At 35.5% G+C, this 72,089-nt stretch overlaps 1 protein-coding gene across 8 annotated transcripts; it reads right to left on the minus strand.

Annotated features, from left to right (window-relative positions):
- Positions 1–2,824: 2,824 nt before the first annotated feature.
- On the minus strand, positions 2,825–59,430 carry TMEM150C (transmembrane protein 150C). 8 transcript variants are annotated; one of them, XM_031944171.1, is made up of 10 exons: positions 32,810–33,094; positions 30,900–31,029; positions 25,871–25,960; positions 22,987–23,040; positions 22,825–22,857; positions 22,655–22,722; positions 16,541–16,668; positions 7,733–7,910; positions 5,099–5,303; positions 2,825–4,740 (listed from the first exon to the last, which is right to left on the minus strand). In XM_031944171.1, exons 2-10 carry the CDS (start codon positions 31,013–31,015, stop codon positions 4,737–4,739), a joined length of 876 nt encoding a protein of 291 aa, XP_031800031.1. In that variant the 5' UTR covers positions 31,016–31,029; positions 32,810–33,094; the 3' UTR covers positions 2,825–4,736. The 8 variants fall into 8 exon arrangements, with proteins under 8 accessions (XP_031800031.1, XP_031800032.1, XP_031800033.1 ...); XM_031944172.1 differs by lacking the exons at positions 2,825–4,740; positions 30,900–31,029; positions 32,810–33,094 and adding exons at positions 46,367–46,435; positions 59,302–59,430 and having other exon boundaries at positions 4,859–5,303; XM_031944173.1 differs by lacking the exons at positions 2,825–4,740; positions 30,900–31,029; positions 32,810–33,094 and adding exons at positions 46,367–46,435; positions 59,294–59,430 and having other exon boundaries at positions 4,859–5,303.
- Positions 59,431–72,089: the final 12,659 nt, after the last annotated feature.

Below are 72,089 nucleotides of genomic sequence, written 5' to 3' on the forward strand. Positions count from 1 at the left end.
TGAATTGAGACCATGGCAAAGCCAGACTCCTGATTTCCCACAACCTTGGATGAGATGTTCAGGTTTTCCACCTCCCCTATGATTTCTCTGTTCAAAATTCTGGCTGGTTTTAGGACTCCCTGAGTGTAGAGCCCCTCTGGGCTAGAATGTCGTGGTCCTTTGATCCTCTTTCCCCTAAACATCCTTTGTCATAGGACTGCAGATTTCTCCCTTCCCTTCTTGGGTCATTAGGGGGAAATGTCATCTGATCTTCTGATCCCACTGAAGCTTCTCCCATCAGAACACTGCAAGTTCAGTTCTTGCCTGTATTCCCAGAGCTCATAGGATTTTGGCTGGCTCTTTGTGCAATTCTGAGCTTGATTAAAGGGCTTTTTTTTTGGGGGGGGGGGAATTCACTCTATCTCATTTTAACTATAAGCCCCCTTTCACTCTACAAATGAGGGAACTGAGACCCAGAGGCATGAAATGATGTGTCTGAGATTTATTAGCATACTCATAGTAGAGCTAGGACAAGAACTCCTATCTGATTCCCCAGACCAGTGTTCATTCAGCCTCTCCATCCTGTCTCCCTCTTGTTCATTTTGAACTACGAGCAAGCAGGTGCTATGACTTTTCTTTAGAATTCCCATCTCACCTAACAGTATCATTAAATTCTATGATATAGCAGCAGTCATCAGAACTGTTTGGTACTAGATAAGAAATAGAATGGTGCATCAGTGTCATAGGTTAAGTACTCAAGACATAGTCAATGACTATAGTAATCTATCGTTTGATAAACCCAAACTTCTGGGATAAAAATTCATTACTTGAGAAAACTGGAAAATAGTATAGCAGAAATGAGGCGTTGACCAACATCTAAAACCCTATACCAAGGTAAGATTGAAAAGGATTATATTATAAGCAAATTGGGAGAGCAAGGGATAGTTTATCTCTCAGATCTTTGGAGAAGGGAGGAATTCATGACCAAAGAAGAAATAGAAAACATTATGAAATGTAAAATAGATAATTCTGCATTAAATTAAAAAAGGTTTTGCATAAAAAAAAACCAATGCAATCAAATTAGAAGGGAAACAGGAAGCTGGGAAACTATTTTTACAACCAGTGTTTCTGATAAAGGCATCATTTCTAAAATATATAGAGAACAGAGTCAAATTTATAAGAATATAAGTCATTCTCTAATTGATAAATGGTCAAAGGATATGAACATAATTTTCAGATAAAGAAATTAAAGCTGTCTATAGTCATATGAAAAAGTGCTCTAAATCATTATAGATTAGAGAAATGCACATTAAAACAACTATGAGGTACCACCTCACACCTCTCAGATTGGCTAAAATGGATAGAAATGATAAATAGGGGAGATGTGGGAAAATTGGGGCATTAATGCATTGTTGATGGAATTGTGAAATGATCTAACCATTCTGGAGAGCAATTTGGAACTGCCCAAAGGACTATAAAACTTCATACCTTTTGATCCAACAGTGTCTCCACTGGGTCTGTATCACAAAGCTCACTGAAGAAGAAAAAGGGCCCACATATGCAATAATGTTTATAACAGCCCTTTTTGTAGTGGTGAGGAACTGGAAAATGAGCGGATGCTCATCAACTGGGGAATGGCTGAATAAGTTATGATATATAAAAGTAATGGAATATTATTGTTCTATAAGAACTCATGAACAATCTGATTTCAGAAAAGGTCAGAAAAGAAGTGATGCTGAGTAAAGTGAGCAGAACCAGGAAAACCTTGTACACAGCAACAGGAAGACTGTGTGATGATCAGTTATGATACACTTAACTATTCTCAACAATTCAGGCATCTAAAGCAATTCCAGTATAAACTTGGGTTGGAAAATCCCATCTGCATCCAGAAAGAAAACTTTGAAGACTGAATGTGGATTGAAGCAAACTGTTTTCACCTTTTTTCCTTCTGATTATTTTTTTTTCTTTCTTCTGGTTTTTCCCTTTTGATCTAATTTTTCTCTCCCAATATGACTTATATAGAAATATGTGAAAAAATGAATGTACATGTATAACTTTAAAAAAAAAATACTTCTCACCTCAGAGAATGATGTGGGAAGCAATCTAGTTATATCCAAAGTAGTTTTTTTTTTGTTTGTTTTTTTTTACCAAGCTTAATAGAAAATTCACCTTATTAAAAAGAGAAATAAAAGAAACAAGGGATCCCCAAATACAACACAAAGATGATATGTTTCAGAACTGGAAGGTGAAATAGACTATTGTTTTTCCATTCCAAAGTCAGTCAATAATGTGCCTATACCACATCATCATTGTGAGGATCAAATGAGAAAATAAGCACTTAACACAGTACCTGGCACATAGTAAGAGCTATTTAAATGTTGATATTATTATTACATAATTATTGAATTATATGTTAAAGTTTACTCTTTTAAAAAATGATATACTTATTAAAATCAAATATATAAATAATTAAATAAGTGTTAAAATGATTAAGTAAAGTGAATTTTACCCTGAGTTCCAGTTTCTAGGTATAATAAATAAATGGTTGTTTTGAATGCATTATAAAAGAAAACTTCTTTCCATTCAAGGTGAAAAAGAATATCTATCAAACATGTTGCTGGATTAATAGGTAAGAGTGCAGGGTTTGGAATCAGGAGGAACTGTATTCAAATTCCACCTTTGATACAATTGGTTGTGTGATCCTGTACAAGTCTATTCTTCATACCTCAGGGAACTCCATAGGACTTGTCTACTAAATCGGAGAGTGAAGGGAATTTCTAACCAGGAGTCCCATTGCTGTAATGATAATAATAATAATTAGAAGAAGAAGCACATATAATTCTTTAAGGTTTTCAAAGTGCTTTTTGCATACAACTCCTTTTGTCCTCTCGACTATCCTGAGGTAGATGCTATTATTATTATTTTACACATGAGGAAACTGAGGCAGACAAGACTGGGACATACAGGAGGTCTCTGGGGCTAAATTTGAGCTTGGGTCTTTTTGAATCCTAAGTTCTATCTTCTGTCCATTTCTTCCCATCTCCCCTTAGCTGTCCCAGATCTCACTATATTTTCAGTTTCTTAATAGTCATTGCTTTTCTAAGCAAGGCAAGGGGCCAAGTCCATTTATCTTCAAAGGTCTTGAGTTCTGTGATTTCGCTCAGAACAGCTGGACTCTTATCTTCTAGACCAAGGTTGTACAACTCCCTTAGTCTGGGATATTGGTTTTGTGTCGGTGTGGTTTGTTTTGTTACAGAACATCCACCCAAGTCTCACTCCCTTTCCAAAGGAGGTTTGATTAGGGAGAAGCACTAGGAAGGGAAAAACAAAGCGTATTTTGTCATAAAAGCATTTTATTTAGTGGTCCTGACCCTGTGTGTGATATTGGTAATTGCTTAGCTTTGCCAGAGGGCACCATCAGACAGACTCTCACAAGCATGGTAAATATCCCACCACCCAAAGTCAGCAGCTTGATTTTTAGTTGTGGAAAATTAAAGAAGTCACCACACACCTTTCATGTTTTTCTTTGATAAAATTTTACAATATAAAAATGATAAAAAGAAAAGCAGTTTTTTTTTCTTTTTAAAAAGAATAAATGTTACCTTGGAATATTTACAAATAGATGCCCTTTTAATAAAAAGATTATTCTTTGCTTGAAATTTTCCCTGCGTAATGCTTGCTGACTTTTAGCCAAAAAATTACTTTTTCTAGGTTTTTTTTTTTAAAACCCCTTTCACAACTACCTTTATTCTTGCACCTCATGTGGGTGACATTCCCACCATATTTAAAATAAAATAAAAAAAATCTCTTTCCTTAGTTTTAGTTTTTGTTCTTTAATGACTTTTGCTGATGTTTCCTTCATTGGATCCAAAGCAGTGGTTTTTAAAACTGTAAATCTGTGAAATCCCAGCTCCTCTGAACCAGCCAGGAGCATCTCCAGAACAAAGCGCAGGCAGGATGGTATGATTGAATTGTGGCAGCCTCCACCCCCGGGCACACCAGAAGCCATGCGTCCATGGAATACTGGGGCACCAAGAGGAATAAGAAACAAAGTCCGAGCATTTCATAGGCCTCCTTTGCTTTCAAACTTTTGCATAAGGTAACCTAATGCTTGCCTTTTCATGATGGCTCATCTGAGACAGCCTCCAGCTCTTTTTGCTCCTTCTCTATAGCTCATCCTTTCCTATAAATTATCTTAGCTTCCTCTAATGGAAACCCCCACCCCACCCCAGCCCCATTAAATTAAACCTTCAGGGGATAACATTCTTACTTATTGTGGATGTTTACAATACAAGGCAGACATTGATCCTTTTCTGACCACGAGATCCAAAATGATACTGAAGAGACAATTTTGGGGAATCAGAGAAACAAAAAATACTATCCAGGATAGACTATAGGAAGCACATTTAAAAACAAAATCACATCTTCATCTTGTTTCACATGAATGGTAGTTCTGTAATCCATCCTAGTAGATTCTCTCTCTAAAATTATGGAACGTAATTTTTCATTGGACACACATGGCACCACTTTTAAGTCACAATGAAACAAATGAGTGTCTGATGGGATGGCAGGTTCCTCCAAACCCTCAATATCTGAGTACTTTTCTTTGGATAACTTCCATTCAAACAAGGGTCATCCATTACGAAGCTCCTCCAGGTCAGAACTCTGAAGATTTTGAATGGCTTGTTCCAATCCTCCTTAGACCTGAAGAAAAGCTTGAGGAATTGGTGCCTTCTCTGTGCCCCTTTTGACTGATCCTACCTAATAGTAAAGAATATGAATGAAGAAACCATAATAGATAAGGAGGGCAGGGGAGTGGGGAGGATTGGGAAAAAGGGACAGGCAAGGGGCGGGGGGAGATACATGGTCTTGCAAAAGCTTCTTGGTCTGTTGTTTGTATTGAAGATACAAGAATTTCCATGTAGGGGCTCATACTCTTTTTTTTTTTTTTTCCCCTTTAAAGAAACAATCCACCCTGAAGAGAGGCTCTTTAGTGATAGTGGCTGTGAACATACGTGTATGTGTGTGTTGGTGAGTGTCATATGTGACATTTTTTGCTTGTGTCAGCCCCTACCCCTTTCCCCATGGTCACCATCAAGGTCAAAGTAAGTCAAATTACACTTGGTCGGTTTGATACTCAGATGCTTCTGATAGGCTTTCAGAGAAACTCAGGAAATTCTCTTGGTACTCGGAGCAAACGATCTCGTAACGGTAGTGTCGGAACTCCACGGCAAAAGTGCCAAAGTAACACAGAAAGCACATCACAAGGCCCCACTGAATCCGGGCTGCGTACATGTGGATTTCTTGGGCCATGAGAATGAAATCTGGGGGAAGGGAAAAGTCAAGGAAAAACACACTGGGAATTGTCTGAGGACACCTTAAAGACAGACTGTGTTGCACTCTCCCTTTTCCTCCCGTTTCCACATTAAACACTATGTGCTAGGTACCATATTAAGCACTTTATAAGTATCATCTCATTTGATCCTCATAATAACTGGGAGGGAGGTGCTCATTTTTATTTCCATTTTGTAGCTGAGGCAGGGGGCAGTTAGGTGGGTACAGTAGATAGAGGAAACTCAATCTGAGAGTTTTTATCTGACTTCAGTCACTTATTATCTGTGTGACCCTGGGCAAGTTCTGCATCTGTATCTGTAAAATGTGATAGAGAAGAAAATGATAAATTCCTCTAATATCTTTGTCAGGAAAACCCCAAATGGGGTTGCAGAGTCAGACAGGACTGAAAAACAATTGAACAAAAAGTTGAAGCAGACAGCAAGGAAATAACTTAAGGGTGTGGGGACAGGGGAGTGGAGGGAAGACACTAAAATTTGGGTGTAAACGAGTCACAAGCCAAACTTAGAAGTTCTATCAGGTTTTACGCTCAAAGTGGGAAATGGCCCCTTCTCCCTCTTTTATTGAGAAACAGAGAATATACTTTTATTCTTCAAGGGCCACTTTTATCCTTCTTTGCCATGAACTATGAGGGGGAAAGAGTTGGAACCTACTAAAGTTCCCAAATCCAGTGGGTATTCCTTTGTGTGTTCACAGCAGAATTCTACAGAAAAAACAAAGAAGGGTAATTTTTATTAAAAAAAAAAAATCAAATAAGCCCTCGAAACTGTTCTTTTTTCCAAGATTACACTTAATTATCAACATTTAATAAATAGCTCAGAAACCACTGGCTCTGTCCTTCCTCCTCTCAGTTTTGATGTGGGGGACAGGGGGAACAATTCCCTGTGGCATTCCAAAATGGAAAAAGAACAGGCAGAACCACATGGGTCAAATCAGAGTTGGTATGTCTTAGTCTATTTAGTATAATGAGAAGATTCTTGCTGTTATGGGGAACATCTAATAAACAGCTTCTTAAGACTCAGATGGAATTTAGGATAATGATTCTTATTGATCTTCTTCTGATGGAGTGTCCGCAGATGTAAGTATAGCTAAGACCTTTATGCTAACTTGGCACTAAATAGCTTAGATCAGAAAAAGCTGCAGAATAATTAGAAATGGACTTTTCTCTGAGAGTGTGCTGAGGGTGTGACAACTAGCCCTTGAAACACATATTTAAGCTTAATTTTTATTATGAACATTTCCTCCATCACTTTCTTAAGTCTAAACAATTATGAAAACAAAAAATCATTTATAATATTTATTGATTTCTGAGGTAGAAATGTTCACACTGAAAATTTAACAAGCCAGAACATCCCATCTCCTCTCCCGTTCCTATTTAGCTTTTGACAATCATCAAAACAAAAAAAGCATTCGTAGTGTTTACTGATTTCTGAGGTGGAAATGTTCACATGGAAAATTCAACAATCAGCTCTCCCAAGCTAGAACATCCTGTGCCCTCTCCCTTTTTTAGCTCTTACAACAACGTAGCAAACTCTTAAATACAGAGCTTTAATCTCTTAACCACCAACTTTTTTTTTAATCAAACTGCAAAGGAGGGGCAAATATGGCTGCTTTGAATTTCAGTTTTTTAACTTTCTCTGACCCATTTGACTAATAAATGTTACTGATGATTAATTAGTGAGATGATCAAAGGGCAGGTGGTCAGAGAAAAGAGATTTAAAGGGCTTGGAAAGTTCACAAACTGGAAGAATGAATTTCTGAATAAGGAAGAATTGATTTTGTTGCTAAACAAATTGCTACAACACATACTGTATGGTATTAATTGTTCATTCTGTCCAGGATAACTAAATGTACTATGTCTTGAGTTTACTTCTTAGAATAACTAGTTACTTTTTTCCTGAAAGATATAAATTTGTTTGCTTTTTGAACCTCTTAGATAATTTATTGAATAAAACAATTGAATCATCCTACTAAATCAATAGCAGTGTTTTTCTTTGTTTTGTTTTGGTTTTTTGTTTGTTTTTTTTTAAAGGGGGAAAGCAATTGCAATACTTTTGTAGTTCAGAATGTTTTTGTTTTTTCATTTTTTAAATTTTTCCCAAAAGGGGGAAATCTACCATCTTTGTTTTGAGAGAAGGCATTACTCAGTTCAAACAGTTCTGGAAAGTAATAGATGACATTCTAACTCATCATCCCCTTTGGAGCCTGACAAAGCTGAAAGTAAAAAACAGAATCAAAGCAAACCTCCCCTTCTTTGTTGATAATTTGGTTGAATAGCACTAAGCCTGCCATGAAGGGAGTATCAATAGCTAGATAGTTAAACTATGTTTGCTTTGTATTCAAACCTCCCTAAAAGAAAAAAAAAAACAACCTTTTTTTTTTTAAAATATTCAAAGGATACAGAGGACCACACAGAGAGTAATAGATGCTGCTAGTATCACCCTTGGAATCCCAATCTTCCGACCCTCATTCTTGATGTTGACTTTGAGCGTTAGAGCAGCCTGGATCCAACACGCCAATGTACCAAATCCAAAAGTTAGGGAAGTGCCCACATTATGGATTTCTTCATCATTGGTGAGCTTGGAGAAGAATAAACAATATAGCATATGGAGGCTCGTTTGTAAAAAAAAAAAAGAAAAAAAAGAAATATAGATCTCTAATGATTATAAAGTCTTCTGGTACCACTCATTCTGTTTCTCCCCCGAGATGGGGAAAATTATCAGGAAGATGTGAGAGAAGAGAGAGAGAAAACGGATTATGAGAAAACATTAAAAAAAAAAAATTAATGCCCCTGGACTACTCCATCGAATTGTTTTCCAACCTGTGGGTTGGGTCCCCAGCTGGTGGCTGCTCCTTTGGCTTCTAGGATTAACACTGTGGTTACCCCCTTGCTAACACGGGAGATTGCAGATGTGTTTCCCAGAAACAATGAGCCAGTAGATACAACTACTTCACAGCTAAGATATTAATAAGATGACAAATAGTAAGACAAAATAACTACAAACTGTTCTTTTTGCATTCTTCCACAAACATGCCTTATTGTTCATCCTTTATTCTCAAAAAGGACCAATAATATCAAGAGGTTTATATCTTGGGTTGCAAATAACTCAAGTGAGGTAGAGCTGTGTGCAAAGTCACCAGGCCCCACTTTCTCCATCCAAAGTCATTGGAGTCTAGTGGCAAGACATAGGTCAGATTGACCAGCTGGCCCCAAATGCAGTGGGAGATTTTGGCTTTTAAGTAAGTCATAATAGGTTTTTCCCCAGCTTTCAGTCTGACTGAGGCAACACACCCATTTAGTACTTAAATTTAAATTTATAGTTATAAATACCTTGTGATTAGATTTTGGCCTTTCAAGGTTGATGTGGTGATGGGAAAGTGAGAGTAGAATTGGTCATTGACCAATTCCCTTCTATAAGAAAGAAGATAAGTCTCTGGTCTTTGAGATAAATTTAATATTTAAAAAACCTGTATATGTTGGAGAAATATACAAAAGTTTCTTCCATGGTTTAAAAGAAGACACCCTCAACTATTGTTTTCTTGAATGAGAAATGAAATTTTATAATTACCTATATATTCACAAAGGAAAGCAAAACTTGAAGGATGAATATTTTATTAGCATAGAATATCAATGAAAACCCAGGATTTTTCTTAATTTCTATGTAGTATGAGAAAATTAGCCATGTGAATAGATTTCTAAAAAAATATTGTATTAAGTGTAACTTTCATAGAAGTAGTCCTTGAAGCAATTGGAGACCTACATAAATGAGAAGAGAGAATCTTAAGATACAGAGAGTTTTCTTGAGGGGCTCTTGGCTAGATTTGGTCTAGGAACTAGAAAATTAAAATTCATATCATTTGGTAGAGTAATGCATGGTGTAGTCATTTCAATTACTTCCAAAAAACTAAATCAATTGATTAGACTGCCAATAGTGCATTAATTTGGCTAAGGAAATAAAATCACAAATCACTGGAATGATCAAGAAAGCTCCACATTTTGTGTTTATTTTATTTATCTCAGAATAACTTTCAAAGGAGATGAATGGTTATGTAATTTTCAAATAAAGAAAACTTCTATATTTAGAATTATATAGACTAAATATTCTATATTTAATTGGGCCAATCTGGCTGCTTTCCCCACCTTTGTTCTTTTTCAGAGAATATTAGCCAACACTAAAAAACATTTTTTGAATTGAATTCAATGTTGAAGAATGTATATCTGCACTGGGTAGGAAGATGACCTTGGAGATCTTTGTAGAAGCACATAACATTAAGGTCTCCAATGTGTTGTAAAATATTAAGAAAAGTTTATTATCAGTGTCCTGATCTGATATCCCTAGTGCCACTTCAATAACAAACCTAAATGATATTCCTTTCTTGAATAGAAGACAATCTATTTTAAAATTCTTATAATTTACTAATTTTTGTTAAATTTTGAGTTCCAAATTATCTCTCTTCCTCCCTTCCCAACCCCATGTTAGAGAAGGCCAACATTATTATAGATATATATGTATAACCATACAATACATACTTGCATAAATAATTTCTCTGAAGGCAGATTGCATTTTCCTTCATAAATCCTTCTTGGTTAATTTGAACTTTCATAATACTTAAAACAGTTTGGTTATTCACAGTTAATCTTTAAATTTAAAATTGCTATTATAATGTTCTCATGGTTCTGCTCATTTCACTGCAAGACTTTCTGCGTTTTTCTAAAATTAACCTGCTCATCATTTCTTACAACACAATAATATTTCCTCATAATCATATTCAACTTATTCCCAAATGATAGTATCCCCCTCAGTTTCTAATTCTTTGCCAGCACAAAACTGTTATAAATATTTTAGAACATATAGGTTCTTTTTCCTTTTTCCCTGAGAAGATTTAATCAGTTTAAGGGAAAGATCTTAATTTCCTGAAACTATGAAACAGTCTTTAGTGACTCAACAACTAGTGGGAATGCCTTTTAAAAAAAAATCAATTAAATGACTTAAATCTTCCTGTATATTTTTGAGCAAAAAAGGGGATAAACTCTAGAGAGAGTGGTCAAAAAGGAAGTTAATTAGTTTCAGGGAAGTATTTCTTCAATATTACTATTGTTCATTTTAAACAAATTAAAAAAAATAACTAAATCTAACCTACATGCTTTTGTTTTACTTTGCTGGAGAATTTTATCTTTTATTTTATTACAGTAAGATATAAATAGACATATTTCATAGGTCAGAGAGAATTCCAATGAAGAGAAAGAACTTTTGAATAGTTGAACCTCTCTCCTAGTGAGAATGTTTGTTGTATATTACAAAGCTATTTTGGACAGATTTTGCCTAAAATATAGAGAATAGAATTTTTCCCCCACAATTGAATGGCTTTAGTTGGTGACAACCTCTTAGTTCTTGGGAATTCCGTGAACCTTGTGGCTCTTTAGCAGTTACCAAAACTATTTGGTATTGGCTAAGGAATAGATTAGTTGATCAGTGGAATAGATTATGTTCAAGGGATAAAACAGTCAACAAATATAGCAACCTAGTCTTTGACAAACCCAAAGATCCCAGCTTTTGGGATAAGAACTTACTGTTTGATAAAAATTGCTGGGAAAATTGGAAACTAATATGGCAGAAACTAGGCATTGATCCATACTTAACGCCGTACACCAAGATAAGGTCAAAATGGGTTCATGACCTAGGCATAAAGAATGAAATTATTAATAAATTAGAGGAACACAGGATAGTTTACCTCTCAGACCTGTGGAAGGGGAAGGACTTTATGACCAAAGAAGAACTAGAGATCATTACTGATCACAAAATAGAAAATTTCGATTATACCAAACTGAAAAGTTTTTGTACAAACAAAACTAATGCAGACAAGATTAGAAGGGAAACAATAAACTGAGAAAATATTTTTACAGTCAAAGGTTCTGATAAAGGCCTCATTTCCAAAATATATAGAGAATTAACTCTAATTTATAAAAAATCAAGCCATTCTCCAATTGAAAAATGGTCAAAGGATATGAACAGACAATTCTCAGATGAAGAAATTGAAACTATTTCTAGTCATATGAAAAGATGCTCCAAGTCATTATTAATCAGAGAAATGCAAATTAAGACAACTCTAAGATACCACTACACACCTGTCAGATTGGCTAAGATGACAGGAAAAAATAATGATGATTGTTGGAGGGGATGTGGGAAAACTGGGACATTGATGCATTGTTGGTGGAGTTGTGAACGAATCCAACCATTTTGGAGAGTAGTTTGGAACTATGCTCAAAAAGTTATCAAACTGTGCATACCCTTTGATCCAGCAGTGTTACTACTGGGATTATATCCCAAAGAGATTATAAAGAAGGGAAAGGGACCTGTATGTGCACGAATGTTTGTGGCAGCCCTTTTAGCCTGTGGCAGGCTAAAAACTGGAAACTGAATGGATGTCCATCAGTTGGAGAATGGCTGAATAAATTGTGGTATATGAATATTATGATATTACTGTTCTGTAAGAAATGACCAACAGGATGATTTCAGAAAGGCCTGGAGAGACTTACACGAACTGATGCTGAGTGAAATGAGCAGGACCAGGAGATCATTATATACTTCAACTGGCCAGTTGGACCTGGCCATCTTCAGCAACGAGATCAACCAAATCATTTCCAATTGAGCAGTAATGAACTGAACCAGCTATGCCCAGAAAAAGAACTCTGGGAGATGACTAAAAAGCATTACATTGAATTCCCAATCCCTATATTTATGCAACCTGCATTTTTGATTTCCTTCACAAGCTAATTGTACAATATTTCTGAGTCGGATTTTTTTTGTACAGCAAAATAACGTTTTGGTCATGTATACTTATTGTGTATCTAATTTATATTTTAATATATTTAATATCTACTGATCATCCTGCCATCTAGGGGAGGGGGTGGGGGGGTAAGAGGTAAAAAATTGGAACAAGAGGTTTGGCAATTGTTAATGCTGTAAAGTTACCCATGCATATATCCTGTAAATAAAAGGGTATTAAATTTAAAAAAAAAAAAAAAAAAGAACCTTGTGGCTCTTTGTCCAAGGCTTCAGAACTGGCAGATAAAAGTAGTAGATTTAGTCCCTGCACTCTTGATTCAATCTCTGCTGTCTTCTAGGGCAGATTGAGTTTACTACCACCCCTCCCTGTGCCTCTATCTGTCTCTCTTTCTGTTCTGTTTCTCTCTCATCTTCAATCTCTATCAAGTTTATGTACTTTTCCTTGTTTTCTACAAACATGTCTGTGTTTCCTGCAGTATTAAAAATAACAAAAAACCCTCTTACTGGATCCTACCATTCCTGTTGCTGAGTGATCACATTATATTTCTAGTGAGTGATCACATTATATCTGGTCACTGTACCCAGTTGGTTCTGGAGGGGAAAGGGGGGCAAGTGACCTTGTATGGCCCTCCTTCACTTCAACTCAGTTTCTCCGCATGTCTTGGATATCATCTCCTTTATGTCATGGTCCTCCTCAAGAGTGAAAGACAAACAACAGCAATCATATTAAAATTCTCTTACTTGCCAAACTCCATGCAAAAGCCATCAGCATTCAGAATCTCCCTTTTCTCTCCTTTCTTTCTTTTCTAAATCCTTTTCATTCTGACTTTTGCTCAGTCCCATAGAACGCATCCTCAAGGAAAGGAGATGTCTCATGAAAGCCAAACTCAGAGAAATGCTATCATTCTTTGGGAATGATAGTTAGAGAGTCATGTATATATAATACTATTAGATAGTGAGGTAAAGGGTGCATTTTGCTAGAGACAAGAACTGAGTTCAAACCCTGCTTCACACATTTACTATTTGTATCAATTTGGGCAAATCACTCATCTTCTTCTTCCTCAGCTATAAACTAGTGATAACAACAGCATCTATCTTCCAAGATGTCATTTCTTCCACCCCTGCTTTCCCTTCATTGGTTATTTTCTATTGATCTTGTCTAAATCTCATTTGTACATAGCAGGTTGTCTCTCTCATTAGACTTTAATCCTGTGTAAGTCTCTTAACCCTGCTTGCCTCAGTTTCCTCAACTGTAAAATGAACTGGAGAAGGAAATGGTGAACAACTCTATCTTTGCCAAAAAAAAAAAAAACAAATTCAAATGGGGTTATGAATAGTCAGTCACGTTCAAAAGAATAAAGAGTTAATTTTTAAAAACATTCAAGCCACAAATAGCCTATCTAGATTCTATTGTCAGTCTAGAAGACCTTGATCTTATATAAACAGAACCTGTTGCCATCTAAGGTGGAAGGAAGGAACTTCCTTCCCTTACTCCTAGATTTCAGGGCACTGGGGCAGGTGGTGGTGCTACAGTCCAAAACTGGTTGGTAGGGTCTCAGTAACACATTGAGAAATAAGATAAAGAGAACAGTATGCATCATGAGTATTTTTAAAGGTATGTGTTCTACAAATTCTAGATCAAATTTGAAGTATTTTTATTATTAAATCCCAACTGATGCTCAGTTCTAACTAGTATCCTTAAAACATTCTAGTTATCAGATGTTTTAGATGGAAAAAGACTGAAGGGAAGTGATTTGGCTGGAAGATTTCTGGAATGCTTCCAAAAAGCATTGATTTCAACTATTCCAATCAAAGATCAAGGAACAGAGCAGACTTATATAAAGGAGGATAGTTTGTTTGTTTGTTAATATAGCATTAAAAACTGTTTTTATTCTAAGAAGAGACTTGAAAACGTACAAACCTGAAAAAGAAATGAAGTTGATAACCTGCTTGTTAATAAAATGATGGCAAAAAAAAAAAAACATTCTAGTTATCAAGATGACTTTCTTTGCTTTCTAGGGGAATATTTAGAAAATTATCTACAGCCTTTTTTTTACAGATTAGCAAGGAAGATAGGGTAGAGAATATTATAGAGCCAGTCACAACATGTGTATCACATAATCAGATGGTAATGTTCATTCATTTAGTCAAAAACACCTGCAGCTGAATTAGGAATCCCTTCTGACCAATGAAAATGGAATTTATTCTTGGAGGTTCTCAGTTTGGTAATACAACAACTCACAATGTGCCTCCCATCTCTAATGCATTATTGATAGATTTGTGAACTGACCCAGCCATTCTGGAGAACAACTTGGAATTCTGCCCAAAGGGCTATGAAATTGTGCATACTCTTTGATCCAGCAATGTTTCTACTGGGCTTATATCCAAAGAGATCTTAAAAGAGGGAAAGGGACCCGCATGTCCAAAAATACAGCAGCCCTTTTTGTAGTGGTGAAGAATTGGAAAACAAGCAGATGCCCATCTATTGGGGGGTGGTTGAATAAGTTATAGTATATGAACATAATGGAATATTGAAATGATGAACAGGCTGATTTCAGAAAAGCCTGAGAGAATTTACATGAACTGATGCTGAGTGAAACAAGCAGAATTGGGAAAACATTGTACACAGCAATAGCAGGATTGTGTGATGATCAACTGTAATAGATTTAGCTCTTCTCAGCAATTCAGTCATCCAAGGCCATTCCAATAAATTTTGGATTGAAAATGCCATCCACATAGTTCTCCATAGAGAACTATGGAGATTGAATGTGGATTGAAGCAAACTGTTTTCACCTTCCCCCCCCCTTTTTTTTCTTTCTTGTTCTGATTTTTCTCTTCCATAATGTGTCACATAGAAATATGTATAAGATAAAGGTTTTATTAAAAAAATTTAATAAAACAAAGCAAAACAATGCCTTTCCTAGCTATACTTTCATGAGGGAAATCTGGGTCCTGACTTGTAGGGGTCAAAAGGGATCCTGGGAAGATGCATGCGAGATTGAATAATCTTCTGTAATTTATAGGAGTTTGGTGCCCTGGGAGAGCTCTGCTGATTCATAAGAAGTAACACCAGAAATTTGATATGGAATCTGGAATTAGAGAACTCACTGATCTGTATTCAATTTGTTCAGTTGTCAAGCCAGAGATGAGTATATGTAGTTGTAGGACATGATAACATTTGCTATCTTAGACAAAGAATAGAAAGGACAGTCCTCAAATGAAATTTATAGCTATAATGAAACAATGAGGATACTGTTTCAGAATATCCATTTTGTAATAATTATGGCTATCGGTCATCTGTCTAGAATGATAAGTCAGACTTTTAAGGATCACTCGTTTGTCCTTTGAAGGGAACGTCCAATACCAGATAGTTTTACTGATTGCCTACAGCTTAGTCTTCTGGCTTCTTGAGGTGATGGTTTTGAAGTCAGGAAAATCCGAGTTCAAACCTTGCCTTAGATAAGGCAAGGGGTGAGAATCATTTTACCTCTGTCTTTTTTTCTCATTTTCTCATTTAAAAAGTGGGGAGAGTTATTTTTCAATTGTGTCCTACTCTTTGTGATCCCACTTGTGATTCTTTTGGGAAAAGATATTTGACATTTCCTTCTCCAGCACATTTTACAGATTAGGAAACTGAGGCAAACAGAGTTAAGTGACTTGCCCAGGATCACCCGGCTAATAAATTGCTGAGGTCAGATTTGAACTCATGAAGATGAATCATCCTGACTCCAGGCACTGAGCCCTCTGCACTATGGTGCCATATAGTATTCTGTTTTTAAAACTACCTTCCAGTAAATAAATAATGGAGAGCAAATGTTGGGGAGTACAAAGATATAAGTCTTAAATTAAGCCCCCAGACTCCTGGGGACAGTCTGAATCAGATTTAAATGTAACTGGGAAAATTAACAATAAATAAAAATATAATTCAACATGAATTATGTTAATTTGAGGTTTCTAAGTCATTATGCAGTTAGCCAAGTTTGATACCACTGATATAGTAAAAGGGCAATGAATTTGGAATTTAAGGACCTGAATTCATAATCTAACTCTGAAACTTTCTGGTGGGAAGTTGCTTAGTAACTGACTTTATTTCTCTGGACTCAGTTTCTCCATCAAATGAAGGCCTTGGACACTGGAGCCTACTCCTAACACCCAGTTCAGAGCACATACATAACAAAGACAGAATAGAATGAAAGAGCACCCCTCCTGGCAAAAATAAACCCATCCAGACCTCTCCATCCACAAGAAGTGATGGATGAGGAGGTTCCATTAGCATCCTTAGGCACACGCCTAGAGATACAAGAAAAGCAGATGAATGGCTGCCATATTTAAGTAAGCAGGAAGCAAATGGTTTCGTTGGAACTAAAGGTAAAACAGAAGCACAACTAGTTTGGGGCACAGAAAAGCAGAAAGGAAAGTACCTGAAAATTACCCAGTAATGTCATTCCAAAGGAAGCCAGGCACAGGGCCACCAAGCCACTCACGTTCAGCCACGGGTTTAAAACTTTGGGTTTCAACTGTATGAAACGAAGAACTGCTACCACAAGGGCTACAAATTTAAAAAAAAACACACAACACAAAATAAACATTTATAAATCACAATAGCAAACTCTTCTTCACATTATATGCACAGAATGTCCATCAATGTAGATAATCCTTGAGAAAATTTCCATTTGGTACTTGATACATTAATCTGTCTTTGGGGAATCTGATTGCATCTCAAGCAGGCAATAATGACATTTATGATTTCCATGGTGTTCTTGAAAGCAAGGTCAGTGCAGCACAGAGAGGCTTAGGAGGCACTTGTCAGCAGAACTCAGCTTGAGACACTTAACAATAGGCTTTACTTGGGGTTCAAAATCTTGAGTTCAAATTTCCTACTTGCATGACCTCAGGCAAGCCATTTACATTTTTGTCCAGTAAATGGTTGTTATTTTTACTATATTACATTTAATATATTTAAAATGTCTTGAAGGTCAAAAGGAAAGAAAATTGATTGGGATTGTAAAGAATATATATACTATAGTATATGCTATAATATAGTATAGTGGATATAGTATAGAGAGTAATATAAAGCTTAATAAATGCTTGTTAGACTTCAGTAGCCTTTATCAGTAAACACTCAGTGGATTACTAATATTTGAGAACTGGAGTCACTGTCTATCTAGGTCCTTGGAGCAAAGAACCTACCTGAGGAAGTGGGGTCGTGAGCCTGACTTTGATGACTAGAAGGTAATCTTTTACCATGAGCAGTATCTTTCCCTCCCAGCCCCTCATACAGCACATCTCTGTTACATTGTAGGTATAGCTCTGTTCACTGTCAGCATCACAGCTGGCAGTGAGGTGCTCTTTGGGGGAGGATTCCAGCTGGGCTGGGGTCAACACTTTATCTTCCATCACAAGTTTTCTTGTTCAAGGGAGCAGGGCCATTGTATTAACTCAGGCCAACTGCAAAGTCACTGGAGGCTGTGAAGAAGCTCCTCAAAGATACTGAATTTCTGGCTTTAGGTAGCAATTCTTTTTTTTTTCCTCTGAGGCAATTAGAGTTCAATGAGTTGCCCAGGATCCCACAGCTAAGAAATATTAAGTGTCTGAGACCAGATTTGAACTCAGGTCCTCCTGACTTCAGGGCTAGTGTTCTATCCACTGTACCACCTAGCTGCCCCTAGGTAGCAATTCTTATACAAATATAATAAAAGCCTGAAACAAAGTATTACCTATCTATCCAGTGTCTAAGTTGAATTTGGGCTTTAACTGGATTCAGTACTGGTGGTTTGAAAAAACACAGTTGTCATTTTTTTTCAAAACATGATATCTCTAGGTCTATACACATTACCCAGAAAAAGTCACTAGAAATTCCTGCCAAATTGGACCTAATTATATGTGCAGTGATGAGTTCTAAGTGGGTTGGGGAGGCAGAGGCTATGTCACGTAGACACTCAAATTTAGAGGACACTAAAGCATTGAAGCATCCACTGGAAAGCATGGCATCTATTTAGTAGGAATAATTTATTAAAATAAGAAATTTATCTGAAAGAAAAAGAGCCAACAATTTTCATTTTAATGTTTAAGTCTAACATTACATTTTAGAAGAGATGAAAAGACATCTTTTCCATTTTGCTTTTGGTTCTCAGAAAATCACATCCTTGCCCTTCCCCCTTTGCCTTCCTCATTCATATCTTCTGCCTCAGAGGAAGGTTTATAATAAATTCTTCCATTAACAGTTCTTTTCTAGTCTATGGTCAAATTCCTCTTTCACTATTTATCCATCTGTAATTTCTATTTTTGATTGCAGTAGGACACAGCAATCAATCTATTTGGAGTAAAGGCTAAGTGGGAGCAAAGTGATATTATTTAGGTAAAAAAAATTCAATTTTAGTCTCAACTCCTCATAGCTACTCTAAGGCATATAATAACATCTCTTAGAAGAAAAGATGTTGATTAATGTCTTACTGCTTCAATATTTAAGGGAGATAGGAGCCTGTTGGAGTTGTTAAATTTTGGAAGGTAGGAAGAAAAATGGGAAGGAGGGGGAAAAAGGAAAGAGAGAGGGAAGAAAGAAGGATAGGAAGGAAGGAAAGAGGGAAGGAAAAAGAAGGGAAAGAAAGAAGGAGGGAGAGAAAGAATAAGGGAGAAAGAAAGGAAGGAAGGAGAGGAAGAAGGAAGGAAAGACGGGAAACATTTATCAAGTGCCTATTGTATGCCAAAGTTTACAAAATAAAATGAGATAAAATTAAATTCTGCAAAAGTTTACAAAATAAAGAAAGAAAATTTACAAAGTAAACTTTACAAATTCATCCAAAAAATTTCTCTATTTTATCTTCACAGCAATCTTGGAGCTAGGTGCTATTATCACCTCCATTTTACAGTGGAGGAAACTAGATAGATAGAGGGATCAAGTGACTTGCCTAAAGTCACAGAGCTAATGTTTGAGGGCTGGACTTGAATTCCAGTTTCCCAACTACAGGAAGGAAAATAACCAAGCATTCAATCTTTGCTTAGTCTATCTGGAAGATAGAAGCTCTTTGAATTTGAAAAAGCTCAGTATAGATTTATTTGTAAATCGCCTGCTACATCATATAAGGCTGCCAAAACATGCAGATGATTTGCAGGTGATTTGTCATTTGTTGTAATCAGTAATGTCAATTTTAGCCTGATATAGTGGAAAGAGCACTGGAATCAGAGGGCTTAGCTCAAAAGCTGCTTGTATCACTCACTATTTGAGCAAGTCTGCTCAAATCATGCCCAACTCGGTCTTTTCTGCTGGAAAATGAGGGTTTGGATTAGATCATCTCAAGAGGTCCCTTCCAGCTCTGGATCCAAGATATAATTCCAAGGAAGAGATTGACCAAAGGGGAAAAAAATACTTGCAGTCCCAGCAGAAGAATCATTTAGAGAAGAGCTGCATTTCACACCAAAAAAGCTGTATCACCCTTGAGTCCCATTCTCCCCAAACACTCATTGTAATGAATTCTGCATGTGCCATATGTCACTTAGCATATAATGAAAGATGAAAAGAAAAAAAAAAGTACATCAAATGCCACTTTAGTGCTAAAGTTAGGAAAAATCAATTCACACCATTTGTTTCCCAAGGGAACTGAGAATAGTTGAAATCCAAGAAGATGAAAGAGATGTTTGGCATAGAAAAATTAGTAATACTTCAGTAATTAACAAGAGGCCTTGTATATGAATCAGTTTGCTGTACATAAACTATGATTTTTAAATTTTTTTTGTTTTAGAAACAATCAAAATTAAGTGACTTGTTCAGAGTGACACAGCTAGTAAGTGTCTGAGGTCACATTTGAATTCAGGTCCTCCTGACTTAAGGGTGAGTGCTCTTTCCACTGTGCCAGCTAGCCGTCCCACCTATAACTTTTTAAAATAATACAATTGAGAATATGGGACCTATTTTTAAGACTATGGAAGGAACAGTTTGTGACTTTAATATTTGGATTAGTATCTTGGTACCTGAGTGGGGATAAGGCAACCCCTACAAAATGTTCAGTGCCTACATTTGCATCCAGTAGGATCACTTAATGATCTAGGAGGAATTCATTTATGTTGTTATGGAAAAAGCATTGGACCTTGGAGTTGGAAGGAAGAAAGAGAAGAAGAGAAGGAAAGGATAAAGGGAGGAAGAAACAAGAAAGGAAGGAAGGAACAAAAGGATGGAGAATGCTAGGAAACGAGCATTTATTCAATACCTGCTATGTGCGAGGCACAGTTTAAGTGCTTTACAAATATTACCTCATTTGATACTCAAACAACCACCTTGGGAGGTAGATATTACTATTATCATTATAGATATTTATGATAATAGATTATCATCTTAAGACTGTGGAAAGTATAATGAAAGCCTTGATTGACCATTTGACAAAAGTTTTTAGATTAGGAGAGAAGAGAAAGTTTATATAATCAGATCTTGAGTTGGTTGTCCTACAAGGTTCAGTATTTGAATTCTAGCTAAGCATTTTGAGAGATGTAATTCACCACCCAGGAAAAGAATTGGGGAACCATGGCTGGGTCATAAGCAGATTTTAAAATATCAGCTAGGGAGCTAAGTTGTGGCAGTCTGTTATGTTGATCACAGCTACGGATTAAGTTTGGATGATACTGGCTACAAAAGTTTCCCTCTTTGAACAAAGGAACTCTGATTATATTTTGCTAGGGAACAGTGGCCCTTTTGATACCTCAGGAGTCCCAGAAATGCTTTTTCCTTCCATTTCCTCCCTCCCTATGTGTAACTATCTGGTTTCAGTTTCTTTGATATGCTTTAAATCATTCCTTTAAAGTGACTTCACTTTTTCTTCATATAAAATCTATGGCTGGTCATTGAACCTTGCTGGAGAATCATTGGCTATTTTTCTATGCAGAATTTAACTGGTCAAAAAATTTTCCTTAGGCTTCCTAGGGAGCTTGATGAGTGTGTATAACTTTATTAGTCACTCTTAATTTCTCAATCAAAAGAGTTTAAACTTACTTTAGGGCTTTGGTTTACTTCTAAACTAAAATAAAAGTGCTTGCTGTTTTAATAAGACATAGGTATCTCACTTTTCCCCAGCTCAAACTCCAATGAGAGAGAAGGGAAAGGAGAAGAAAACTGGAGGAGGGGGAAGAGAATTAGGTGAAAGAGGGTGGAGATTATATGGGAAAATCCTCTCTGTGAGCTGAACTGGCCCATGAAGAGGATGGGAATGGCTGGGCAGGATTTCCCTCTGTCCCTTTCCATAAAGGAAGGAAGGAGTAGAAAAGAATCAATATTGGTTTGCCAATTTTGCCTACTATAGTGACATCTGCTGGTTTCATTTAGATGTGCTAGCCATAAAAAAGATTCAAATAGGGTTGATCCATCTTTCTGCGGGGATATTGGATCCTGGGAAAGAGAGAAGATGTCCCCCAGAATGGTGTTAGAGGAGAAACTATGAACAAGAAAAGTTATTTTGGCTACTTCACAGCTTTGCCTAGAACAATATTAGACATAATATATACAGTATTTGCACAAACCAATTTTTTTTTCTGAATTCATTTGCCACATCAGGAGAACCTTAGAATATTTTTATCTTTACAACAGCAAGGAAGAAGGGTAAAAATGACATTCCTTGTTTTTTAGGTTGGTATTAGAATATTTATGAAAATAGAGCTATGGGTTAATAGAAACAGCAAAGAACCAAAGAATTAAAATGCAAGCTATGTAAAATCCCAACTAAAACCCAAATATGTCTAAAGGATTTATCCAGATGAATGAATGTCTTTTTTTTGAGGAAACTGGGGTTACATGGGATTAAATCCAGGATCACATAGCTAGTAAGTATTAAATGTCTGAGGTCATATTTAAATTCAGGTCCTGTGCTCTATCCACTGTGCCATCTAGCTGCCCCAAATGTATTTATTCAGTAGCTAACTAAAAGCCCAAGAAAGAAAACACTCTCAATATAATAAAGTACTATAAAACAATTGGAAATGTTCAGTTATCAAAATTGTGGATTTTCCATTTTGTATCCTTTTCTCAATCAGGAAAAAATTTCTTTTTCAATGTCATATAACATACATATAAAACAAGATAGAAAAATACATTATAAACCTGTAACAATGGCTGTAAACCTATCATTTTATATATTTCTCATAGGCAACAGGGCAGTTTTGTATATTCATAGCATTAAATTACTAGGATGATAAAGAATAGACAAATCCATGTTAGCTGGATAAGAGCATAGAAGTGACACTCCCATCTACTTACTTTAAAAAAATGACAAAATACTGTTAGAAAAGTCTTAAAACTACATAAAAATGACATTTTGCCACATAATTATATCGCATTTTTGTGCAGAATGAAGAACAAAAGGCTGTTTCAGCATATTGAAAAAGCAGCATGAAATACACTTGACTTGGGCTTAAAAGAACTTTTAATTCAAAAAATATTTAAATTATTTTTACATGTAATTTAGAAGAAAATAAACTATTAGATTAAAAAGAAGAATATTTTGAAAGAATATATATCTCATAAGTAAATAAGCCATTATTCATGTTGTTCTTACCAAGAAATGCTGCCATGTTCATCACTTGACTGAACACACAACTTGCAGGAGGTTCATCACCTGCAATACTTTAAAAAAAAAGTTTGATTTGAGATGACCAAAAATTCTTTCCTATGGGCATATCATCCATCCCCTTCAACAAAGGCCCCAAATGTGAAATGCTCAATTACCTTATATAGGGTGCATGTTTCTGACCAGGTTTCCTAGACAACATGAAACACAGAAGCCCAGATTAAAGGTCTGACTTTTTCATTCATAGATGAGCTTCACCTACTGGTGAACTTTTTGCTGAGCTTAATGAATAAAAGTAAAACAACAGAGATAACTTTTACCTTTCAGGTGCATTTAAAGAGAAAATTTTGTTATCTTCCACAGCTATGAAGTATCTAGAACAAGAGAAAGTTTAAGAAGAGAGAGAAAAATGAGAATAATTTCTCTTGGTTTGTAGTTTAATAGAAAAATTAAATTATTTAGCTCATTAACTCAATGGCTATCACTAAATTTCGTTTAACCTATGGGAGGAGCTCAAAAGCCCCACTAATATTATCTTAGTCCTCAATTCATAACCTTGAACTATGTGACATGAAATCTTGCCTAAAAGAGAAAAGTGAGATTTAAAGAAAAAAGAACACAAAGCCAGCAGCAAAATCAAGATTAGAAGGGAATGACTCCAAAAGTCCCTTTGGTTAACTGTCACACATTTTCTATTTAAATTGAACTTTTCTTGTCTTTAAGTTGCCTGAAATTAGGTGACCATTTCCTAGATATTGGGAGTATGTCTAACATTTTTTATTGATATTGTTTACATCACTTAGGTTTCCTTTCCATTTCCCCCTTTCTGAAAAGTCATCTTTTATAACAAGACATATAAAAGAAGGAGGAAAAATTTAGCAAATACTAACCAACACATTGTAGTGTTCCACAATCATAGTTCCATACCTCTACAAGAAGGGGGGCCAGCTGTGCATTCTTATATCTCCTCTTTAGGGTCAAGTTTGATCATTATCATTTCACATTCAGTTTTGACTTTTTTGTTATTGTTGTTCTTTCCATTAATTTTGTTATAGTCATTATCTATATTGTTTTCCTGGTTCTGCTTACTTCATTTTGTATCAGTTCATAAAAATAAGTTCATAAAGTTACCAGGCTTCTCTATATTCTTTATTCATCATATTCACCAATTCTTAGAGCAGAGTAAAATTCTATTATATACACATACTACAGCTTCTTTTGCCATTTCTCAATCAAGGAACACCTACTTGTCTCAAGTTCTTTGCTGCTACAAAAAAACATTGTTCTAAATATTTGGTGTTCTATATATACCAGTATATCATTCCCCATTTGGTATTTACAAAGTATATCTTTCTTTTGATCATTGACCTTTTGAGCTTATATGCCTGAAAGGAAGATCTCTGGCTCAGAAGATAGGGCATTGATTCACTTCCTTAGCTCAAGAATACTTTTTAGAATCGTTTTTACAAATTTACAGCTCCACCAACAATACGTTAATGCCCTTGTTTTTCTATACTTCTTTCAATCCTATTTCCATCTTTTGTCATCTTTGCTAATCAGTAGTTATCAGATATTGTTCTGATTTGCATTTCTCTCCCTAATAACATGGAGCAGTATTTATTAATTCATGTCAAATAGAGAATTCTTATGTTTTTGAGTATTGCTTATAATTGGACATTGTTCGACTAACTAATGTAAGTAAGCTATATCCAGAATGCCCATGACCCATCCCACCTCTAGATGATAATGTGTAACCTTCACAAGTCAGATAATAGTTTTTATACTACTGTTACATATATATGTACACACATACTATTTTATACTGTTACATATGTTATGTAGGACTATTATATATAACATATTATACATTATATACTTTTTATATATGTATGTGTACATTATTAAGTGAAACAAAGAAAGAAAAAATACCTGTTCTTTATAGTGCAGTTATTTATAAAAAGAAACAAAGTATGCTTGTAAAGGAAAATGTTTATCATTAGCTACAAGGGATAGATAAGGGATATATCCTTTAGCATAGCTGTTTTCACTCAATCAAGGGGAACTACCTGACTGATAAGATAAAGGAAAAGAATATCCTAGAGATTGAAATCCACTCTTTTGTTAAGGCAATTAAATCTTTTTGTCTCAATTAGAGGAGCAAAGAAAGACACTGAAGAGAATTAGCTGTTCCCCTTTGTTCTGCAGTTTGTGCATGGATCATCTGTATCAAAATGGTGAATATAGAACTAAATAGTCAGTTACATTCTCCCAAAAATTCACTTTTGACAAAAATTAAGCCAGAAATTCTCTTGTGAAGTTGATTTATTGAATTATAAATTATTGAGAATGTGTTTATGCATGTATTATATGTATGGGTACATATATGATTTCATTATAATATTTAGTATGTGGAAAGAACACTGACTTTGTGGTCAGACGTGGGTTCAAATATTATCTCGTCATTCATTATTTGTGTCATCTTGGGCAAGAATGTTTGTTTCCTGGGTCTCAGTTTCATTACATGTAAGATGAAGGGGGTTATTCTAAATCTATCATGCTGATTTATGATGGCTTGGATTTAACTTCTGCATGGATGACTAGCTATGAATGAGACTATGGAACAAATGCCTGTTTTTGTTCCAAGGCCAGAGGAGTGAAACCTACAAGTAAATTCATGCATTCATTTATCTATTGTTTTTTTTTAACTTTTTAAAAAGTTTTGAGTTCCAAACTCTATTCCTCCCTCTCTCCCCTCCTCCCTCCCTGAGATGGTCAGCAATGGGATATAGGTTATACATGTGTAATCATATAAAACATTCCATATTAGTCATTTTGCTACAAGTAAATTTTAATATGTTATCAGGTCATAAAATGTTTTATGTTTACTAACAAAATTAAATAAATGATCAGTATTTATCAACAACTGCCTTATATACTTTCTCTTTCCCTTCTCCCCCTACCCTCCAATAAAGGAGTTTAGCAAGAGAAGGGAATATATTTTGCAAAGCATTTCATTATTCCCTGAACCTCAATTTCCTCATCTGTGAAGGGAGGGGATCACTAGGATTCCTATCAGTTTTACTGAGGTCATGAAATAGAGTAGTATACAATGTGATGGGACAAAGGATCTTTCCGTGTTTATTCTCCTGTGTTTATCTTTGCACCTGTATTCTCAGATATCTAAATGAATAGTAAGTCACTTACACTATCCATAGCCCAGCTGAAGTAAACAAGGTAAAAACAAGGGGTAAAAACATCCACACACTGCATTTCTTCCCATCCATGCCTGCTCCACTGAAACAAAGGGAAAAAAGATAGATTACCAAAGATTAATACTGTCCTGACAAACATAATTCACCTATTTAGGGATCTTGGGGGAGTGAGGTTCAACCATATTTATTCTTTTTGTGGACAGAGCTGTGAGCCCAGAAGAAATCAGAAAGATCAAAGTTCAAATTTGATCTCGGCACTTTGTAAAGCTAGGGCAAGTGACTCAACAGCTTTTATTTGCCTTAGTTTTTCTACCTGTAAAATGGGGCTGCTAGGTGGTAAAATGGGGCTGCTAGGTGGTAAAGTGGTTAGAGCACCAGCCCTGAAGTCAGGAGGATCTAAATTCAAATCTGACCTCAGATACTTATTAGCTGCATGGCTTTGGGCAAGTCATTTTACCCTGTTTGCCTCAGTTTCCTTATCTGTAAAATGAATTGGAGAAGGAAATGGCAAAACATGTCAGTATCTTTGCCAAGAAAACCTAACTGGAACCAGGAAGGATTAGACACAACTAATCATTTTTTTAAAAAATGGGAAAATAGTAGTATCCCGACTCAGAATTTTTCTGAGGATAAAGCGAGATCATATTGATAAATTACTTTGCAGACAGCAAAGTACTATACTATATAAACATTAGCTTTTCTGATTGTTGAAATAACAATAGTTTTCCTTGAGTTATATTCTACAGACTCTGATTTTAGCCACAAAGCAGAGAAGGCCCATTCCTTTTTTTAAAAATTTTTTTATAAAACTTTTTATTTTCAAAACAAATATATAGATAGTTTTCAACATTCATTTTTGCAAAACCTTGTGTTCCAAATGTTTTTCTCCCTCCCTTCCCCCACCTCCTCCCTTAGACAGCAAGTAATATATGTTAAAATATGTGCAATCCTTCTATACATATTTCCACAATTATCACGCTGCACAAGGAAAATCAGATCAAAAAGGAAAAAATGAGAAAAGAAACAAAATGCAAGCAAACAACAACAAAAAAATAAAAATACTATGTCATGATCCCCACTCAGTCCCCACAGTCCTCTCTATGGATGCAGGTGGCTCTCTCCATCACAAAACCTTTGGAACTGGCCTGAATCACCTCATTGTTGAAAAGAGCCACATCTATCAGAATTGATCATTGTATAATGAAGGCCCATTTTTTATAACTCCACACACAGAAAGCTCCTCCTTCTTCTATAGGAAGTTAAGCACATACCATCCATAATAGGAAGTCAGTTTTTTCAATGTCTTCTCTGAAAAGATGGAGAGTGATGCTCCTTATCAGGGTGTTTGTCTTTCTGAAGCAGAATCATCAAAAACTTCAGTAACTGTATTTTGTTATCTTTTAAGACCATTAGGGAAACCTGAGGTACTCAAGTTTTATCCTCTTCACTAGCTTATCCATTTCTGATGCTATTATTAATATGAGAGTTCTCACTGTATTGAGTGTTTGGGGAAAATAGTAATAAAAAAAAAAGGGAATGCCACTCTGTAAACAGAAAGAAGAAATTACAAATTTGGAAAGTAGTACTTCTCACAGAAAAACTTTTCTGAGCAATACCTTCAGAAAACAATAAAGATCAATATACCAGACAAAGCACAAGGGGGGACAGAGTTCCAAGTTAATTGTGCCAGAATATGTTTGAGGAATTACATGTCAAGCATTCTGGGTATTACAATATAAATCTTATTTCCCCTTCCTCCAGAGTAAAAAAAAAAAAAAAATCCACAAAGGAAATGAATAGAAATCTCAACAGCTTTAGCAGCAAGGATTTATAAAAGCCTAGTCATTGAATGGAAAGGAAAAAAGAACAAAGAAGCTTTCTCTCTCTTGCTGTCTTTTTCTGTCTCTCTCCCCCTCCCTCTCTGTGTCTCCATCTGTTTCTCTATCTCGGCCTTTCTTTCTCTTTCTCTGTATCTCTCCTCTCCTCTTCTCTTCTCTTCTCTTCTCTTCTCTTCTCTTCTCTTCTCTTCTCTTCTCTTCTCTTCTCTTCTCTTCTCTTCTCTCTCTCTCTCTCTCTCTCTCTCCCCTCTCCTCTCTTTTTCTCCCTCCCTCTCTCCCTTCTTCTCTCTCTTTCTGTCTCTTTTTCTCTCCCTCCCTCCCTCCCTCTCTCTCTTTCCCCCCCCCCCTCTCTCTCTCTCTCTCTCTCTCTCTCTCTCTCTCTCTCACACACACACACACACACACACACACTCATGCACATTCACATCTCTTCCCTGAGAAGTTTATTAGAAGTGTTTCCTAGATGCCCCAATTCTGCTTCTACAGGGCATCATCCAATGATAGACTCTTGACAATCATTTTAGGATCTTTAAGAAAATCTGAACAGAAACCTATTTTATGAGCAGATCTTGGAGGGGGTCTGAGGGCAGTTTGAGCTGATCAGACCAGGATCTCCTAATTGAAATTACTTTGAAGGCTTTTACAGCCTGAATTTGAATGGAGAGCCAGCTATCAATGGGGGCAATTTGCCTTAGAAATGGCCCATCCTGAGAAATACACTTTCTCATAGAGTCTCTGGAGTCTGGGAGGGTCAGGAATCAAAGGGGACAGAATTTCAGATCAAAAGGGAACACAGTTTCACACCTCCGTTAGAAATGCTAGCTTCTGTTTATAACCTACCAAGAAAATAACATCAGTGAAAAGAAGACAAAGTTATCTTTTTTGGCAAATGCTGTGATGTTGTACTTAGAATATAAAGTTAAAAGGATTGAGTCACAGTAATAGTACTTGCCTCAGAAAAAGTACTATAAATTTGCTGCTTTATGGTACCCATCTGGTAACAAATCTCTATTTGTTAATAAAAATAATATTTATGGGGGGTGTTAAGTTTGCAAAGCACTTTAAAAACCACTATCTCATTTAATATTTAAACTCTGGGAGGGAGGTGGTTTGCCCACAGCTAGTGGATTTCAAAGGCTGGATTCTTTTTGATTTCAGCCTGGTGCTCTATCCACTTTATCAGCTAGTAGTACATATTGTTAATAATGATACTCTCATCAATGGTAAGTAAATGACAGTGGTACATATGTCTATAATGTAAAACAAATAATTTTTGGAGACGTATCTGAGCTCTCTATAGTGAAAAAGCACAGTTTCTTTTACACTGGGAATAAGATTTAGATTCTAAGATCCTGATTTTACAAACCAATCAACCAACAAATAACTGTGTAGTACTTCAAAAAACAAATAAAGGATGAATAAATTTTCATTTGTTTGACGGGAACTACATCTTATACGAGATAATCTAAATGGAATTAATGACAAAGGGAAGAATTTCATGTAAATGTTGCAAACTTTCATGATAAAATTTTTTCATTTAGATTTGGTTTAAAAGACATCTTCAGATTGGCATGATTTATTTAAATCAATTATTCAGCTGTTCATATTGTTTTCATTGAGCCCCAATTTTTTAAACTTGATATTCTAAGTAAAATATATTTTTGCAAATAAGGATAATTCTGTTTTCTCTTTACTGATATTTATGCTTTTTATTTTATTCTGTCACCTCATTGTTATAGGTAGCATCTCAAGAATTGTATCAAATAATAGTGGTCAGAAGGGCTTTATTTCTCTTCAAATCAGAATAACTTCTAGGAAAAGTACCAGAGGCTTTTCTCATATAAACAATGCAAATAATACTAGGTCTTAGCTTTAAATATGTGGTTTTAATCATATCAAAGTTTCTTTGCCTATGCTTTTTAATTTAAGGTTTTTTTTCCCTGAGGCAATTGGGGTTAAATGACTTGCCCAGGGTCACACAGCTGGGACATATTAAGTGTCACCAAGCTGCCCCAATTTAGTTTTTTTTTTTTTTAAACAATTTAATACTGTAGTTAGTCAAAGTTTTTTTTTTTCTATATTTAGTGAAATAATCCTGTGGCTTCTGTTTTCTTTATGGATGTTATGATTAATTATGCTAACTATTTTTCTAAGTTAAATCTTAAATCATCCTTGCATCCCTGGCATGACTGATTTGGTGATAGGAAATTATTTTTTGGATATGTTTCTTTGGCATATTTTACTTAAAATGTTTGCATCATTTTTTCATCAGCAATGTTGTCTGTAGTTCCCTTTTTTCTGCTTTGTCTTTCCCTGGTTTGGGTATCAGAACCATATTGTCTCATAAAAGGAATATGTTTCCTTTTGTATTACTTAAATGTTTGTTAGAGTATTTAAATGATTACTTGAATTGACTTGTAATTTCTATCTGACCCACTGGAATACATTAACTTGTTGAGGAAGGGGAAATTGCTCTAGGAATGTTATTTTCCCTCTAATATAAATATTTCTTCAAATATCATGATCTTTGTTCTTTTTACCCAATTGTAGATTGAGTTAAAATGACTAATATTTTTCTATTTTTTTTCTCAACCAAAAAGCTCTTGTCTGGGTTTCCTACTATTTCCTTATCTTTGTGTTCAGACATCCTTGGGGCTTTTTCATTTTGCTTAAGCAGAGAAAATTAAATTCAATGAAAAGTTTCATTACATCTACAACAACTACTACTACTATTGTTAATCCAAACTTTCTTGAGAAAATTTTGAACCCAAATGTTTAAGAAACCTCAGATACTAATTAGTCCAGAATAGCTACCCTCAAACATTTTCAAATGGCTTTAAAAAAAAAAAAAAAAAAAAAAAAAAAAAGATCAGGTGTAACTGACCTTCCACAAAGGCTTGTTCTTAAAATACTCTGAAAATCCTGTTTTAATTCCAAATTCTGAATGATCAAAAATAGCTGATTGGCCCTTCTGGCAAATTGATTGATGTCAAAGATAGCCCAGTGTTTCCCTTTGACTCTGTTTCTCCCTCATTTACTGAATCCTCTTAGGTTTAACATTTGTGGATAATTCTCCCAAAAGAAAATTTTGTAAGACAAAGCTGATTAAAAACTCAATGTTAGACAATGTTCAGTTTTTCTGGGAAATGACACAGCAAGTTTTGAAAGATTTTTTTTTACTACCTGTTGACATGGTGCTGGTTTGGATGTTCAGTGGTATGCTCTCTTTCCTCAACGTTCACTTTTTCCTTCTGAGAGTTATTAGAAACTGAACTCCCTGACACACGCACTTTTTTCATTTGGAAAAGAATAGCTAGAAAGCAGTAGAAGAGATTAATTGAGGACTGGTTCACTACTCTACATAAGTTCCTTATACATTTATCCAAAACTGGCACAACTTTCCTGTTGTTGTGAACTGAGTGCTATTTATAAGTACATATATATAAATCTAAATTCATTTATGAACGTTTATTTATCAATTATATTAGCTTATATTTAGATATGCATATTAATTATTGTTAGTCATATATTTGTTTAGCATATTTATATTTATTTGTGTACATAAATTTATATATTTATGTTTTATGCTTATTAATTTCTATTTATCAACCTATTCATTAATTTTTACTTCTTTATAATTATTTAATTTTCTTTAATTTCTCTCTATATTTATTTTTTTATATTTCTTCATTCATCTAGTTTTCTCTCACTTTTTCACTTTTTCCCAATGTATCTCATTTCCTCTTTCTCTTTGTTCTTTCTTTCTTTTTTTGAATCTGGTTAGATCATTTTCCAAGTTCATGATTTCTTACTGTGATAATCTTTTTGCAATAATCCTTCTGAAAACATAGGCATTAATAAGATATTTTTATTTTCCTGAAATATTTACATGCTCTCTGACACTAAGCTTTATCAGGAACACTCCAGGAAATAATATTATATTCACCACACTTCCTTTTAAAATTCTCTTTTCCCATCAAAGTAAACTGCTGAGAAATTCCAACTCCATGGTTTGGCTTAGATTGATTGTAGCCTCTTGAAGGATAACACAACCTCAAACAAATTAGACTGATTTCTTAGAATGTTTAATAACTGCTTTGATGCATTTAGAAGTTCTTGGTTTGTTTGTTTTTTTTGAAGATTGTGTAACACTCAAGAGAATACTGCATTTTCTGAGCAGAAAATGGGTTTTTGCTACTGTTATCTTGACCCCTTAGCATTCATATCCATTCAGTTGGCAAAATAATTATAGGGAAAAGAAAAAATTAAGTGTCACTCAGCATATACTGAACTTGTTTTTTCATCACCCACATCTCCTGCTACTACCCACAATTACTTCCCACCAAAATTTGAGTCATTCATTAGCATATTCTAACAAGTTCTGCCATAAAGAGAAAATCCCCTTGCATAAATCCCTTAATTTTATATTATCATTTTCCTCATTACCATCACTTATAAGGAGAAACTTATTGCCCTCCCTCAACTCTTCCACCACACTCTTTTGTTCTTTCTCTTGTACTCTTGTCTCTATTTTCTCCCCCTTTCCCCCTTTTCTCTCCTTCTTCTCCAGTTACAGGATAATGAATTTAAGAAGTCACATGAAATGTTGACTTTCTGAAATATCTCTAATAGAGAATATACCATAACCAATGCAACTCTTTAAGGTAAATCCTTTTAGCTAAATAAGCCCCTTCTAGAATATGTAGTATATATGTGTATATATATATATATAAATACATAAATTTAACAATAGTTTATCTGGTGTACTGATAATAGTAATTTAGTAAATTTGGTACCATAAAAGAACTGAGGTGTCTAGCAAGATGCCTAAAACACACAGGTCAGGTACATACATTTGAGCATGTGTATCCACAGTATATATTTACATATGTAATATTTAGTGAATTATTATAGCAATGTAACAAATAATTGTTAATTTCTCCCAGAAAAGTAGAGTTATTTCTCCATATACCTAGGGGGGAAAACATAGAAAGTGGCTTCCTCATCTAAGTGGATCCAGCACAATATAAAGCTAATGTTTTTATTTTAAGAGTTGGCAGTGATTTGTAGACTTAAATTTCAGGAGTACTCACAGTATTCCAGGGAAGGAAATCAGGTCTAAGGATTACTTTCAATTCCATTTTACAGAGGAGGACACAACCCTAGCAGCATCTAACACACTTCCAGACTCTAGAAGCTTCACCTGATTTCTTCTGAACATGTGCCATATTCAATTATCCTACATGACCAGACACTCCCTGGGGCTAGACAAGGGCATTTTGCAAAGGGTGTTTCTGCCTCAGTAACTGACTCAATTTTAAATTCCCTTAGCCCCAAATCACTGAGTAGCAGCTCTGCAATACCATTACAATGGTCCTATTTGGTCACAGCTCCAGGTGCCAGAGCATACACTGAGTCTTGTGATGCTATTTGCCTGGTTGCTAGGCTCTAGGAACCACTGCCAATAGGTGCTTTTCAGTAGAGCAAGATGACTAGTGGATGACCCTTTAAGTTCAAAGAAAAAATTTCCACCAAAATCTGGCTATCTCCCCATCCCTGCAATGCTCTCCCTTCTCAGTTCTATTTTCTGGCTTCCTACAAATCTTGCCTTCTACAAGAAGCCTTTCCCAGTCCCTTTTAAGGCTAACAGTTATCCTATGAATGTCTCCACTTTATCTCACCTGTATATTGTTAGTATATTGTCTCATCCATTATACTGGGAGCTCCTTGAGCTCCCTTGAGCTGGGACTATTTTTGCCTTTGTTTATATCCCCCCTCCTGGCCAGTCATATTAGTAGGTGTTGGCTTGACTTGACTTTAGAGTCTTTAGAGTAAGCACGTGAAAAATATATAAGAATTTGGGAAACAAAATTAGGTAAGAAGAAGAATTACTGGTAGAGCACTAAGGTTAAAGAATGCCAGGTTTATGCCTTTAACCATCAAGTAAAATACGATATACTGTCTTAACCAAAATTTAGGATGTTATTAGCAAATGTGAGCTCTGGCAGCTTCTTCTCTCAAAGAAAACCAAGACCTATGATGTCATTTCTTCAAAAGAAATGACTCCAAATAAAAAAAGAAGACAGAGTGGTGTTAATTGTCAATAAAATAAATCCAAAAACTTGGATGGGGGAGCATTGTAGAGAATTTTGAACCAAGGGTAGTAATGATGATGATGATAGCTCACTTTTCAGTCAGAGTTGAGAAGCAAAGGAAGGGACTCATAAAGAAATCTTAATGACTCCTTAAAGAGATCCCTGATGAGCTCATACTGAAGAAAGACATTTATCACTCCAGCTTTTAATAAAAGCAAGTGTGCAAAGAAGAAGATAAAAAGGAAACATAAAACTCATAAGAATAATGTTGGGAAGTACAAATCTTGGAATAAGTTGAGACTCAATAAATAAGAACTAACAAATAACAATACAATAAATAACAAATAACAAAACAATTAACAAGAATAATTTTTAAAAAGCTTTTAAAAGTTTGTAGTATAAAGAACAAAGAAGGACTAATTTGAGTTTCTGTAGCAAATGATGTCATATGAATCACAGAATTTCATAGTTGGAGGGAATCGTAATGACTTTCTCATCTAATGTCTGTGTAGAAAGGTATCTCTATTAGAACATGCTCAAAATGTTATCTTCTAGTCTCTACTTGAAGACCTCCAATAGAAGAGGAAACTTAGCAACATTCAAGACTGTCCATTTCCTTTATGAATAACTCACATTGTTAGGAAACTTTTTTTTGAAATCAAGAATAAACTGATTTTTTTTGAAAGATGTACATATTAAAATTTTAAATGAAAGAGAAAAAAAGGATTTGTCAATTTCCATTTTGTCTCTATGGAGGAAAATTATTTTTAGATTTAATAATTTAGAACAAACATGGAATTAGAGCTGAAGATGGAAATAAGTAGCAAATCAAAATAGATTCAAGTCATACAGCTTCAATAAATTATACTCCAAGATAATTATAATAACAATAAGTTAAATTTATTAGCACTTAATTATTAAGAAGCTCTTAGAATAATAGAATGTTAGAACTAAAAGCTATCATCTCAGAAGTCATCTAGTCTAATATATATATATATATACTTGTATGAATTGATGATCTCATTAATGGCCTGTTACCAAGAATGATAGAGATTGTAACCAATCCATAACTTCTCAAAGCTGTATGTTTCTGGTTTATATCTTCCTATAGGTTCTCCACTGAATATACTGGAGGGTTTCCACTAGGTGCCTTGATTTTGTATAGCTACCAATGGAGAGAGTTCACATATCCTCATAATCAGGGAATTCGGGTCTTTCCTGTCTCTTTGTCTATATCTATCTCTGCCTCTATGCATCTTTCTGTCTCTCTCAACATCTTTTACGCCATTCAATCTGTGATTGAGCCTTCATGGCAAGGGAGAAATAAGGGCTCATTAAAAATACTGAACAATTTCTCAAAGGCAGTTTTGCCCAGTCCACTTCTATCACTCAATTCGAGGTACAAATCAAGTCTGGACAATAGTCCAGATTCAGTGGAAAGAGGGCTGGACTTGGAACCAATAGGACCTGAGTTCAAATCCCACATTTGACTTTTACTGACTGTGTGACTATAGTTCCATCACTCTGAAACTGAGTCTTCATCTGTAAAATGAAGATTATAAAACCTCTAGCACTTATTTCATAGGACTATTGTAAGGCTCAAATGAGGCAATATATAAAAATAGCTTTGCCAATCTTAGAGCCCTACTCAAGTGCCAATTATCATTATAATAATTATTCATTGACTTCATTATAATTGTGTGGTTATGATGCCAAACTCGTTTGCATTATTATAAATCTCATTTTAAAAGTTCTTCAATGTTTCGGGCTTGATGAGTTAGTATAAAGTCATCTGCAGACAAGAGCACAAGGAACATGCTCCTACCAGTTCCATTTTGGAAGACTATGGAGAATTCTTCTTCCATTGGGATTTTGTACTAGCTAGTGGTATGCTATATCTCTAGCAAGCATTGTAGTCAGCAAGAGATTTTTCTAAACTTATTTATGAGGTTTTGATGTGCTCAATTTTTGCAAAGGTATGAGAAATGTTATCTTTTTTTTCAGTTCTCATTCAATAAAAGCCAGTTGTTTTTGTGTTTGCCTTTCTTAGCTCTCATTCTTAAAGGCAGTGAAATTCTGAAGGGACATAGATTTCTTTTTCTTCTATTTCCATGCAAACATTTGATCATCCCTTAGCTTCTTCCAAATTCTCCAATGCATTTATCTTGCTAGGTTTCTCTTGTTTCCAATGTTTGCATATGAAAGTCACTGCTTAGCTTTGCTCTTTTCATCAGGAATAATTGAAAATTCTCTATTCTATTAAAAATCCCTTTCCCTCCCCTGAAAGATTTCACTCAATTTTGAGGGTAAGTTCTTTTTTTAATTGTATTGTTTTTTTTTATTATTATAGCTTTTTATTTACAAGTTATATGCATGGATAATTTTACAGCATTGACAATTGCCAAACCTTTTGTTCCAATTTTTCCCTTCCTTCCTCCTATCCCCTCCCCCTGATGGCAGGTTGACCAATACATGTTAAATATGTTAAAGTATAAGTTAAATACAATATAAGTGTACATGTACTAACAGTTATTTTGCTGCACAAAAAGAATCGGACTTTGAAATAGTGTACAATTAGTCTGTGAAGAAAATAAAAAAATGCAGGCAGACAAAAATAGAGGGATTAGGAATTCTGTGTAATGATTCTTAGTCATCTCCCAGAGTTCTTTTGCTGGGTTGAGGATAAGTTCTTAACCAAAAAATGTGCTTCCTACCGTGTTCTATTCCCTTGATGAATCAACATTTAACAAAACAAATGTATTCAGGTCTTCCTGAGCACTTAACTTCATGGGAAAGTAAAATTTCACACTCTTAAACAATGAGAGAATAATAAAAGGCAATACATCATAAAGTGATTAGTTTAGGAAAAAAATACTCCATTAACATTAATATAGGATCTTAAGGTTTGCTTATAAAGTGCTTTTCTCATAAGAATCCCATGAGGAAGGGAGTGCAAATATTATTTTTTTCTGATGAAAAAACAGACTTGGACAAGTACAGGGGCTGCCTGATCACACACCTTTTGTCAGAAATCAAAGTGCAAGGATCTTGCCTATTACTCTCTTATATTCCAAGCCACTTCTCAGGCATGAGGGCAGATGCTGGGCTTTGGTGCTGGTTCCACACTGATGGATGCTGCTTGTTTCCACCATAATTAGCAAACAGCAGAGGGCAGCACATCTCTAGTTTAACCCAAAGCAATCAATGAAAGGAATTAATTGATGATAATTGTCTGTGGTGACCACACGGGGGTAATGATGGCAGAGTTCTTATTAGGGAGTCAGGTTGTCCCATCATCAGGTGAGCAAGGCAGGTGATTTGAGAAAGTCAGCAAAGAATTGTCATTGGGAGAATCACGTAGGACTGGGTGAATAGACTAAGGACAAAGAAATTTGCTAGCCAGTCCAAAGCATGATTCAGAAAGTCAAACAATTTCATCAAAAGTGGGTGTAAAAATGCATCAACACCAGTCAAAATACTAGGTGACTTCCTCATAGACGAGCCAGAATCATGCAGAAAATTTCATAAGGGAAGACAGAAAAAGGGCAAGGAAATTGAGGGAAGGAAAAGGTATCAGCAAAACTATCAGGTACACGGGAAAAATAAATAAATCAGTGCAATCGAAAAGATACATTAGACATCTATTTGAGTGTATATGCAATATATAGTGAGCAATCAATCTAGAGAGAAGAAAAACCAGGAAAAAGTTCCATTGATAGAGACTGTAAGCCAGTTAAGTGACTTGCCCAGTGTCACACAGCTAGAAAGTGTTAAGTGTCTGAGGCTAGATTTAAACTCAGGTCCTCCTGACTTCAGGGCTGGTGCTCTATCCATTGCGCCACTTAGCTGCCCCCAAAAGTCCATTTAAAAAAAAAAGAAATCAAATTTGGAGGTGATGAGAAAAGTTGAGATTCACATCTTACAACATAATATATTTCAATGATTTATAGCTGATGAAACAAACATCAACCAACCTCACTGTTTTTTTTGGGGGGAAAAAATCCTGTAAAACATAGAATGAAGTATCAAATTTTATAGCTAGCCCATATAGAAAGCGTTAATGTTTGCAAAGTGCTTTACAAATATTATCTCATTTTATCTTCATAACAAACCTGGGAGGTAAGTAATGTTATTGTCTCCATTTTATAGATGAGGTAACTGAGGCTATTTGTTTAGTTGTTTTTCAGTCATTTGTGACCCTTCATGGCATTTTCTTGGCAAAGATACCAGAGTGCAGTGGTTGCCTTTTCCTTCTCAGCTCATTTTACATACAGATGAGGAAACTAAAGTAGACATTTAAGTTACTTTCCAGGGTCACACAGCTAGGAAATGTGTGAGGCTGGATTTGAACTTATAAAGATGAATCTTCCAGATTTCAAGGCCAGTGCTCTATTATCTGGCACATAGTAAAAACATAGTAAGTGCTTGCTGCCCATCTGCCATTTTCTACTGAAGCCTTTTCCCAATTTACCCAGCTGCTACTGTCTTTCCCACCAAATTGTCATAATCTTGTATCCTCTCTGTGTGTGTGTCAGTGAGTATATATATATATATATATATATATATATATAGAGAGAGAGAGAGAGAGAGAGAGAGAGAGAAAGAGAGAGAGAGAGAGTGAGAATACATATTTTATATATTATATTTATATATATATGTATTCACATATATATATGCACACATGTATATATAAAAGTCTACATATATATAGTCTCCTCTAGTTAGAATGTAAACCATGTGAGAGTAGGAGCTTTTTAAATTTTGGTTTGGTAATCCCAGTAACTGTGTTCTAGGTTAGTACTGATTCAAGTTAGTTCCCTGATGATTTAAATTTAATAATCGGATAAAGGTCATTTAACACTTTTCAAACAGGTGATTTGCTTAGCATAGCAGGGGAGGATATTCAATAAAGACATTTGGCTAGTTCGTTGAATAGATTGGGCGGAACTAAACTTCCCTGTTTCCAAGGGTCCCATTGTGGTCTGCCAGCCAAAGCTCAAAGAGAGGCTGCAATTCCTAGTGTGTTTGTTTTATCCTGTATATTTGTTTCAGCTCGGCTGACCAGGAAGTGTTGTGGATAGTCCAAGTTTTTAGTCTCCTGAGCCAATCAAATCAAAAGTTTTGACATTTTTTAAAGGAAAAATTAGCCTGATTTGCTGGGAATGGGGCATTAGGAAATTATTCCTACCACAATCTGGCACATAGTAAGTACTTAAATAATAATAACAATAATAGCAACACTTTATAAACATTTCATTTTATCCTCAACATAACCTGACAAGTTAAGGTGCTATTACTATCTTCATTGTTCAGATGAGAAAACTGAGAACATAGAGTTATTAAGTCACATGCACAAGTCCAATGGTGAGATCCTGAGAATTTGATGTGGAGAGTTCCTAAGTCCAAACTTAGAATTACCTGCTGTTGATACACAATAAAAATCACAAAATTAGTAATACTCTTTGATTTAATCATTGCTTACAAGAAAAATACCCTGGAAGCATCATAATAGACAGCTAAATGGTGTAGTGGATATAGAATTAGACCTGGAATCAGAAAGACTCGAGCTGAAATCCAGCTTCAGATGCTTATTAACTGTGTGACCCTGGGCAAGTCAATTAACCTCTGTCCCCATCTATAAAATGGAGATGATATCACCCATAGAATTGTTATGAAAATCAGATGAGATAATATTTGCAAAGTGTCTTAAAGTGCTATGTAAATGCTCTCATTATATTTTTTAAAAGGCACTTTTATCCCTGGATTATGCCTTCCTTCTCTCCTCTGACATTGCTACCACTTGGTGGGGAAAGGGAGCTCTTAAACCGTGAGCAGAAAAAGTGACACCATCAGATGTCTCTGTCTCTCTCTCTTTGCCTCTGTGTCTGTGTCTGTCTTTTTCTCTCTGTGTCTGTGTCTGTCTCTGTATCTGTGTCTCTGTCTGTCTCTTTCTCTGTCTCTGTCTCTGTCTTTTTCTCTCTGTCTCTTTCTCTGTCTCTGTCTCTGTCTGTCTCTGTCTCTCTGTCTTTCTCTCTCTCCTCCTGCTCTCTTTCTCTCTCTCTCTCTCTCTGAGTCTGTCTTCCAGACTCTGTCTCTCCTATGAGTCTCCATTTTAAACATTCCTGGGTCTGATCCTATTGATTTACACAGAAGCTTTGAGTTATTTTGCTTCTGATTCAGGATTTGCCCAGGATTTGCCATTCCAGAGGAAGCCTGGTCCCCTGCTCCCTGGACTCATCATATTGCTGCTGTCATCCACTAGCTTCAGCCTCCCAGGAATTAGGGATTATAGTTGTGTGGCAGTTACTTAACTCAGTCAACAAAACTGATAACTTAGAGAAAATATTTTTACTCAAAAATATAAAGTAAATAATATAAAAAGATACAACAAAAGAAGAAATGGACTTTTAAAGTAAAACAACATCAGAAAACGAAATTCTACAAGTTCCAAATGAACTCCCAAAGGAAAAAACTCCAAGGACAGATGGATTTCCAAGTAAATTTTATCAAGTATTCAGAGAACAATTAAATCCAATGTTATATAAAGTATTCACAAAAAAGGGCAAAAAAGACACCCTTCCGATCTTTTTCTAAAAATATGAACTATGAAACAAATATAGTCCTTATCCCTAAATTGGAAAGAGACAAAGAAGAGGAAGAATATTATAGAACAGTATCCCTAATGAATGTTGATACAACATTTTAAATAAAATATTAACAAATATATTACAGCAAGATTGTATACTATGATCAAGTTAGAATTATACTAGAAGGGCAGGATTTCATAAGCATAAAGAAGACTATAAATATAATAAACAATATTAATAATAAAAATAATGAAAAAACAGAATTCAACAACATATTGTTTATAAGAAACACACTTGAAGCATAAGAATCTACCCAGAATTCAAAGGAAGGTCAAAGCAGATTGTATTAAGCTTTGGGCAAACTCTAAAAGGGAAGAATGGTGAAAATGTCCTCAGAGAAGGAAACAGTAAAAGAGATATATTAAAGTGATAAGTAGAGAAATAACATGATTAAAAGCACTATAAATAATGAAATAATATCAACACGTATTACATATTTACCAAAAGGCTCAGAGCATTTATAAATTTAAAGGAAAAGTTAAGAAAATTGGAAGGAGAAATATGCATCAAAACTATAATAGTTGAAGAATCTCAGTGTGCTATATTCAGACCTAGCCTAAGCTAACAAAAATATAAATTTTTTTTTTACAAAATAAAGAACTTAAATAGAATTTTAGAAAATTTAGAGATGTTAGATTTCTGGTGATTACTAAATGGGAATAATAAAGTATACCTATTTCACTTATAAATAGCACACTTACAAAATTGACCATCTGCTAAAGAATAAAAACCTGATAAATGTGAAAATAGAAATATACTTAAATAATTGGCAAGATATCAATTGCTTATATCTGAACTGTGACAGTATAATAAAAATGAAAATGCTACCTAAATTGACTTGTAGATTAAGTGCCATATCAAATTACAAAAAGGATTACTTTTTAGAAGTAGACAAAATAATAACAAAAGATCATGAAATGAAAGGAATAAGTAAAAAAGTATAAAGTAAAGGAAACTACCAGTACCTTATTCCTAATTATACAACAAAGCATTAATCATTAAATATTTAATATGAGTTAAAAAAAATAGATTTTGTATGCAAAACACAGAAACAAACAGCAGCATAGGTTTAGATGAATCTACCAACTAAATGGGCAAGAACAAAAAACTACTCAAAAACCGGAAAATGGATTGGCAGAAATTAGATTTAGATCAAAATTACATACTATATATCACAAATAAACTTAAAATTAATTTTTGGCCTGATGGATCTTACACCATAAACATATTATAGGATCAGGGAAGTCAGTAGCTTTACATCTGGAAATAGAGGAAGAATTCTTGACAGAACAAAGGATAGATAAAATCAGAGGTAAAAAGGCATAGACAGTTCTGAGAACACAAAATTGTAAAGTTTTTGCAGAAACAAAATTAAGAGTTGAAATTGGAAGGAAAATAGTTAACTGGGAAAATATCTTAGCAGCAATCATTTCTGATAAAAATCTAATATTCGAACTATAAAGGGAACTGATTCAAATGTATGGGAACAAGAACTATTCCCCCATTAGATGCATAATCACCAGATTATGAACAGGCAATTTGCAAAAGGTGAAATTCCAAACTATCAACTGTATTTTTTAAACTGCTCCAAACTACGGAAAATAAGAGAAATTCACATTATGGGAGATAGACACATGAATGGACTATTGGTGGAGAAGCGAATTGGTTCAGCCATTCTGGAAAACAATTTGAAATTATGTTCTCCAAATTCACTAAATTATGTATGTCCTTTGACTCCTACAGATCAAAGAGGTCAAAGTAAGAGTAAAATACTTTTAGCATCTTTTTTTTGTCATAGCATAGACCTATAAACAAAGTGGGTACCCATAAATTGAAGAACAGTTGAATATATTATGGTATATGAATATAAAGTAATGTCATTTTACTTTAAGAAATGATAAGATACCTGAGAACACCTCTATAAACTAATGAAGTGAGCAGAACTAGAAAAATAATTTACACAACAATGACTGTAAAAAAAAAAAAACTTGGAAAAATCTGAGAACTTTGATCAATGAGAACAATGATCAACCATGATTAGAACAATGGTGAGTTATGTTCCTTATCTCTTGACAGCAAATGATGAAATAGAAGTACCAAATGAGAAAAATATTACCAACGCATAGATTTCTTTTGCTTGGTTATGCTTATTTGTTACAAGGAAGGGCTTTTAGTTTGTGTGTATGTTTGTGTAGTTTAGACAAGATAAAGGCAATAATACCAAAAACATAAGAAGAGAAAGAAAAGAGCATCAATAAAACATTTTACTTAGAGAAAGGGCAAAATCAAAGGAATTTACAGAGAAGCAGAACAGCTTTGGAACTACAAAGCTGCATTAGTTATATACTTTAAAAAAACAACCCTAAGGTAGATTTAATAGAGATCGATGGTTTTATGGTCATTCCTTTTCTATATGTTCTTTCTATATGGAAATAATTGTTTGGTATTGTTTATCAAGATAATAGCAAAAAAGAAAACTAAAAATTAAATACAATTTTTTCAAGTATGACCTGGATGCAAGCTGTACTTTCTTTCTTTCTTTTTTTTTTTTTTTTTTTGCTGAGGCAGTTGGGGTTAAGTGACTTGCCCAGGGTCACACGGCTAGGAAGTGTTAAGTATCTGAGGTCAAATTTGAACTCAGGTCCTCCTGACTTCAGGGCTAGGGCTCTATCCACTGCACAAACTAGCTGCCCCCATTTTTTTAAAAACAAGACTCTTATAACCCATAAAAAAGAAAAATTTACAAAGTTGTCTTCAGTCCTCTGTGACCCCTTTCTGGATATGTGGTGATGGTAATTCAATGATGGAAAAAGAGATTCAGAGGAGGATAAGGAACACAAGTTGTCCATAAGCATTGACTAAAGTATCGATATTAGAAATACTTGTCCAGTGATTACTGAATAAATAGAGAATTCAATTGGAGAAAATGAATCATTTCTATCCTCTCATACTCAAATAGATCATTTTAGGAACCCCCTTCAAAAATACGTACTGAAATCCATTCAATTCTGTCCCAACTTGCATTGTTCTTGTCTGCTGTTCCTTTATGTTCACTACATGGTAAACATCGTCTCCTGTGAGCTCCTTGAGAATCAGTCTTGCTTCCTTTTACCTTTCTTTGATTCCTTACCACTTAGCATAGTGCCTGGCATATAATTGGCACTGGGTAAATATTTATTGATCAACTGACTCCAAGGTATTAGAAGCCTTCCTTACTTTCTCCTGACATTAAAGTAAGCACTCTGGGTATACACCTGTCATCCTTTGACCTCACTCCACCATCAACCTATCTTCTCTGTCATCCATTACTTTGCTGACATCTTTTATTCCAGTTCTTCAAAGTTCTTCCTACTTATACATTACAGTCCACTCACACCCATCATGCATCTCTCCATTGCCTTCTGAATGATATTAATTTTTAATTTGTTGGAGACTGCTATACTTCTCCCTGCCAAATAAAGCAAAGCCAGTAGAATAATGCATCAAGATCATTCAAGATTCCTGGAAAGACGTAACAGAAATAATACTGTTTGATGACTCTCTAACTATAAAGACAAAGCTAGGCATAAAACAAGGAGCTGGCTACTCACTACAGGTATTCACTATTATGAATCTAGCAGGGAGTTCAAGTTAGAAAGTGATTCCCTATGGATGGGGTCTTTTTTCGGATGCTTTGGATGTTGTGGTATGTAATATTCCCGCTGGAATATTACAGAGCCTCTTTGAAGAGAATTATACATAGACTATTTACTGGTCTTATTTGGTAATTTTTATTTAATTAAAGAGTAGGAGAAAGTACATTTGTGTAAGAATCATTGAGAAAAGCAGCTTCTACAGGAGAAATAGTTTTGAAAAGATTTGAAAGAAAATAGTCTCCCAAGGGAAAAGTACTTAGAGGACTTGAGAGAAAGCAACTCAAAAGGGAAAAAAGGAAAAGATGTCCAAAATGTTCATTTCCTAGCAGTTCATTGCATAACACAGTTGTGCAGATATCGAGAAAACTCTCTTACCAAAAACTTCTTGGTAATTGTGGGACAATTGTGTCAAATTGCCTATTCATGGTTTGTAAGATAGAAATGTGAATTCTGGTATATTATGTAAGCTAGAGAGGTGAGTCATTTCACAAGAAATCCTGCTTTGAGATTTGATGACCAAAGCTAAGCTTTTGGGTCTAGACAAACCCAAAGCCAAAAGGCAAGCCCAGGAAAAGGAAGACAGAGGAGTTGATGATGAGAGGGAAGCTGCTGCTTTGGTCCTAGCTCTTCTTGCAAGCTGGAACTCCTCAGAGGTTTGCCTTGCTACCTAAGGCTTGAGATGCAAAAACCTCTCAGATCTTAGCAAGTTCTGAACAGTTCTGTGGGTTGCAGACTTTTTTGCTGCAACAAATACTGCATATACTGTGACATATTTAACATGTATAGGACTGCTTGCCATCTGGGGGAGGGGATGAAGGGAGGGAGGGGAAAAGTCGGAACAGAAGTGAGTGCAAGGGATAATGTTAAAAAAAAAAAAAAAACATTACCCAGGCATGGGTTCTGTCAATAAAAAGTTATTAAAAAAAAAAAAAAAAAAAAAACAACTAATTCTGCTACCTCAGAAACCAGCTGGGGGAGTAGTAGCTCTGCAGACCCTGGGCTCAAGTTCTCTGCTTTTCCTGAAAAACTTTGTAACAACTTTAGCATTTTTTTAAACTTTAATATCATTTTACAATATAGCAAGTACTTTGCAGACCTTAAAGTTCTATGTAACATTAGCTATTCAATAGTTTGATAGTATCACCCAGCTAAGAAGTGACTCTGTCTTATAGGAGAGCAGAAAAATCCTGTTCCCAAAGCAGATCAAAGACTGTGAATTGCACCAGACACATTGGTTTCCCTGTTTAGTGACTTCCTTTTAATTTAAGCAAGTTAGTGCCCATCTCCCCCTGAAATCTATATGCATCTGTAAGGGGGAGTGTGATCCAGACACTTAGGCTAGCATTATACTTAAGAATTAGCTTTTATCTATTATTAAAGAAAAATAAAAAGCTATTATTTAAATTTTTTTAAGAGTTAGCGTTTATATAGCAACTTGAGGTTTGACAAAACATTATCTCATTTTATTTTCCTTACAATATAATCTTTGTTCTGGAATATAGGTTCTATTATTATTACCTGTATTTTACAGGTAAGGAAACTGAGTCTGAGAGAGGTTAAATGAATTTCACAGGGTCATAAAGCTAGTAAGTGTCAGATGCCAGATTTGAACTCAGGTCTTCCCGATTCTATATCTATAGTTCCATTTACTATACCACCCAATTGTCTTGCTTTCCCCTTCTTGTTTAATGTTTAATAATAAAGTTAATGGTGTCATTTTGGCTAGCCCAGAAAGTGAACTGAGAGAGTAGGAATGCAGGGTAATATCTGTACCATATTCACATAATGGAATGCATTGATAACCTAGAGAATTTGTCCATCCAGGACTGGCAGTACTGACTTGGGCCCGGAATTGTTCAATGGAAGAGTGGGCTGAATTACCTTTAGGAAAGTGAAAAACCTCTTTAATGACCTCAAGCTTCCTATAGAAATAAAGGCTCATCTATAGCAACATTCTACAGATATTGTATATTAGAGAGATATTGTATATACACATTGTATATGTGTAGAATAGCACATCATTACATTCTCACTGTAACCCCCCCCCAAAAAAAACCCCAAACCAAATGATATATGGAACCTGAAACCAAAAGGATCACTTGAATGCAAAAATGGGCATGGGGAAGATGGTGACAAATGAACTCATGGCTCAGGACTGAGAAACAAGAGGTCAAAAGCTTTAAGATTTCCTCAAAGACTCATGCTTATATACTATGGATATTTCTTCAAGAGGGTCAAGGGGTGCCCCCCAAATAAAATTGACTATATCTTACCAGATATATCTGGTTGCTGAAGTGGGAGTCATTTCCAAATCAGCTGTTTGCACCCAGTCAGACCATCAACTTGTGAGAGCAAAGGGGAAAAACACAAATTAGAAGAATAAAAATGAGTAAATACCCAAATACATCTGTGATCTCATCAATTTGGATATTACTTCCAATGATAACACAATCATGGCTGCCCACCCTGTGCAACTCTCACATATGCTCCCTATAAGTTTGACACAGGGGGTCATTTTGGGAACCTTTCTTGATTTTTCTTGTTATGAAGATACCAGTAGAACATGAAAGCTATTATTTCTTTCCAGGTCCAGTCTATCTTTTTCAATGATCATTTTCCTTGAAGACATCACTATGATTCTTTTAAGTTCCTTATTAAGCACTTAGTTACTAGTTAGGAAATTAGTTCTTTAGGCTATGTTATAGTCTCCTCACACCCATTCTACACATTTCCATTGCAATTTGGGTTATTAACTTCCAGTTCTTTTGAAATTATTGTATTCCATGTCTCATAGACATACAATATCAATAGTAAAAAGATGGATTTTTGTCAACATCTAATACCTTATACCTGATAAGGTTGAAATGGATTCATGAGTTAGACATAAAGGCTGATATTGTATTATAATAATATAATAATTTGAACTATGACAAAGAGCTATAAAACTATGCATACCCTTTGACCCAGCAGTATCTCTACTGGGACTATATCCCAAAGAGATCATAAAAAAGGGAAAAGAACCACATGTGCAAAAATGTTTGTGGCAGCCCTTTTTATAGTGGCAAGGAATTAGAAAATGAGTTGATATCCATCAGCTGGGGAATGACTGAATAAGTTATGGTATATGAATATTATGGAATATTATTATTCTATAAGAAATGATCAGCAGGATGATTTCAGAAAAACCTGGAAAGACTTACATGCACAGATGCTAAGTGAAGTGAGCAGAACCAAGAGAACATTGTACACAATAACAACATGATTATGTGAAGATCAACTGGGATGGACTTGGCTCTTTTCAACAATGAGATAATCCAAGACAATTCTATTAGACTTGTGAGGGAAAGTGCCATCTGTATCCAGAGAGAGAACTGTAGGGACTGAATGTGGATCAAAAGCATAGTTTTTTGTCACCTTTTTTGTTGTTGGTGTTGCTTGCTTATTGTCTTTTTCTTTCTTATGTTTTTTTTCCCCTTTTGATCTGATTTTTCTTGAGCAGCATAATGAATATGGAAATATGTTTATGAGAATTGTACTTGTTTAATCTATATAAGATTGCTTGCTTTCTTGGGGAGGAAAAAAGGGGGATAACAGAAAAATTTGGAATATAAAGTTTTGCAAAGGTAGATGTTGAAAACTATTTTTGCATGTTTTTAGAAAAATAAAATAGTATTAATTTTTTTAAAGATGGGTCTTTGTTTTTAGGACAGGTTGAGACCATTATGGAAGCTTTATGATTTCCTCAAGAAGATCCAGTCTACTCTCCTTATGTTTAATTCTAAACCAAACACATTGCCCATTTGAACTGTCTGTCCCAGATATATAGATATATCCTATGAGGACTTTGATGGATCCACTCACAAGGGAAATGAAAAGGCAGAAGATACCAAAGGGATGGAAAAACTTCAACTTTATTAATAAAGCATTTAAGAGAGCATTGCTAACTATTAATCTAGTTACTAACTTCCCCATTTGTATGGGAATTTCTACATGTGCCTTGAGGGTATAAGTAGGAAATATAAACATCCAGGAAGGAATAAATCAAGAGAGATTCCCCATGAATGATGAGACCCTCCATATGTTCCTAATTGTAGATGACACTGTGCTGGTTGCCCCAAGCCCCAGGATCCTGCAAAGCTTTCTCAAAGAGATATGTAACCAATCAAAAGAGTTTCCCCACTCATGTAGGAAAAACCAAATGGGATTATGGCCCAGAAAAGTTGTCCAACATCATCAACTTAAAAAAGCTGTTGAAGTTGAAAAGTGAAAAATGAGTAAAAGAGCAGACATCAATAGAAACTATCATAATTTTCAAAGGAAATTTTGCCAACTTTTTTAGCATTTCCTCATTAATTGTAAGAAAAAAGAGGTCAAAAGAACCTTAGATAGCAAACACTTGTTCCCCCTGCCAAGTAAAAAGATATGATAGCCAAGGGCAACATCGTTAAAAAAAATTCATTTGTAAAATCTTGGAGAGCAGGGTTGTGGAAAATTATAAGAAATAAGTGACTGGGGGAAAGAAAGAAACACCCAATCAAGCCAGATAGACCAGAATACATTTAACACAATTGGGAGGACAAAAAACATTTTTTTAAAATGGTAAAGATCTGTTAATATCACCCCAACAAATAGTTTTATCAATCTCAAAGGAGCAGCCACTGAATTTGGATCTTAATATCCCCATTACTGTTGTGCTATATGAAATACAACAAATGGACAGGGGGGTTCCTTGATGGAGGTGCACACAATTTTGAGGGCACTGAGGGATTTATTTTAAAGGTATATGAAAGAAGGGAGACTACTAAAAGCTTAGGGAAAGAAATCACAGATGTGATTACTACCCCAAAAGGGTGCTAAGAAAATATTTATGTCACCCTTGGGAGTATCCCTACTCCCAGCTCACATATGATTACCCCCAGAAAAAGCAGCACCAAGTTCAAGATAGAGTGAGTGTACACTCCAAACCATCACTCATATTACCATACCACTGTGCTAAACTATCTAGCCACATTCCTAGAAACTATGCCTGTCTAAATTCAACCCAAAATTATGTTTCCTTTTAGGTGACTATATCACATTGCTGCTCATAACGAAATGAAATTCAGATCTTCCAGTCTTTCACATGAACTGTTTTTTTCAAAATAATATTTTATTCTTCCATAATTATATGTAAAAACTATTTTTAACATTTGTTATAGGTTTTTTTTTAAGTTTTAATGTCCAAATTCTATCCTTTTTTCCCTTCCCTTAGACAGTAAGCAATCTGATATAGGTTACACATAATGAGTCATGTAACACATTTCCATAATTGTTATTTTATGGAAGGAAGAAAGAAAGAGAAAAAAAGAAAGGGAGGGAAGAAGGGAAGGAGGAAGGAAGAAAGAAAGGGAGGGAGGGAGAAAGGAAGAATAAAAGGGAGTGAGGGAAAGAGGAAAGGGAAAGAAGGAAGAAGGGAAGAAATAAAGAAAGGAAAAGAAAAATATGCTTTGGTTTGTATTCAGACTCTATCAATTCTTTTTATGTAGATGGATAACATTTTTCATCATGAGTCATTTGGGATTGTCTTGGATCATTGTATTGCTAAGAATAGCTAAGTTATTTACAGTTGTTCGTCATATAATATTGTTACTGTGTACCATGTTTTCCTGGTTCTATTTACTTCACTTTCCATCAATTCATGTAAGTCTTTCCAGGCTTTTCTAAGAGCAATATGCTCATCACTTCTTGTAGCACAATAGTATTCCATCACAATCATATATCACAATTTGTTCAGCCATTCCCTAATTTATAGGCATCTCCTTAATTTCCAATTCTTTGCCACCACTAAAAGAGCTGCTATATTTTTTGGTAAAACTAGGTTCTTTGGAGAACTGCTTTCCAAGCATACCTTCCCCATCTTGATGGGAAGATAACTTCTTGTTCTCAAGGATAAGAATTTCAATCCATCCTGATTAGCTTTCTTTATTAGATTTTTATTTGTTTCTTATTAGGTTTCGCTCAACACTTTAGCCTGTTAAGATATTTTTGAACCCTAATTCTATCTTCAAGTGTGCCAGGTGTGCTTCCTAGCTTTATGTCACCTGATAAAAAAAGGCAAATATTTATCTTGTTATCAAAATCATTGATAAAAATCTTAAATGGCAAAGGACCAAGTATGAATCACAGAATATTCCAGTAGATCTTTCCTTTCAAATTGTTATGGAACCATTAATGATTATTCTTTCAGCCCAGCCATTCAAATAGTTCCAAATATATGTAACTATATTTTTTTCTTCATCTCTCTATCTTCCCCATAAGAATAATATGGCACACTTTATTAAATAGTTTTCTAAAATATAGATAAGCTCTATCTATAGGACTCCCCTCACATCACAATTTAATAGACCTTTCACAAATAGAAATAAGATTAGACTGCCAGTATCTGTTCTTGATGAAGCCATCTATACTAATTCTTTTCTAGGTATTCAGTAATCATCCTTTTCTAATATATTATAACATTTTCCCATGAGTCTAAGTTAAGCCCATCAGCCTACAGTTTGTAGATTCAGCTGTCAGATATAGGTTTTCAAACAAAACTATTCTTCCATGGAGAATCCTACCAGACTTTTCCAAATGCTACATTCTTAATGCCTGGATGAACTATGTAACTATGTGACATCAAGTAAGCAGGATGACCACAAAAGGTTATCCCTATTTGGGACATTTAATTATATTGTACTCCAGCAAAATAATGTTGTGGTCATGTATACTTATTGTGTATCTAAGTTATATTTTAATATATTTAACATCTACTGGTCATCCTGCCATTTAGGGGAGGGGGTGGGGGGGGTAAGAGGTGAAAAATTGGAACAAGAGGTTTGGCAATTGTTAATGCTGTAAAGTTACACATGTATATATATCCTGTAAATTAAAGGCTATTAAATAAAAAAATAAATAAATAAATAATTATATTGTACTTATCAGTATTGTAAAAGAAATGTAATTTTAGGAATGCTTGTGAAGGATAGAATCTAGAAAATTTAAAATACATGATCCTAAATAAGCTTTCTCATAATTACTATTTATAAGAGTTTTTTTCTATAAAGTAGAAGAAATTTGCCTACTTGGACTGCTCCATATTGATTTCAAGAGTCCTTTTGACTTATGAATCAATAGAATGAAAAGTAATTTGAAGAACAATTTTATCTATTGGTCAAGTTTAAAGTGATAGTAACCCCTATGAGATGGGACAATGGATAGTGTGTGGAGACTGGAGTCAAGAAGACTTGATTTCAAATCCAGTCTCAGATACTTAGCTGTGTGACCCTGGGCAAATCACTTAATCCTATTTGCCTCAATTTCCTCATCTAAAAAGAAGAAAAAAATGGCAAACCACTCCAGTACCTCTGCAACAAAAACCCCAATAGGGTCACTTAGAATTAGAATTGAACAACTCTAAAAGCTCTCTGGGTTAAAACTCAGAATTCCCACTCCAGATTTTCAATCTATCAGGGAGTGAATCTTTATATATAAAATAAAACTAGGAATAAATATATGTTAACATACTAGCTGCTTCATTAACAAATAGACCAATATTATTTTTAGAAATATTTAAGCTGATTTCCAGTTGAAAAACATTCTTAACCATTTCAAAGTTGGAAGAAAACAGCCATGATCTAATTTTTTTCTCTTCCCTCCAATAAGAATATAACTGTGTGTTCTTGGTTTTAGATAAAGACACTCTTTCAATCCATTTTTCTTCCCTCTCAACATTTTGAAAATGTCTTGAGGGGCAGCTTGTTGATGTAGTGGATAGAATACTAGCCCTGAAGTCAGGAGGACTTGAGTTCAAATGTGGCATCAGACACAACACTTACAGGTTATGATCCTGGGCAAGTCACTTAACCCCAATTGCCTCAGGAAAAAAAAAGATCCATGACATTAGTCAAAATCTCATATGAGAATAGACTATAGGACTGCTGTAGTCCTGGGTCAAGTTTCTTTATATGAAATTATTGGGGTAAAGTAGTAGACTGAGGAGGACCATAGCCCTGTGATATCTTGGTATATATGAGGGGACATCCTCCTAGAATGTTACAATACCATGTGAAAAGATCTTGGGGGTAACTTAAGTAAGTAATCCCATTTTTTATCTTAAAATGAAACCCAGGACATAGTTCCTAAATAAAATTAATTTCACATTCTAGTTTGGATAAGATGGAATAGTAGTGAATAACACCAATTTTGAGATAGCCCATAACATCTGTGTGAGTGTTCCAAGAAATTTTCCAAGAAAAACTAACCTTCATGTATTTTATTTCTAAAAGCATCACTATAGTATGCAACATTTTTAAGGAGGAGGGTGATTACAGAAACAGCGTACCATAAGATGGAGAGTAACAGGAAGAATATAAAGAATCTTAAGAGTGAGCTCTTACCTCTTTCTCCCCCACCCCACTTCTATATAACCCAAGTCCTTTGAATGAAACTAAGAAATGCACCAGAACAAATTTCAATAAGGAAACCCAAGAAAAAAAAATGAGAGTGAATCATTTTTCCACTCCAGCTCAAAATAGAAAAACAAAGAGGTCTATAGGGGGTCTGGCCAGATTTGAGTTGTATAGAATATTCCAGTGCAAAGGAAAGCTATGTATTAGAGCAAGAAATGGTCTCAGTGGTCTCTCTCTGAAGAAGTCTCTGCAGAATACAGGAACATGTGGCAACTCTTGTCACTTACTACCCAGGTTTTAGTTACAGAGCTAGGAAAGACTACACATATTGCTTAGACCCACATCCATGTCAGGAACATGAAGAGCTCAGACCATGGGGCAGCAACTTTTCTTTGGATCAGACAACTTTGAAAGGGTTGTTGTCCCTGAAAGCCTGAACCAATACAATATTCAATACTCCAAGAAAGCAGCAGTAAATCTGACCTTAACACAAATTCCAAACTCAGGAAGTAAGCTAGAAGAACGAACAAATAAACAAAAAAAATCCCATCATAAAAAGTTGTCATGGTGATAGGGATGCTCAAGATATAAATCCAAAAGAAGAAAATGATTCCAAAAAATCTATAAGCAATGTCTCAAAGAAAAACACAATTTGGCACAATTTCAACAAGAATTCTTGGAAGAGATAAAGCAAGAATAGAAGAAAAAGAATTTTAAAACATTTTTATAGATGTAATGAGAGCACTAGAAGAAAAAAATGGAAAAGAAAACTATAAAAGAAAGAATTATAACGGAAATTAACTATTTTGTATAAGAGATATAAAAGCTTTTTTTGTTTATTTTTTTTAAATTATAAAATCTTATCCAAACAATAAATTTCCTAAAAAAAACAGAATGAACCAGAAAGAAGCTAATAACTTTATGAAAATAACCCCAAAAATAGCCCCCCAAAAGCCCAAAATGAAGAAAATAAAGTCTCCTTAAAACAAATGACCTGGAAAACTGACCAAGGAAAGATAATTTAAGAATCATTGGACTACCTGAGACTCATGACTAAAAAAAGAGCCTATATGTCATATTTCAAGAAATCGTTTAAGGAAAAAATGCCCAGATCTCTTAGGACCAAAGGGAATAGAAAAAAATCCACCAGCCATTTCCTCAAAAACTTTCAAATGAAAATTTCCAGGAACACAATAACCAAAATCAAGAGCTTTGGGGCAAAATAAATAAATACAGTCACATACATATATGCAGATACATAGACAAATTCTTATAGCAGTATTTACATGTCTATATGTATTTTTATGTGTGTATTTATACACATATAGACACACATCTGTATAGCTGTTTTTATGTTTACATGTATATATTTCAGTTTTATATGCAAACATTTAGACATATGTACATAGATATAAATTACCTATGCATTTGTATATATATATATATAGTATATGTATATATGTACACATATTGTATATATGTATATTACATGCACACATACACATGCACATAAAGCACCCAGAAGGAAAAATTCAAGTAACAAGAAGCCATAATCAAGATCATACATGATTTAGAATCCAACACTCTAAAGGAAGGGAAGTCTGGAATACAATATTCTGGAAAGCAAAATATACAGGCTTATAACCAAAAAGAATTTTTAAATATACCTTTAATAAAATAAGAGACTTGTAAGCATTCCTGATAAAAAGATCAAAGCTGCTCAAAAACTTTAAAATGCAAACATAGGAGTCAAGAGAAACATAAAAGCAAACATAAAGAACCATATAGGACTAAGCAAGAATACTGTTTATATTCTTATATGGAAATATGATACTTGTATTTTCTCTGACTTAGCATTATAGTTAAAAGAAAAAATTCTAATTAGACAGAAGGCCTGGGAGTGATTATATTTTGATGATCTTAAAATAAGAATGAAAAGGAAAGGAAAGAATCCATAGTAAGGTCAAGAGGAGGATGTAGGAAGAGGTACAATAGAGAAAGGTAAAGAAAAATTATTTCACATAATCAAGTTGTGCAAATAGAAGTTTAGATAAATAAGGAGGTAGGAGTTGAGAGAGTGACTGATACTTAAACCTCACTCTCACTGGTCAACAGAGGAAAGAATACATACACAGAAATATATTTCACTCAAGAAGGAAAATAAAGGGAAAGAGGAGAAGGAAGAAGGGGAAAGGGGATCAAAGGGAAAATAGATTAAGAGAGGATTAGTTCTAAGAAAAACAAACGCTATGGAAGTGCAAAATATTTATAGTTCTTCTTAGGGAAAATAATTAGAAACAAGGAGATATCTATTGATTGGGAGGTGGCTAAACAAGTTTTGGTATAGAAATGTGTTGGAATTCTATTGGCCTGTAAGACTATAAAATGATGTGAACACAGATTTCTGTTCTTGAGTTAAGATATGTCCAACTTCCTGTGATCCCCATTTAAGATTATCTTGGCAAAGACACTGAAGTGGTTTATCTCTCCAGTATGTCCTCATTTTCCAGATGAGGAATTGAGATATGGTTAAGTGACTCATCCATAGTCACACAGCTAGTAAATATCTTAAACTCCATTTGAAGTCAAGTCTTCTATAACTCCAGGGCCAGTGCTCTAACCCTAGCTGCCCTTTGCAGAACTAGGGAAACAATTTATATAACGAAAACAATATTGTACATAGAGATAGCTTTGAAAGGCTTAGGAATTTTGGTCAACTTAATGATCAACCACAATTCTAGAGGATTATTGTTGAAATATGTTACCTACCCTCTGATAAAGAGGTGAAGGGCTCAGAGTACAGGAAATATGTGTGTGTGTGTGTGTGTGTGTGTGTGTATTTCCAATGCCAAAATTTGTTTTACTTGACTTTATATGATTATAACAGGGATTTTGTTTTTCTTGCAATCTCATTTGGGGATTGGTGGGTGGGAGGGACATAAGTTTGAATTCTTGCTGATTGAAAAAAACAAAAATCTAATTTAGAAGAAATAGTATATACTATTTAAGGCATTGACCCTAAAGTAGAGAATCCAGGAGATGGACATAAAAACAGATTTCTCATCAATGTATCAAGGTTACTATTTACAGATTTACAGCAAGGTCTACAAACAAACTAGTGTATAATATTGGGAAGTGAACACTGGTTCTCAGGATGGAAAGTCCTGGAAATATAGTTCCAGTTTGTCTTATAAGAGTCTTTTCTAAGAGGCACTTTCACAATGAGTGCACAGGCTGACAAGAAAGAAAGATCTCTATCTAAACATGCAACATCCCAAACTTCTACAAATTCACAATATATGTCTATCCCTTTTCTCAGGCCTATGATTAATTTTTAATATGTTGATTTCTTTAGTTAATTATTTGTGTAACACAGGAATCTATTTTATGCTTTCTGATATCTCATCTTTCCCAAATTCAATTATCCTTCTTGAGAACAAGATGAGTTTTTTGATAGGGGAAGATAAGGGAACAAGAATTCATTAAGCACCTCTATGTGCCAAGCTCTGTGCTAAATGCTTTATAGATATTATCCTATTTGATCTTATTAACTTTTTGTTCATTGTACTCAATGTTTAGAGATAAAGGGACTATTATACACAATTGTTATTTCCCATTAAAGTTAGTTTCCATTAAAATGGAAACAGTTTTCTTCCTTCCTTTTTCTTCCTTTCTTCCTTCCTTCCTTCCTTCCTTCCTTCCTTCCTTCCTTCCTTCCTTCCTTCCTTCCTTCCTTCCTTCCTTCCTTCCTTCCTTCCTTCTTTTCTCTCCCCCCCTTTCCTCCCTTCTTTCCTGGGCATTTAGCACTGGGGATACAAATGCCCCCTCAATGCCTGAAACATGATAGGGACTCATTAAACATTTTGTTGACTTAACTGGATAGATTAGGGAATTTTCTCCAAAGTGCACAATTTGGGATTAAGAGACAGCACTAAATTATGTCAAGAGTAGAGCTGAACTTCACCAACTCCATGTTTCTCTTTCAAAGTAAAAGTAAGTATCATAATGACTAGATTATAGTCAATTTGGGAACCATGTTTCCCATCAATCTCTAACTTTTACTTTCTTTCTTATTAGAAGATTGCTACTAATCCTTAAATCAATCCTTAGGATAAAGAGGACCTAGCATAAGAACATGTGGAGAAGAAAAGGCCAGGAGGCAACCTCTGAAATTGGGACTGACTGTACCTTATTTTGTAAAATAAACTGAGTATTACCTTCTCAAAGGACTGTACTTACAGAACCCAGGTGAAATGATGTGTGGGGTGATGATAAAAGACCCCATTATTTTAAAATCTCTTTTGCATGGACCTGCTTGAAATTTCCATCTTTAGAAAGTCATTCCCTAGGGTTAGGATCCTCTCTGAAAATTCAAAAGTCCCTGGGAGGTACTTGGAGACAAAAAATCCCCAAAATTGTTAATTTGCAGTAAAATTAATGTGAAAGTGCAACTAATTAAGAACAAAGATTCTATGTTTTGTAGGGAAGTAAAATACTAAGCATTTTTGTTTGTGAGTGTTTATGTGTGTGCATATGTATACCTTGCCTACATTCTAACTTAACAAGGAAAAGGAAATGAATTTGCACTAATTCATCACTTCTCCTGGAGAAACAATTCACAGCACATACCTAATTGACAGTAGGTAGACCAGAAATAACTACATATTTTTGTTCTTTAATCTTTCCAACAATACATTAAGTATGGCTGAGGCATCTCTATAAATCATAAGGCATTTTTTCAGAGATATAGGGTCTAAGGCTTAATAATAATAATAATAACTTAATTTTTTATCATTACTTATTACTTAATAATTGCTCTTATTCTAAATAGTGTTTAGCAAACCCATAGTAAAAGCTATCTCTATAAAGTTAATGATACCATATCAATTCTGAGTTCTTGCTATGGAAACTTTCTATATGCTTATTGAAGAATTTTTAAATTAAGAATAGGATAGGATCTGGATTTATGATTGAATTGCTATGGGGAACTCCCAAGTGAGAGAGACTACTACTAAGGCAGGTAGGCACTTTCTCTGAAACTCTTAGTTAATCTTAGTTAAATAGGGCACCAAGAGATTAAATGATTTATTAGAGCCACACACCAATGTGGAAATGTCAGAGGTGAGTCCTGAACTCAGATCTTTTCTAGGTCAGTTCTCCATTCTCTATTAAGAAAAAAAAATCACTGGAAGCTCTGGATAATAGGATAGCCCATTAAGAATCGCCAACTTTACTTGATCTTGATAAGATTGTGTTTGTGGTGCTTAGAAAAAAGTTGGGGTGATTCATGACTGCTGCAACTAGCTGGAGAGATCCTTGGCTTGTCGGGTACCATACGAAAACTCCTTGGGAAGAGAAGACTTGACCCAAGTAAGCTAATTCAGTGTTATGGTGGATTCAGTTCATCCGTTGGGGATCACAATGAGTTACAACCTTTCATTATTGGAGATCTGTCTTTAACTGGATCAAACCAAGAAGTGAAACAGAACCCAGTATTGCCTTTGAGGTGTTTTATTGCCTGCATATATTTTAAAATCCTCTGAAACTTCTGGCACATATCTAACTAAGCTTTTTCAGTGGGTTTAGGAGTTGAGTTGCAGAACCTGTCTGTATCCTTCCATTCTTTTGTTCTGTCACACTCAGTTGCCGAAGGGTGGTCTGGCAGGAGCCTGAACCATAAAATAACTGTGAAAGGATGGGACTGCATTGAAGCATTTTGGAGAGCTGTGCTGTGGAAGAGGAACGAAGGCGAAAGCTCCCTCCAGGGTTGAAAGGGGAAGTGGTTGGTTCTAAAAGCCTTTCATCCTCTTTATCTTGCTTGATTATTTTCCTCTTAGTAAAGAGAGAGCCTTGTACTTAAGCCTCCCCGTGTAGTAATTATTTCAGGCAAGACCAAACTCTTGCATCCCCGGGGAAAAGAACATCACGTTTTTTTTCAATGATGCAAAAAAGAAAACAAATCCGGAGGAGGGGAGCACTAAGGGCCCAGGAACCCGTTTACAAGCTTCCCGAGGCAACTTGCCGGTAGGGTTGATCAGCGGAAAAGAGAGGTGGAGCGTGATGAGACCGGGAAGCGAGGGAGGCCCGGGTCAGTTGGGTGCCAGCTGAACAGATGCGTAAAACAGCCGGGAGAAGCAGAAGGGTCGAAACACCTGTCTCAGGAGAGAGGGTCGAAGGGCTGGCCAGCGGATGGGTGAGAGGGGGTGGGCGGAGGGGACTCCCCACCAGCTGCAGTGCTGCAGGAGGGGGCGGCGGCTGGGGAGCTTTAGGGAGGGCTACCGGCGGCGGGTGGTAGCCACAACAGCTCGGGGACAGTAACGGGTCAGCAGGTCCCAACCGATCCTGGCAGGATCGCGGGCTGCGAACCTCTCCGTCTTTCTGGGCTCGGTACATTGCTCTCGGAGGGAGCTCCTACACCCCACCCTCCTGCGCTCTCGGGGGTTTAAGGTGAGGAGTAGGGTGGAGTGGGGAGTGGTAGCAGCTACCCAAGAGGATCCCCAAGAGTGTGGCAGCCCCGGCCCCAGCCCCACTGCGGCAGCAGCAGCGCCCGCCGCCTCCCTTCTCCCATGCCATCCCAGAAGCCGGCGGCTGTCATGGAGGGCACGCCAGGATGAAGGCGGGCAAGCCTCTCGCCGCCCTCCGACTCTCGCTTCCCTGGGCAGCTGGAGAGTGGGCTCTGAGGCTGGGGCTGAGGTGGGGGGCGAGCAGTGAGGAGTGGGAGCGGCAGCCCGCCGCGATCTACCCGCTTGCCTCCCTGCCTCCCTTGCCTACCTGCCTACCTGCGGAGGAGGTCTTGTCCTCACCGACTGACGTTTGGGCTGCAGCTCACCCGTGGGAGGTGCCGGGAGCCGTCACAGCCGCAACGCCGCAGAGCCCGGAGCCGAGCCCGGAGGGAGGAGAGGGAGGAGGGAGAGGAGGGCACTGCCTTCAGGAAGAGGAGGTGGGATTTGTTCAAGCTGGACTGTGCGTGGTGGGCGGCTTCCCAACTCCTCCTCCTCCGTGTGTGTGTGTGTGTGTGTGTGTGTGTGTGTGTGTGAGAGAGAGAGAGAGAGAGAGAGAGAGAGAGAGAGAGAGGAGGGACCACCACCACTTTCCTCACAGTGGGCTGTCAGGGAACTAGTTCCCTGAACTAGACTTCCATTATAAGACTTTTTCACTGGTTGATGGAATTTAACAAAACAAAATAAAACCCTCCTGGTAATGATTTTTCCTCATTTGCCTCTTCTTCCGCGATCTGTGATTTCTCCTACAATTCCCTCTATAACTGAGAAATAAAATCTTGGGGTAGTTGCTTCACAGAAGTTTAAGGAATTTTGACAGGGCCGCAAAGCTTGACGCCAATCAAGACTTCCGCACTCCTTGAGCAACTACTGTATGCGGGGCACAGTGCTAAGATCTGGGAATACCACCAGTTCCCGCTCTCAAGAGCTTCTATGTTACAGCATACACATATAGAAGTTTGGGACTTCTTCCAGAGCCCAAAGTTCGTTTGCCGTGTTTGAAGTGCTTTCAGCTAAAGCGTCTTCCAGTGGAGAGTGAGTGAACTTGCCGCCTGGAAGAAGTTTTGTCCTTTGCACAATTGAGGAGGAAGACAGAGCCCTAAACTGGGATCCTTCTCCAGTGCAGCAAGGCGAGCTAAGATCAAGTGATTTGCCCAGGATTTTATGGCTAGTGTCTGAGGTGAAATTTGAATTCAGGTCTTCCTGACTCCAGTCTCGGTGTTCTATTTCCTGAGCCTTTTAATTGCTTTAACACAGAGTAGGTATTTAATAAATATTTATTGATTTGATTTCCCTGATCAAAGTGAGAAGTGCCCTATTTTAGTAAGTCCATAGAGTAATCCAAAGACTACTAGAGGTGACTGGACATGAAGCAATAAATGAAATAAGTGCAAAGAAAGTTTAGTAAAAATTAGAAGTCTAATTAATAAGTGGATACCAGAGTTTGAATCTATATCTTCTGGCCTTTAAGTCCAGCATTCAAATAATTTACCAACAAATCAGAAACTGTGCCAGGTTCTGGGTATGTCAAGACCAAAAATAAGACAGATCCTGTCCACAGAAAAACTATACTTCTCCAAATCAACAAAACATGATGTTTAATTGAAATCCCTTATCAAATAGTCACTAGAATCTGGATTGCTGTCATTTTTTCTTTCTGCCTCCCAACTTTTACTCAATTTCTAAACATTTTGTTCATTTAAACTTAAGGTCCATACCCAGAGCCCATTATTACATTATATTAATATATATTATTCTACCATATGTGATATATAATAGGTATAATAGATTACATATCATGATATATACAATATATTATATATTATTGTTCTACTTTATGAATTTCCTTCTCCTAAATAAATATTACACCCATTTCTGACTTTTGTCTTTCAAGGTGTCCACCCACTTTCTACACCCTATCTGATTATTCTGATTATTCCTTTTAACTCCAGTCTGAAATTGGGTTAAAGTATTCTTGAATTGTCTAAGGTTTGTGTTCTTCATCCAATCACTATTTCCTCTCTTCTATCCACCTTCAGATCCAGCCAATACTTACTCTCATTTCTTTAACATCTAGTCCCACAAGATAACTAGATCATTCCCCAAATCCACATTGGCCATAATCTCCACAGCACTTTTCTTTAGGGCTTTTAGTAGTGCTGCATTCTAAAAGGAGACTTTCTGAAGAGGGATGAGCTATTTTTGTGAGTAGGCTCACTATCCCAGCTGCTTCCATTACTAATAATACCTTCTTATCCCCTTGGACCAGTGAAAACATAGCTATGACCTCAATGGGTATGCTGTAGTGAATGCTATTCTTTTCCTATTTAATTTTCTTTTTCTCTCATTTTTAAATGAACAAATATTTATTTTCTTTTTTTCCCTCCATCCCTCCTCTTCTTCTCACTCTGCCATTGGGGAAATTAAAAAGAAAAAAAAAAAAAAAACCCTGCAACAATTAGTGAAAATGCCCTTTTTTTCTTATTACTCATTTTTTTTCAAAAAACATTTATTCAGAATTTTCTAATTGCAATGTTCTTGTGTTAGGCACTGGGGAAATTTTATTATAAAGATGAATACAAATAAGGATACTTCTTGTAAGGAATTTATAGTTAGTAATAGGAAAATGTTTGCAGCAAGTTTTTCTCACAAAAGTTTCATATCGAAGAGAATATAAAGAACTGATTCAAAAAAGAATAAGAGCCATTTCCCAATAGAAAAGTGATCAAAAGAAAAGAAAATTCTAAAGGGATGAAGTATGAGTTATCAATAACTTCATTAAAATGTTCATAATCATTAATATAATTAGAGAAAAGTAAATTGAAGCAAATCTGAAGTTCTACCACATATTGATCAGTTTATTAAAAATGAGAAAAAAAGCAAAATGAGAATTGATATGGTTGGGTGGTGGGGTGGGGAAATAGGTTTCTTAATACATTGTTGGTGGAACTAGGTACTGGTCCATCCAATCTAGAAAGTATTTTGGAACTTGGTCCCCAGTCACTCAACTGTACATACCCTTTAACCCAGGGATACCATTACTAGGACTATATCCCAAAAGATGAAAAAGAGAGAGAGAGAGAGACAGAGAGAGACAGAGAGACAGAGAGACAGAGAGACAGAGACAGAGAAAGACAGACAGAGAGAGAGAGAGACAGAGACAGACAGACAGAGACAGGACCCATATGCTAAAAAAAAAAATGATAGCACTGGCAAGAATTGGAAATGAAAGAAATCCCCATCATTTGGGGGATGGCTAAACAAGTTGTGTTACATAAAAGTATTACTGTACTGGAGGTGATAAATATAGAGAAGCATGGAAAGACTTACATGAATTGATGTCAATTAAAGTAAGAGGCAAGAAAACAATATATACAACAACTACCAGAATGCAAATGGAAAGAACACACCACAAAACAATAAAAAATGATGAAAATAACGAACTTAAAAGTATCTCTCCCACTCTTTTGTAGAAGTGTTGTTTGGAACTGGGATAGGGATATTGTCCTCGAATCTAGGATATTGCATGAACTGTCAGATATTTTTAAATAGTATTTTTTTCTCAGTTACATGCTAAGAAAATTCTTAGAAATATTTTTTCTCAATAGTATTTTATTTTTCCAAATATATGAAAAGATAGTTTTTCAACATTCATTTTTGTAAGATTTCGTGTTCCAAATTTTTCTCCTTTCCTCCCTTACCTTTCCCCTCCCCAAGACAGCAAGCAATCTGATTAAATATCAGATGAAATTAGGTTAAATATGCACAATCCTTTTAAATATATTTACATATTTGTTATGTTGTACAAGAAAAATAAGACCAAAAGGGAAAAAACCATGAAAAAGAAAAAACAAACAAACAAAAAAAAGGTGAAAATACCATGCTTTGATCCACATTCAGGCTCCTAATCCTCTCTCTGAATGCAGATAGCATTTTCCATCCCAAGTCTATTGGAATTGTGTTGAATAACTGCATAGCTAAGAAGAGCCAAGTCCATCACAGCTGATCATCACAGAGTCTTGCTGATACTGTGTATGGTGTTCTCCTGGTTCTGCTTGCTTCACTTAGCCTCAGTTCATGTAAGTCTTTCCAGGCTTTTCTGAAATCAGCCCAGCTTATCATTTCTTATGGAACAGTAATATTCTGTTACATTGATATGCCATAATTTATTTAGGCATTCCCCAACTGATGGGCATTCACTCAATTTCCATTTTCTTGCCACCTCAAAAAGAGCTGCTTAGCATTCATTTTTACAAGATTTTGAATTCCTCCCTCTCAGATGTTTTTGATATATTAATTGTTTTTGCTGATCTTCCTGTTTATTTCTTCCTTTTTTAAAAAAATAATTGTTATAAAGGATAAACAACTTCCTGGGTAGAAGAAGAAGAGGGATGCAGAAAGATAATATAAAAACAAAAGATATCAATAAAATTATTTTTTAAAAGAAAAAGGACACATATTAAAAAATATTATTGCAGTGGCAAAACGCTAGAAACTAAAAAGTTTCCATTAACTGGGTATGACTGAACAAGTTATCATCTGTAAATATAATACAATATTATTGCACAATAAGAAATAACAAAAGGTTACTTTTTGCTATTGCACAGTAAGAAAAAATAAAGGTGAAACCTGGGAAGAATAAAGTCAGCAGAATCTAGAGCAGTTTGTATAATAACATTTTAAAGAAAAACAACTTTGAAAGATTCAATTGTGTGACCAAAATGCAATTTCAGAGGACTTATAATGAACAATGCTACCTGCTTCCCGATGAAGAGGTGAAGAATTCAAAGTACAGAATAAGATTTTTTTTCATATGGTTAATATAGACATTTATTTTGCTTGAGTATATACATATGCTACAAGAATGATATAGATTCCTCCTATGAAAGGGATAAGGAAAGAGAGAGAGAGAGAGAGAAAGAGAAAGAGAGAGAGAGAGAGAGAGAAAGAGAGAGAGAGAGAGAGAGAGAGATGAAGGGAGGGAGAAAGAGAGGGGAAAGGAGAGGGAGAGGGAGGAAGGTAAGAAGGAAGGAGGGATGAAAGAAGGTAGGAAGCAAAAGGAAGGAAGGAAGAAAGGAAAGAGAAAGGAACAAAGAAAGAAAAGAAACAGAAAAGAGAGAAGAAAAGGAAGCAGGGAAAGAGAGAAAGGAGGGAAGGAGGGAGAAAGGAAGGAAGAAAGAAGAAAAGGAAGGAGGGAGGGAGGCAGGGAGAAAGAAAGGAAGGAAGAGAAGGAGAAAGAAAGGAAGGAAGAAAGAGAAAGAAAGGAAGGAAGGGAGGGAGGAAAAAAGTCATTGACATTTTTTTTAAATGCGCAGAAGAGAACAGAAAGTCAAGAAAGAATCACAGACAAACAGATAACTTTGAAAGTTCCATGTTGAATTTATAAAAGATCTTTAAAGAAAACAAATCTGCACATAATGACCTTAGTATCATCTTTTCCATTCTACTATATATGTAGCCCACATATACTCATGGGTTCTTATCCTTTCTCAGATTTGCCAGAGCCCCAGAACAAGACTGGCTATATCTCCCCACTCAGGTTCTAGATGTTCTCCTCAGGAGTGCCCCCAAAATTACAAGCTTGAGCCCCATTCTGTTTTCTCTTCAATATTAATTGCTAGTTTTCTCTTCAAAATTATTGATCCATTGTTAAATGCCCCAGCATCAATTAACCAATTAAATTAACTTTTTGTAAAGGGATATTTGCTAAGGAGATACATCAAGAATTTAAGTATGGACAGATCACCTCTGCACCAGAAAGACATTCTCCCCTATATCAGCTTGGTCCCTTGAGAGAGTGGACTCATATTTAAAGAAATCACTTACAAAGCTTTCATTTCTCCAAATTCACTTCAGAAGGCAACATACTGTGATATATGGATGGATCTCTACCTTGTTCAGGAGGTCTTAGTTTTAATCTAATGATGCTCTAGATCAAGCAGGCTGTTTCTTAGAGATGTTAGCAAACTCTGATATGCATTCCATGTTTTAAGTGCTGGGGATACAAGTGAAAGCAAAATAAAGATATTCCCTACTCATTACATCTTAATGGTGAAAACAACAGATAAAAAAGAGCTGGGAAATGGGTTGGAGAGATGGTTCTGAAGATGAGGAGAATTAATTTTGATGCTGCATCATTTGATTATTAACATAATTCAATATAATTCCCCTTTCAGTTAAAACTTCCATCTCTTAGCTCAAAATATACCTCTCCCATTGTAGTTAAGAAAGGCAATAATTCCCAGACTTAGAGCATCTGTCTGGGCAAGGACCAATTATGGGCAGTATCTTATAAACAGAAGCCAACTTGAGTTAGTACACACTACTAAGAAATGACTCTTGAGCCTTTCATTTCTAATCAAAGTTGGGCAACCAAGCCTATAAAGGAAGAACTAAATCAGAGAGATCTCAAGTGGGATGTTTTCCTTGCCAAGACTGATTGAGGCTGCTGAATCCCAAGAGCAGTCTTCATTTCTCAGTAAACTCTCCCTCCCTTTCCCCCCAACAATAAAGTACTTATGTGGAGTTGAGAGCTCTTAGTCCAACTCCTCTTTAAATGTCCCCCAATCAGGGCTGCCCTTCTTTTCGGAGATCTCAATGATATGTTGTCAAGACTTCATCTTAAGATGGCTTGAGGTCTTTGGCCACCAAAAGAGACCTTGATTTATTGATTATTTGATAGCCCAATTAATAAATTGATTAGTCATATCTGGAACTCTGTCTCTTAGAATTTCCTTTACCACAATTAGTGGTGGAATTTTAAGGAAAAAAAATCTTGCTTAAATTTCTTGGAAAACCCTTCTTCCTTTTCTCTAGTGCTCATTGGTGAAACTTTCTCATCTGGAGAGAGAATTTTTCCGTGGCGTACCATGGGCTGGGATCTGGGTCTTCCTTCAATCTAAAATTTCACAGTTCTGACTCCATATTTAACATAAGAACAGGAGATTCATGTCTTTGTCTTGTGTCCATGTCTTGTCTCAGTCTGGTATTCAAAGATATCTAGTAAGCCAATCTGATAATAATAAGATGATTGTTGCCAATCTTATTTGTTAAGTATGTATTTTATATTAAAATAAAACTAAGATTTTTTGCCTTGAAAAGTCATAGCTAAAACTTTTTGTAATCACTAAGAACATCTTAATGGATTTTTAAGTTTTACACACATTCACATCATATATGTATGTATGTTTGTATATCTTGGTTTCTATATATAAAGAATCAGCATAAGAAATTAAATGGGAATTTTTTAGAAGTTTTGCCAAAGCGCAGAAAATATATGAAGGCCAGCAGATGACACAGAAAAAGTTTAGAAATTCAGAAAAAGATAAAATATATTTATGTATAGTATTATATAATATCAATCCAAATTTTACAATAAAGTACTGTAAATATCCCATGGAAAAAAAGAAAAAATTTCAGACTTCTTCTCTGGTATGAAGGGAAGGCCAAAAAATCTGACACAGATTTTTCAGATTTTAGGAGTGCCATATGCCTAACCCTCTGATGAGATGATACATACCCATCTGTATGTATGTATAGATACACACATGTGCATATATTTTAAATAAATAAGCAAACAATTATAGATATGCATATATATACAGAGAGAGAGAGAAAGAAATAAAGGAGAAAGTGAGAGAGAGAGAGGAGTTAAGAATGTTGGGAAAGGGTTTTAGAAATATTTTTTAAAATTTTATAGAAATGCATATGGGAAACTTTATTTACTTATTTTTTTATGATATATGGTTTGAAGTTCCTAGGCTGCAAAGGATGGGAGCACAAAGTTGCCTAATAACTGGTAGGGACAAGGTCAGGCTCTTTGAAGATAAATAAAGAAAAATTATAGGGAAAGGTCACCAGGTGTCTTTAAGAACACTTAATCTTGAGGCTCTGCCAGATAATTTTTGAGATTTTTAAGTGTTGCCTTTAGCAGATATAACCCCAGATTTGATTTAGTCAAAATATGTCCTGAAACTAAATGTGGTTTTAAGGATGCTCCTCTATTAGAATGATTGTGGTGTACATGGGATGTAGGGAGAGAACTAGCAGCCCAGGTGTGAAGGCTTGCTGAACCCTTTTCAGCTTTGCTGCTCACCCAATCTCTGTGTTCACTTTCACCCATTTCACCTGTGGCTCCCAGAAGCTGTAGCACATGCTGTGGCCACACTCTGGGAAGACTCTCAGCAGACTGTACTCCAGGTTGTGGGTAACTGAGAGACCTTAAACTCTTTGGGCAGGCAGGGAGTGTCTCCCCCAAACATGCCGAGACTTCCCTTTGCAGAATGGGAGGATGGGAACAATTTGTTCCAAATGCCACGAAGGCGGCTGAAGCAGGTACTGTGGGGTGTTTGAAGCTTGTTGGGGCATCAAAGTGGCCAAGGGCATCCTCTGCCTACTGGGCACTTGTTCTGTTTTTGTCCTGCTACTTTTGACCTGTCACTAAACCTTCATGACTCTGGAAGAGAGTGTGAGGTTGATAACTGTGTGCAATTTTGCCTCATTTAAATCTAATTTGTGCATGACTCCAAATATCATTGGTCTTCAAAAATGGAAGACAAACAGTAAATACCTAAAATGAGGGGTTTTTGTTCTGCCATTTCAGTCATGTGCTATTCTTTGCGACCCCATTGGGGTTTTCTTGGCAAAGATACTAGAGTGATTGCCATTTCCTTTTCCAACTCATTTTACAGATGAGGAAGCTGAGGTAAAGAGGGTTAAGAGATTTGCCCAGCTTAGCTGTACCAGATCTAAAATTATATTATAGAGCAGCAGTTACCAAAACTATTTGGTATTGGCTAAGGAATAGATTAGTTGATCAGTGGAATAGATTAGGTTCAAGGGACAAAACAGTCAACAAATATAGCAACCTAGTCTTTGACAAACCCAAAGATCCCAGCTTTTGGGATAAGAACTTACTGTTTGATAAAAATTGCTGGGAAAATTGGAAACTAATATGGCAGAAACTAGGCATTGATCCATACTTAACACCGTACACCAAGATAAGGTCAAAATGGGTTCATGACCTAGGCATAAAGAATGAAATTATTAATAAATTAGAGGAACACAGGATAGTTTACCTCCCAGACCTGTGGAAGGGGAAGGTCTTTATGACCAAAGCAGAACTAGAGATCATTACTGATCACAAAATAGAAAATTTCAATTATACCAAACTGAAAAGTTTTTGTACAAACAAAAACTAATGCAGACAAGATTAGAAGGAAGCAATAAACTGGGAAAATATTTTTACAGTCAAAGGTTCTGATAAAGGCCTCATTTCCAAAATATATAGAGAATTAACTCTAATTTATAAAAATCAAGCCATTCTCCAATTGAAAAATGGTCAAAGGATATGAACAGACAATTCTCAGATGAAGAAATTGAAACTATTTCTAGTCATATGAAAAGATGCTCCAAGTCATTATTAATCAGAGAAATGCAAATTAAGACAACTCTAAGATACCACTACACACCTGTCAGATTGGCTAAGATGACAGGAAAAATAATGATGATTGTTGAGGGATGCGGAAAACTGGGACATTGATGCATTGTTGGTGGAGTTGTGAACGAATCCAACCATTTTGGAGAGTAGTTTGGAACTATGCTCAAAAAGTTATCAAACTGTGCATACCCTTTGATCCAGCAGTATTACTACTGGGATTATATCCCAAAGAGATTATAAAGAAGGGAAAGGAACCTGTATGTGCACGAATGTTTGTGGCAGCCCTCTTTGTAGTGGCTAAAAACTGGAAACTGAATGGATGTCCATCAGTTGGAGAATGGCTGAATAAATTGTGGTATATGAATATTATGGAATATTACTGTTCTGTAAGAAATGACCAACAGGATGGTTTCAGAAAGGCCTGGAGAGACTTACACGAACTGATGCTGAGTGAAATGAGCAGGACCAGGAGATCATTATATACTTCAACAACAATACTATATGATGACCAGTTCTGATGGACCAGGCCATCCTCAGCAACGAGATCAACCAAATCATTTCCAATGGAGCAGTAATGAACTGAACCAGCTACGCCTAGAAAAAGAACTCTAGGAGATGACTAAAAAGCATTACATTGAATTCCCAATCCCTATATTTATGCCCACATGCATTTTTGATTTCCTTCACAAAGCTAATTGTACAATATTTCAGAGTCTGATTCTTTTTGTACAGCAAAATAATGTTTTGGTCATGTATACTTATTGTGTATCTAATTTATATTTTAATATATTTAACATCTATTGGTCATCCTGCCATCTAGGGGAGGGGGTGGGGGGGTAAGAGGTGAAAAATTGGAACAAGAGGTTTGGCAATTGTTAATGCTGTCAAGTTACCCATGCATATATCCTGTAAATAAAAGGCTATTAAATAAAAAATAAAATAAAATAAAAAAAGAGAGAGATTTGCCTAGGATCACATAGCTAGTAAGTACCTAAGGTCACATTTGAATTCAGGTCTTCCAGACAGGTGCTAAGTAACGTTCTACTGTATTTGTGACTCTTCCATAAACCTGCAAATTGAGAATCACTTAATTGACTCTTTTTTTGTGAAAACTCTCAAGGATTTCCCCTGAGGAAAAAGGGCCCTGCCCTGCCAGCACCTGTCCTAACTCCTTAGAGGGCTCTCCTTGGGACAAATTACCAACCCTCCATCTAGAATCCTAGATCAAAAATTTTAACAGCAACGACTTATAATACATAGCTCAGCAGTCTTCAAGGCCAATCTAATAATATCCAGGTGTGAATTTAAATTAGTAAAGCTGTATATGTGTTTTCTAGTATCATTAATGTAAAATTAAGTGCAAGCTTATAATTTGAAACTTGACAATACCAACATAGGTAGAAAAATAAGTTCCCTTATAATTCAGATTCTGTTAGGTTGTAAACTCAGAGAGTTGTCTGGGCAGTTAAGTGTATTTCATTTCATTAGGATTATAATAATGATTTTTTAAAAGTCTCTGATGTTTTCCCTGATATTTGAGACCCACTGTTTAAACATGGTTATCAGTTTGTTTTAGCTCTGTAATCCTTAAACAAGAGCTTTGTGATTCAGAGATAGAAAAGTTCACTTCATGTCTACCTAGAATGAGTTCATAAATGAGTTCATATTACAAATCAGCTTATGTTGGGGAAGTGTTATTGTTGTTACTCAGTTATTTTACAGTTGTGTTTGATTTTTGTAACCTCATTTGGGGTTTTCTTGGCAAAGACAGCGGAGTAGTTTACCATTTCTTTATTTTGCCATGAGGAAACTGAGGCAAACAGGGTTAAGTGACTTGCCCAGGGTCACACAACTGGTAAGTATCTGAGGTCAGATTTGAACTCATGAAGATAAACTTCTTGACTCTATTCATTTCACCACCTAGCTGCCGATGGTAAGGAAATTTGTTTGACCTAAATTTATGTAGCTATATTGAAGAAACGTGATAGGATAGATGATTTTCTATGTAATTTCAAAATACATCTAATTAGCACTGTTTTATTTCATGCATTTAAATTCATGATATTATGAATATTATTATCATGTTTCTAAATTTTCTTGTCATCATGAAATTTGTAAATTGCTACATTTTATAAGCCATTAGAAAAGCAGCTTCTCTTTTAATTTGAATGTTGTTATATTATGGATTGCACTGTTTTAAAAAAAACGGGAAAAAATGCTTGAAAACTGTTATTCTAGCAGCCCTACCTATCATTTATTGTAATATTCTAAAGTATTATCATTTAAAGAACCAGAAACCTTCAGGTTTGTCTATAACAAAGAGGAAATTTCATTTGAAATTATTCAGGCATCGCTTGTAAAAATTGTGAAACTACTGATTAGGTTATTAGGGATTATTGTGATAAGGTTGACATTCGATGGTCATCTTGACTTTTGTTTTGTCACTTAACTTTGATGACTCTGGAAAAAAGAGTGAGGTTGACCAACTTTGTGCAATTTTGCTTCATTAAATCCACTTCAAAGCTAAGTCAAGACATTACCCAATGATGTCATTAGTCTTCTTTGAAAAGAAGAATAAACAATAATCCTCCAGAGGAAATTCCAGCTCTTAGCCCACCTTCTCATTAATTATCCACCTATCATTATTGAGATCCCAATAATGAAGAAAGCAACCCAGATTTAAGAGGGCTTGGAATGGTCCCTTGGGGTCATTAGGGAGACCATTGACCTCCATTTATTGATTATTTGCTAGCCTAATTAATAAATTGATTAATCATGCCCAAGATTCTGTCTCTCAGAATTTCATTCACCACAAAATCCAAGCTGAGTAGGAAGCAAAGGCCTAAATCCTTCCACAAAATGAAGGCTCCAGAAATAATTCACCAGTGAGAGAGAAGTCTTACACAGGGATGCTCTAGAATGAGAGATCATAGGAGTGGTTAGATTTTCCAGGGCTTAGAGACCATAGGCAACTTGGATTGAAAGTCCAAAAGCCAGGGTTCAGGAGAGGATTTGAGGTCTTTTATTTGTACTCTCAATTCTGGCTAAGGAACCAGTCTAAAGAAGGGTTTACTCACCACACAAAGAGCAGATTATCAATAACCACAAAACACATGGCAGGCTCCAGAGCGGAGAACAGAGCTCTTCATGACTTATGCTTGTGAGCAGACCCACCAAACACCCATGAGGGTAGGGGATTATGTGCTGAACATGATCTGAAGGGCAACCCAGTCATTGGCCAGTTTCCATTACATATCCTGGATTTGTTAATGATTGCAACTCATGACTGGATAAAGTTCCCAGTTGATGAAGTGGTTGTGTGCCAGAATGTATTTCTGGAGTCCCTATCAATTCAAAGCATCATCTACTTTCTTGTCTCAAACTTCTCTTCTTGAGTCTGCTATTAATAATGAATTCAGGGAATTTCTCTACTACATCTAAATCTGATTAAAATTCCCTATTCTATATCTAGCATTGATTATCTGTTCTTAACCAAATCTATCTTTTAAATATGTAAATATACTTATATATGTTTATAATATAAAAATATATTTATTTATATTATATAATATAATACATAATAAATTCCTAATATAGATACTCAAATATAAATAAAATATAAAATTTC

The sequence above is a fragment of the Sarcophilus harrisii genome, chromosome 6 (assembly GCF_902635505.1).
Source record: "Sarcophilus harrisii chromosome 6, mSarHar1.11, whole genome shotgun sequence".
Lineage (NCBI taxonomy): Eukaryota > Metazoa > Chordata > Mammalia > Dasyuromorphia > Dasyuridae > Sarcophilus > Sarcophilus harrisii.

Excerpts from the sequence above, each read along its gene's own strand:
- TMEM150C (XM_031944171.1), bottom strand. The coding sequence starts at position 31,015 with ATGAAAAAAGTGCGTGTGTCAGGGAGTTCAGTTTCTAATAACTCTCAG. Across the intron at positions 7,911-16,540 it reads CATTACTGGGTAATTTTCAG|CTCACCAATGATGAAGAAAT; the intron begins GTACTTTCCTTT and ends TTCTTCTCCAAG. Across the intron at positions 5,304-7,732 it reads TACTCTCTGTGTGGTCCTCT|ATTTCATTCTCATGGCCCAA; the intron begins GTATCCTTTGAA and ends CCCTTCCCCCAG.